Below are 72,089 nucleotides of genomic sequence, written 5' to 3' on the forward strand. Positions count from 1 at the left end.
CAGGAGTTCCTCAGGGTAGTGTCCTAGGCCCAACCATCTTCAGCTGCTCCATCAATGACCTTCTCTCCATCATAAGGTCAGAAGTGGGGCGGTTCATCAATAGTTGCATCATGTTCAGCACCATTTGTGGCTCCTCAGACACTGAAGCAGCCCATGTTCAAATGCAACAAGATCTGGACAATATCCAGGTTTGGGCTGACAAGTGGCAAGTGACATTTACTCCACACAAATGCCAGGCAATGACCATCACCAATAAGAGAGAATCTAACCACCACGCCTTTGACATTCAATGATGTTATCATCACTGAATCCCCCACTATCAACATCCTGGGGGTTACCATTGACGTGAAACTCAGCTGGACTCACCACATTAAGAGAGTGGCTATAAGAGCAGGCCAGAAGCTAGGAATGCTGTGGCAAGTAAGTCACCTCCTGACTCCCCAAAGCCTGTCCACAATCTACGAGGCACAAGTCAGGAGTGTGGTGGGATACTCCACACTTGCCTGGATGGATGCAGCCCCAAAGACACTCTAGAAGCTTGGCACCTCCAGGATAAAGCAGCCACTTGACTGGCACCACATCCACAAGCATCCACTCCCTCCACCACAATGCTCAGCAGCAACAATGTGTACCATCTACAAGATGCCCTGCAGAAATTCACCAAAGATCCTCAGACAGCATCTTCCAAACCCATGATCAGTTCCATCTAGAAGGACAAGGGCAGCAGATATATGGGAAACCACCATCTCCAAGTTCCCCTCCAAGGCACTCACCATCCTGACTTTGAAATATATCGCTGTTCCTTCATTGTCACTCAGTCAAATTCCTAGAATTCCCTCTCTAAAAGCATTGTGGGTCAATCCAAAGCAGGTGGACTGCGGCGGTTCAGAAAGCAGCTCACCACCACCTCCTCAAGGGCACCTAGGGATGGGCAAGAAATGCTGGGCCCAGCCAGCAATGCCCAAATCCCACAAAAAAAATTAATAGAAATAAAGAAGCTGTACAGGATCTTGGTGAAATCACACCAGCAGTTTGATGCGCAGAGGTGATCTCATTAACCCAAGAAAAGATAAACTTGGTGTATCAGGATTGCGGTATAGAATGACTTATAGAATGATAGAATCGCTACAGTGTGAAAGCAGCCATTCAGCCCATTGTCCACTTTCTGGGATGGCAGCATGTCTCATGAGAAGAGGTTGAATCGAGTGGGCTTGGGTTTGAGCGAGATTTGAAGAATGAGAGAGGATTTCTTTGAAATGCATAAAATTCAGGCAGGCTGCACAGACCGAATGCAGGAATGATGATTCCCTTGATAGAATTTCAGAACAAGGGGTCACAGGCTCAGGGTATGGGGTTGGCTATTTCAGATTGAGATGTGGAGCAGCTCAGAGAGTAGTAAGGGAATGGAACGCTTTGCCTGCAACGGTAGTAGATTTGCCAACTTTAGGTACATTTAAGTCGTCATTGGATAAGCATATGGACGTACATGGAATAGTGTAGGTTAGATGGGCTTCACATCGGTATGACAGGTCGGCACAACATCGAGGGCCAAAGGGCCTGTACTGTGCTGTAATGTTCTATGAATTCTTAGAATTCTATGGATTTCCAAATGACAGAAGACCATGGAGGCAAAGTCACTGAATATCTTGAAGGAAGAAATAGATATATTTCAAGAAAATAAAGGAGTATGTGAAGAGAGTGTGAGTATAGTGCTTCAATAGAAGATCATTCATGACCATGCTGAAAGTTGGAGTGGAATCGATGGACTGAATGGCCTACTCATGCTCTTTTTCATGAAGTTTCTGAAATGTAATAAAGAATGAGAAGAAAGTCGCAAGGTCAGGATGACATGGACATTGTGGTGAAATGGACAGACATAGCAGATGAAATTTAATGACAGGAAGATGCAGTGGTCAGTGTAGGAGGAGGCAATGGGGTGACAGCAGGTTCGGGGATGGGGTTTGGGATGGGACTCAGAGCTTTCTGACTCAGTCCATCACAGCCGAGAGGAGGTAAACTCCTGATTCACTGTCTCTCTGGTTGATAGTCTGTGCTGTCCCAGCCCTTATCCAGAAACATCTACTAATTGGAAAGCTGGCACTGTACCTGCAGCTTCTGGACTCAGTCTCTACTTGACTGGATATATTTATAGAAAACATTCAAACCCGGGAATCGCAACTTAAATTTTTCAAATTTACTTTTACAAAATTGCATTGGCAAAATTATCCAAATGCAAACTGTAAGTTATTTTGAAACATTAAAATAATAATCAAGTAACACTAAAGAAACACTAAAGATCATTTTGAACTCTGCTTAGAAATGAGAGACCTCAAGGAAACAAAATCTGGGAGAAGACAAAGTGAAGTTGTTCTCAGTAATATGGGGGCAGGCACATTTGAAAAAAAATGAACTGCATGTTGCTTCATTTCCATTTTCAGTAGTGACCCCCTGACAGTGCCGCGCTCCCTCACTACTGACCCTCAAACAGTGCGGCGCTCCCTCAGCACTGACTCCCTGACAGTGCAGCACTCTCTCACTACTGACCTTCAAACAGTACAGTGTGCCCTTGGTACTGACCCTCTGACAGCGTGGCACTCCCTCAGTACTGACCCTGCGGCGGTGCAGCACTCCCTCAGTACTGACTCTGCGACAGTGTAGCACTCCCTCAGCACTGACCCTCAGGCAGTGCAGTACTCCCTCAATATTGACCCTCCGACAGTGCGGCCCTCCCTCAGTATTGACCCTCTGACAGAGCAGTACTCCCTCGGCACTGACCCTCCGACAGTGCGGCATTCCCTCAGCACTGACCCTCTGGCAGTGCAGTACTCCCTCAGCACTGACCCTCTGGCAGTGCAGTACTTCTTCAGTACTTAAAGTGTCCGCTGAGATTTGCTAAAGTGCCATATATTTAGAGGCAGTAAAAAGCCTTGACATTATTTAAAAGGCCTGAACTGAAGTCCATTGCCTGGTGAGCCACCAAAGCCCAACAAACTCTAGTAAGTCGAGCAGATGTTGCCTCGAGTTTAAAATCCTTGCAGTATTTCCTGCTTAGCCATCAATCTGAAGTGGGAATTGATCCTGGCTCAGGGGAAGGAAGCTGCCATTAGGTCAAATACTCGGCCCCATTTGGGAGGTGAAATGACAGTAACCTATTGCCAGGGTCACAGGGGTTCAGTGAGTTGTTACAATCAAGTGACTCTCCAATTGCTCCTACAGCTGCAGTTAAACTGAATTTCAGCTGGAGCCCCCGTGCATCCCTAATGATAGGCTTTCACAGCATTGCAAACGTGGGTAGCAATGAACAGCTAAAATTATGTGGATTAATTAAATCAATTTACATAAGAAAGGGGGATGAATGGAGACTTTACCAAAGTTGATGACGAACCATTGTAAGATCTGAAGCTGAATCTGAAGATCAAGCATAAAGGCTGAGTTGTGGAATTGTTTGAAATTATCTTAACTCCCAAAGCTCACCTTAGCATTTTTAGTAAAATGAAATCATTAATTGCTATAACATCCATCCTATCTTACAGATCAACAGTCCAGCCACAAATCAGAGCTTTGAACGCAGGCACCGACCGCACCAGGATGCAAACCCCTGACTGATATGGAGCACAGCTTCAATGCAAGAAGGCCTAGTACTCCTGAAGATGTGGTTCCTCTGCTGGGGGGCACATTCCCGAACAGTGCCGATGGAGTGTGCCCCATCATTCAGGTGGTGCTCTCTATAACTGGAGGAGGGAGTAAGCTAGATGCTGAGGAACTGGGGCCAAGAGCACATTCCTCATGAGGATAAGGATAAGGATGTTAGGGAGAACAAAGCTGCCCTTGTCCATGATGAACTCACTTGTTTTGGGTGCCACAGTTTTCTCACTGTTTTTACTTGCTGCATTAATGCCTTATCCCCTTGGTATTGGCATCTCTCATTTCTAATTGTAGCCAACCAATGAGAGATGGAGACAGCAGAAAACTGTGGATGTTCTCTGGTCATGATGCCGAAGTCTGGTTTGTACTTTTGGGCAATCTTCAGCATCTATTCATTTTGTGTCTATCTGTTTTGTATGTGTTTACCATTCTGTAAATAAAAGCCTGAATCTGGTGACAATGACAAACTGTGGGTTTGGGAATTGGAAACAGAGTGACACTTGGATAGAGGGCATTCTGATGGGATGGAACAAAATGCGGCTAAGGTAGTTTTATTCATTCACAGGATGCATTGAAACATAGAAGATAGGGGCTGGAAGGGGCCAGTCAGCCCTTTGGGTCTGCTCTGCCATTCATCACGATCATGGCTGATCATCCACTCAACAGCCTAGTCCTGCTTTCTCCGCATAACCTTTAATCCCATTCGCCCCAAGTGCCGTATGTAGCCGCCTCTTGAATACATTCAATGTTTCATCATCAACTACTTCCTGTGGTAATTAATTCCACAGGCTCACCACTCTATGGGTGAAGAAATGTCTCCTCATCTCCGTCCTAAATTGTCTACTCCAAATCGTCAGACTGTGACCCCTGGTTATGGACACACCTACTATTGGGAACATCCTCCCTGCATCTACCCTGTCCAGTCCCGTTAGAATTTTATGAGTCTCTATGAGGAACCCCCTCATTCATCTGAACTCCAGCGACAACAATCCTAACCTAGTCAGTCTCTCCTCATACATCAAACCCGCCATCCCCTGAATCAGCCTGGTAAACCTTCACTGTGCTCCCTCGAAAGCAAGAGCGACCTTCCTCGGAAAAGGAGACAAAAACTGCACACAATATTCCAGGTGTGGTCTCAACAAGGCCCTGTACAACTGCAACAACACATCCCTGCACCTGTACTCAAAACCTCCACAATGAAGGCTAACATGTCATTTGCCTTCTTTACCACCTGCTGCACCTGCATGCTTACCTTCAGCGACTGGTGCAGAAGGACACCCAAGTCCTGCTGCACACTCCTCTCTCCCAATTTACAGCCATTCAGGTAATATTTTACCTTCTTGTTTTTGCTTCCAAAGTGAATAACCTCACTATTATCCAAATTATACTGCATCTGCCATTGATTTGCCCACTCACCCAACCTGTCGAGATCGTGCTGAAGGATCCCTGCATCCTCGTTACAGTTTACTCTCCCACCCAACTTGGTATCATCTGCATACTTGGAAAAGTTACAATTTGTCCCCTCATCTAAATCATTAATATATATTGTGAATAGCCAGGGTCCCAGCACCCCACTAGTTACTGCCTGCCAGTTTGAAAAGGACCCATTAATTCCTACTGTTTGTTTCCTCTCTGCCAGTTTCCTATCCATCTCAATACACATCCCCAATCTCAGTTGCTGTAATCTTGCACAATAATCTCTTACGTGGAACTTTGCCAAACACTTTCTGAAAGTCCAAATATACTACATCGACTGGCTCCCCCTTGTGAAACCTGTCGATGATGCCAGCATCATTGGCCCGATGGTGAAACAGTGACCAGAGAGAGTCAGCTGTGTTGACTCTATGCCATGGGCAGTGTCACTTTGTGCTTGTCATGCCATTATGTTGTCAGTGAGGGGCAAAGCTGGGGTTTCCAACAGTTGTCCAGGTGAGCATCAGGCTTTTAATGATAGGGCAACTCAGATCGAAGGATCACTGGAGTTTTAGCAGATACCGACAGAGCAACGAGTCAGTCAGGGAACAGTGTGTGGTGGATGGGGCTGTAATTGGAAACGAGAGACACCGATACCAACGAGATGAGGCATTAATGCAGCAAATTTAGTTAAAACAGTGAGAAACAAGGTCTCCAAAATATTTGACACAACTTGGATTTAGCCAAGAAAGATATAGAGATAAAACTCAACTGAAAATGAATTTAAAATGATGGAAAGCTTGTCCCAGCCACAGGATAACACCCCAAAACACCTCATTAAGCAAAGCCATTAGTAAAGTGGAAGGTTGAAGAGAGGTGAAACAGCAGGAGTGAGAAAGGTGATGGATTGGGGGGATGGTAGCTGGGGAAGTAAGATATGAAGAGCTGAGAGAGCAAAGGAGATAGTGGATGGAGGAAGGGAAATGGAGAGAAAGACAGGAGTGAGAAAGAGGTCAAGAGGGGCAGAGGGGTTGTTGGAGGGGACGAGGAGGGAGTGAGAGGAGAAAGGAGGGAAAGTGAGTTTCATTTTCAAATCAGTTTCTTTTAATTTGAAATAGCTTGTTTGTCCTGTTTCGAAGATTGATAGTGGGAGAAACATAGGATTAGAGATTCGAGAATGACAGTGCCAAAATTACATCAACGATTCCTTTAAACATTTTCAAGCTGACAAGTTGTTCATCATTTTTATAATATGTTTTCCTAAAATGATGAGATGATTGCTGTAAGAATTAGAGACAGCTTATTTTGAGCAATTATTGGTGACAGAAGAAACTGAATAAATTCCCCTCACTCAGAATCTTAATCGGAGTTATCTCTGATAGCCTTTCAGGGACTGGATGGTGCAGTTAAGAAGCTGTTTCTTTGCAGCTCTGTTCAAATTCATGCCTGCAACCAGTCCTGCCCATTTAGCTGTTGGAACTGGTTTTACTGTTCATTCTGTATCTGACACCCAGCTGGTATCTGGTCCCATGTCATTAAATATCTTTACCTCAAAAAAAATCAACTTTTCAGCAAATGGACCCCAGTCTAAATAAATACTGGGGGGAGAGTTTCAGATCACGATCCTAATTTATGTGATGATGTGATTCTGGCCATTGCCCTGAGTGGCCTGAATTGAATTTTAAGATTCTTCTCCCTGCTCTGGGCACCACCATTGGAGCGGCTGTTTGAGGCGATAACAACGGTGAAAATCCCCAACCTGTGCTGCGCTGGCTGGCGAATATATTGGGACAGACCCTGACTTTGTGCGATAGAGTGAGATGGGTGAAGATGAGTGAACAGCACAATTTACATGTTCTTCATTAAATTCTTATTTTCAACACACAACTACAACCTCCCTGATTTGCTGTCATCTATCACCGCAGCCAGAACCAACCCTCCCAAATCTCTGAACTCCTTGGCTCTGGTTGTGGTTTTCTTTGTTCCCGTATTGTTGACTATACTTCACCTGGGCCCCCAACTCCGTAACCTTCTTTACTTCTGTCTCTCTCTCACCTTAGAACTGATTCCCTTTGACCAATGGCTTGTCTGAATATTTCCAGGTGGGACTGCGTAACGCACCTTGGGATATTTTACTGCATTACCGGTATGATATAAAAGCAAGTTAGTGCTGTTGCGTTAGAACCTGGTCTTTATTTTTGCCTCTGGGTGTGAAAGTACACAAACTGATATAAGATTAATTGCACGTTACACACTGGCCCTCGACATGTTCTCCACAAAGACCTCCTGCCATTGTTTCTAGCCACAACACTAAGAGTGTGGACGGGGCCCTGTGGGAAAGGGGCTGAGGCAGAGTGGGGCTCTGACCCAGAAGGGCAAACATCTGATACTGGCCAATGTGATAATTTGGTCTGATTCACATCTTACTTTTCAAACTGGAGGTTCAGGAGAACATGATACTCATTCCCAAAAGTGACTGCGGTTTTGGTTGGTTCTAGCTTTGTGAAGCATGGTGGACAATGTTTAGCCGAATTGACCAAACTATTTTCTCAGTGACAGATAACGGCTTCCCTCTGCACTGGTCTCCGGGAGAACAGGGACAAAGTGGTTCAATAAAGGGCAATTCTGCCTTCTCCCGGATTGAACCGGAATCATACCCAATGTCCTTTTGATTCAGGCATTGCTGTCCACCCCTTCTATCACTCTGAGATTCCTTCAAAATCTTCCTCATGTCTAATGTGAATGGAGAAGGAGAGAGAGTCACACCTCACCCCTGTCCACAAATGCTGTCCTGGATCTGTCCCCACCTTCTCCCCATTGACTGTACACCACCCCACCCTGCCCCATCAGTGAGATGTTTCCAGGAAGACAAGGGGCTCCCAAAATGCACTGGCAACAGAGGACAGGAGACAGAGGGGTTCCAATTCTGAAGGGGCTCGGGAAGGTAGCTGTAGAGATGTTTGCACTGAGGGCTGGAGTTCAGGAACAGGCATGCTGAGTGATGAGTGAGTTCTCTGATGAAGGGTCTAGGCCCGAAACGTCAGCTTTTGTGCTCCTGAGATGCTGCTTGGCCTGCTGTGTTCATCCAGCTTCACACTTTGTTATGCTGAGTGAGTAGCTTCCTTCTGTACAGCATCATTGCATTTTCCTCATCCTGCTGCTCCATACTTCCCAGACTTTCTATCATGATCCAATGAAATTGTTTTTTAGATTCCCGACAGACAAAATCAATTGTAGCAGGTCAGAGTTCACCTTGTGGGCAGATGTTAGCATAATGCCCAATGTCAACTCTCTGTGGAAACCTCACCAACATTTACCGCTCTGTAGCGTTAGTATCACGGGCTTAGCTGGTCGCTCTGTGAGTAGCTGATGGTGATTTTCTTCCTCCCCGTGCTCCCAAAGTCCTTACACCTCAGCCAAAGTAAGAGAGCTAGTCTAAAGTGTTGTCTGACTAGAGCTGCCAATAATCTTTAATAGAAACAGAAATTGCTGGAGAAACTCAGCAGGTCTGGCAGCATCTGTGGAAAGAAAGCAGTGTAAATGCTTCAGGTCTAGTGACCCTTCTTCAAACAAATAATCTTTGTTACATGGGTTTAGGTGGGTGTGGGTCTCCTTTTCAAAGTCCTTTGCTTGACTCACAGCCTCTGATGGTCAGTGCACCTGAACTACCATGTGGACAATCCACATGACCCCGACAACATACCTTACTTCTTTGTGACTTGGTGTCATTATTGTCTACATTCCCTCAATGCACCATAGATCGATTCATCAGTGCCAAGGGTGCTAGATAAATGTAAATGTCGTTATAAGTGCTTTCACTAGGATGTTTATCTACAATAGGATATAGGTTAGAACTGATGCCTATGGATATCAGGGAAAAGGCAGGAGATTGATACTAGGCAAAAGATCCAGTCTAGGCATTCTGGGCCAAATGGCCACCTTCTGTAATATATCAATGCAGTGATTGCTGTGATAGGCAGAATGAGACAGCGCAATGAATACTGGCCAGGTGACTGGGAGAACTCTCCTGCTTCCCACACCACATGTCCAGGATGTCCAGATTATTTGTTTGAAGAAGGGTCACTAGACTCAATTGACAAAATGCTGGTAGCCTGTAAGGTGGTTCCAAGTGGCTCTCCACATGGTGCAGGTCAGCTACCCGGCTCCCTGGCCTAGGAGATGAGTCAGCCCCTCAGCCTAAGCTCTGGGGGTCTTTCCCAGTGTGAGCTCTGCATCGGGTGGCTGTCCTAATTAGGCGTTGCAATATTTTACTGACCCCTTCCCCACAATTCAGCTCAAGTCAGCAGGTGCAGCAAGGAGCTGGTAAAACTCAGTCCAAGGCTTGATTTTAGATCTAACCAGGGGTTCATAAATCCTGAACATCACTTCCTTGTTTTTGTGCTCTAATCTCTGTTTATACATCCAGGGGTTACATCTGCAAATTTAACAGCAATCTCAATCTGTCCTATCACCTTCAAAGATTTGTGTCAATAGCCCAGCTTTTGGGTGTATAAGAGTAAGGAATTCCGACTGCAACTTTACAAGGTGCTGGTGAGACCACATCTGGAGAACTGTGAGCAGTTTTGTCCCTCTTATTTAAGGAAAGGAGTTATTTCTGAGAAGATAGTTCAGAGAAGGTTCATTGGAGTGATCCCTGGTATGGAGGGATTATCTTATGAGCAAAGGCTAAACAGATTGAGACTTTACTTACTGGAGTTAAGAAGAATGAGAGGTGATCTCATTGTAACATATCGGATTCTTAAGGGGCTTGACAGGATAAAAGTTGAGAGGATGTTTCCCTTCATGGGTGAGTCTGGGACCAGAGCGTACAGTGTCAGAATTAAGGGACACCAATTTAAGTTTGAGATGAGGAGGGATTTCTTCTCTGAGAGGGTTGTGAGTCTTTGGAACATCTTACCACAGAGAGCTGTGGGGGTAGAGTCCTTGTGTACATTTAAGATTAAGATAGATTTTTGATCTGTCAGGGAATCATCGGTTGGGGGAAAGACAGGAAAGTGGACGTCAGGAACATTGGATCAGCCATGATCCTATTGAATGGCAGATCAAGCTCAAGGGGCCAAATGGCCTCCTGTTCCTATTTCTTATGGCCTCACGAAGCTTTTAATTCATTCATGGGAAGTTGACACGCAGCCCGTTAGAATCACACCATTTGCTTAATATTGCTTCACCTCATTTTTCCTAACAAACTTTATCAATTCATTCTTCGCTGCGTTAAATTTATCTCCCTATCTACCTTCTCATTTCATCAAAAAAAACGCAGAAACTGCTGGAGAAACTCAGTGGACCTGGCAGTATCCGTGGAGAGAGAAACAGAGTTAACTGTTTCGAGTCCAGTCTGACTGAAGGTCCAAAACGTTAGCTTTTCTGGTCCTAAGACACTGCTTGGCCTGCTGTGTTCATCCAGTTCCACACTTTGTTATCTCGGACTCTACTATAGTCAGTGCTCATTTCATCAGCGTGCTTATGCCCTCCACATTGTTTTCTAGTCTAGTGTTACCTTCAGATTTGTATACTCTGCCCTGTTTCCCCAACTCCAGATGATTGACATAAACCAACAGGAGGCTGTGATACCAATAACTGCCGTGGGGCAGAACTGGATACCTCCCTCAAAGCTGAGACTAACCCTCACCCCCACTCCCTAACCACGGCTTAGCCACAATCTAATTAACAATGAATCATTTCACTGTCTTATCAGGAAGGTAACCTAGCTCCAGAGTAATGGAAATATAACAATTCATTGACAGTTGTTGATCTCTAATATATTTTATGGCTTTTTTTTGAGGTATGGCCTGTTTATAATCTATCATGCTTGTTATTTCCCAGCTATGAGTATAATTCCTGTCAGATAGCTTGACATTTCGTACTGTCTGATTGGCCCCAGGTAAGATCTCAGTGTTTAATTCAAACACAATGGAAAACAGATTTTAGCATCACCTGATCACTGAAGTATGCATAATTAAGATGATACAATCAACAAACTGCACAGACTGTTTAACCTTTCATCAATTGTGTTTCATGATTCATTGTTCCAGCTAACTAATGATCTCCTTCAAAATTATCATGTCTCCACTAACATCTCATTTTGAATATAAATAACTAACTGGCAAGGAGGCCCAAGGACAATAACTTAACTTTTAAAGATTTTTTTTTGGGAAATTTGCTTCCTTTAAAATAAGTGATCTCATTGATAGAGAAAAGCATCAGGTATATCCCACATCTTCTCAACTCCAATGTATCCCAATCTCAGCAGGGCAAGCTATTAAACTGTGGCTCAATGGATAGTCAGAAAGCTCTCAGTTCAAGTATCACTTCAGAGTTGAGCTGACACTTCCTGTGTGGCATGGAGGAAGTTCTGCACAACCAGAGATGCCAACTTTTAGACAAGAAATTAAACTGAAGCCCACATCTGCCACTGCAAGTGACAGCAAAAGATCTCTTGCAACTATTGAACAAAAACAGGGAAGCTCTGTGTTGTTGCCCTGATCAATTTGACTACACAAAGAGCATCTGGGCACTATCATCTTGCTGTTTGTGGGAACTTGCTGTGCACAAATGGGCTGCTGATTTCCTGCATTTCAACAGTGAATCTACTTTAAAAGCAACTCATAGAATCTCAACAGCACAGACAGATAGAGGCTTCTCAGCCCACTGAGTCCAGACCAACCCTCAAAAAGAACATCCCACCCAATCCTCATAATTCCCATGGCCAATCCATCTAGTCTGCACATAGAACATAGAACATAGAACAGTACAGCACAGAACAGGCCCTTCAGCCCACAATGTTTCCTCCCACATCTTTAGACTGTGGGAGGAAATCAGAGCACCCAGAGGAAACCCACACAGATATTGGGAGGACATACCCACAGGTGGATTTGAGCCTAGTTTCTTGGCATTGTGAGGCAGCAATTCTAATCACTGAGCCACTGTGTTAACCAATTTGTGGGTTGAAAAGTGCTTATTCTGAGATAATTAATGGTGTGCTCAAAATATGAGTTTTTCTTCTCAGATTGGATCAGGCTCTGCAATAGAACATAGAGCAGTACAGCACAGTACAGGCCCTTCAGCCCACGATGTTGTGCCGACCTATTATCCTACTAAGATCAATCTACCCTGCATACCCTTCATTTTACTGTCCTCCATGTGCCCATCCAAGAGTCACTTAAAAGTCTCTAAAGTATCTGCCTCCACTGCTGGCCGCCCATCCCACACACCCACCAGGTCTCTGTGTGAAGGACTACCCAAAGAACCTACCTACCAGAAAACAAAAAGAAGAATTGCGACAAACACGGAGTCATGATCCCCACTGAACTTGTGCCAACAATTCATCTGGTGCCAAATGCATGTTATTTTCAGAGTATTAATTATGAAAATTAGAAGTATTTGTTCTTAGAAAGAATGATAAACTAACCCTCAGATGAGGGCGGTCAAGGGAATAATGATGATCGCCCAATGTCATGTCCTCCAGGATCTGTGAACCATTGTCAGTTGCCACAGTTGTTCATTTTCTGTATATAATTAACTAATATATGAATAACACACCCCATCACTGGGACCCACCTAACTGGCTCTCGTCATCTCAATCCCACTGCCTCTATTCCAGCCGGTCTTCCTTGACTTATTTACTGCTGACTTCCCAGCTTCTGAGCTACTCCTGTAGCTACAGTACTGGATCAAGATCAGTTTCTAGTCAATGGTAACCCCAAGGATATTAATGGTGGGGAATTCGATGATGGCAGCATTTTTGGAAATGAAGGGGCAATAGTCAGATTCTCTCTTGCTGGCGATGGCCATTGCCTGGCATTTGTGTGGTGTGAATATTACCATTTAGTTACCCAAAGCTGAATGTTGTCAAGATGTTATTGCACTTGGGAATGGGCTGCTTCAATATCTGTACAGCTACAATAAATACCATCGCTAAGGCAGAATCCTGGAGCATCCACCCCAACAGAACTGGCAGTACATCTTCACCATGCAAAGGTCTGCAAAGGTACCAGATGAAGGCTCATCACCACTTTCTGAAGGGGCAAATATGAATGAGGCAATCAATGGCAGCCTCACCAGCAATGCCACATTCCAAAGAACAAAGGTAGACACATACTGTAGGCAATGGCTTGTTGGTAACAAGTATTGAATTGTAACATATTTTGAGCAACAGCATCTAGCCCACAGGTCCCTTGATATCTCAATATCATTGCTCATTAAATATAGATAATCGTTAGGAATAACAACCAGAAACATATCCTGAACTCAGTGAGAGGATTATCAATATTTCTCACCCAGAAAGCCTTGATGAGAAACATTACTGAAACTGGAGCATACGCACATGGGATACATTATGGCTTTTTAATTAAAAAAAACAGGAAAAAGAAGTAACTAATGACTCAGCGACAAAAAAACTCTCAGGCAAAGTTGCTCAGAAATGTGCCATTCCTGGGAGTCCAACCTGTTTTTAACAAAAATGATAAATTGGCAGCTAATCACAGCATGCTTGCAATAATTATACTTCAAAATCTAAAGCAATTAACGGGCCTCAGAAAGCATGTAATAATTAGAAGAAATGCCAATAAAGCTGTAGAGTGAACTGTTGGTGAGATAAACGGCTGAATGGCAATTTCAAACAAAAATACTTCAAAAAATCATCATTTGTTGCCTGATTCTGTGCAAGGCTGTAACATGCACAGATTGGGTGACCCCTGATTATTGGTTGCCAAGCTCCAAAGGTGAGGAATCTTGCACTAGTGTCACAGACGTTACACACAAGTGCAGCCTGTCCATGAATCAATGAACTGAGACAAGGATCATGAGAGAGGAGGATGCTTCATTCACAAAGCCAGCAATGATTGGGAAAACCCTGCTCTTCTCTAATTCTATCCTCTCACGAATTCCCAATTTCCTTTGCTCCATGATTGATGGCCATAGAACATAGAACATTGCAGCACAGTACAGGCCCTTCAGCCCTCGATGTTGTGCCGACCTGTCATACCAATCTGAAGCCCATCTAACCTACACTACTCAAACCCTTGTGTCTGGAATCTCCTCTCCAGTCGTTCAGTCATCCTTCAAGATGCCCTTTAAGACTTCTTTCGGCAGGCTGTTGGGATCTTAGAATCTTTCTCTCATGAAAGGTGTTTAAAGTACACCTTATTGTTGGCTGGTATTGGATTATAACTGGGCACTTCTAAGTCTAGAACCAGTGTACTCACAGTTTTTGATCTATATTCAACAACCTAGATTTAAGTGAAGACCATAAGGATTGAGTGCTACTTTGTAAGTGAAGGTGACATTGACAATGCCAGCTGGTATGGCGGGGTAGCAACTGCTGAAGGGAATCAACTGAAGAAGAACTTGCATTTACATAGTACCGCTCACAACCTCAGCGTACCCCAAAATGGTTCATAGCCAATGATGTAATGCTGATGTAAGACAATGCAGGAAACCCAGCAGCCAATCTGTGTATAGTAAGATCCCAAAAGCAGTTAGTGGCAATAATCAGCCCTAAACACGACATAAAATTTAGATTTATCTGCACCTCTACTCCATCAGTCTAGAATTGTTACATTGGCCATCCCCTCACAACCAAACCTCATATCACAGTCTGGAGCTTCTGAGGGAAGAGAAATAATCAGCTTAAAATTTCCTTAGATGAGAAACTTGAAAAGAAACAGACACGGTGTTTGTGAAATTGCATTTTATAGATGAATGCCGGGGAAAACTTCACGCTTTAGTCATTGAAGCGACCACCCAGAAAATCACTGGCTAATTCCATGTAAAATGGCTGATTGCAGCATATTTGGAAATCATTTGTGAGGATGTTGAGGTCAGCTTTGAATTTTACTTGAGAAATTACTAACTGACAGTCAGCGTAGCATGAAATTGTACATATGTCCCAGACCTGCAACTCTAGGGCTGATTTCCTGAATTATTTCTCTAATTGGCACATTCTCAGATTTCCTGAGAGTCTGTCAGCTGTCACCGAGCAGTAGAGGGGTCACTGTTTATTACAGCACCACTCCAAACACTGGAGATGTTGGCACAATATTTTATCCCACGGATGATCCAAAGACAGACTGTCACATTGTTGTATGGCTGCTTTCCAGGCTCCCTGGTGATCCAATTTTCTCTGTTCCTCACATTCACCCATCCATTCTTCACAATGAGCCCAGTGGTATCCACAGAGCTGTCAACAGAACGATGCCAATAATCATCAGTATGAAACCTTCCTGCAGTCGCAGCCAATCTAGTTCCCCCATTAACAAGTAAAACACAGTGGTTCTGTTCTGATCACAGGAGTATATTAGCCAGTGTAATAAACATTCAATGGCAGACTGGCATCTCAAATGCCTGTACTTTTTTGAGACTATGTTTATTACAATTCATGCAAAAATAATTGTAAGAGTGTTAGCAAGAAGGTGCTTTCCCTGTTGTAAGTTTATAATAACAAAAATGCTTTATTTTTTGTATGCATATGTGTGTGTGTATGTATGTGTATGTGTATGTGCACGTGAGCATGTGGAGGTATTTATGCTTATGTCTATGTATGTGTGGATATAAATGCAAGTGTTTGTGCACATATATGTGTATTTATGTCAATGCGTAAACGCATATGTATGTGCATGCGCATGTGTGTGTGTGAGAGTGTGTGTGAGAGTGTGTGTGTGTGTGTGTGTGTGTGAGTGTGAGTGTGTGTGTTTGTGTGTGTGTGAGTGTGTGTGTGATTGTGTGTGTGTGTGTGTGAGAGTGTGTGTGAGTGTGTGTGTGATTGTGTGTGTGTGTGTGAGTGTGTGTGTGTGCATGTGTGTGAGTGTGTGTGTGTGATGTGTGAGTGAGTGATGTGTGTGTGTGTGTGAGTGTGTGTGTGTGTGAGTGTGTGTGTGTGTGTGTGATGTGTGAGTGAGTGATGTGTGTGTGTGTGTTTGTGTGTGTGTGTGAGAGTGTGTGTGTGTGTGTGTGTGATTGTGTGTGTGTGAGAGTGTGTGTGTGCGCGCGTGTGTGTGAGTGTGTGTGAGTGAGTATGTGTGATGTGTGAGTGAGTGATGTGTGAGTGTGTGTGCGATATGTTTGTCTGTGTGTGTGTGATGAGTGTGTTGTATCTGTGTGTTTGTGAGTGAGTGTGTGTGTGAGATGTGTACGTGTGCACATGTGTGTGTGATGCGCATGATGTGTGTGTGATGGGTGTGGGTGTGTGTGATGGGTGTGTGATGGGTGTGGGTGTGTGTGATGGGTGTGGGTGTGTGTGTCTCCATGTGGGTATACATGTGTGTAGGGGCTTCTCATGCTGGTGGCATTATGGTTGATCTTTACACTCTAACCCGCCTTGGTGGCACATTCCTTGATAATACATGACAGAAATCTGTCCCCCTCAGTGCCAATTGTCCGTTATCTGATGCTCCTTGAATAGAAAAAGATGTATAAAAAAAGGTCCACATTTCACCTCAAGGTTTCTTTGAGTCCATCTCCGACTCTTGGCTTAAGCCCACGATCAAGTTGAGAATGTTCCAATGGTACAGCAGGGAAAGAGTCCATTGAGCCCACTCCATTGTACTGGTTCCTTGAAATCCTATTAATCATACTCGCTGTTCTTTCCCCACTGTCCTGCATTTTCATTTGCTTTAAGGGTTTTTATGAAGATATCCATAATGGTGGATAAAACCCTTCCCTCTTGCCTTATATATCGTTGCCTCTTATATTGTATATATTTGATATCTCAAAATGATGCAATTTCCTGGGGAAATTGAAAAACCAGATAAAGCCCAGGCTAATTTTGGGGCTTCAGTCTGAGAAATCCCTTTCTGACCCATTTTAGTAATCAAACACAGAGGCTGTAACTACAGGAATAGCACGGTCAGCAAACTCTGACTCCCAACTGTGAAGAAAACAGCAAGAACACCGAATTGGTTATACCCCCACCATTGTTTAACTTCCTCTTCCATAATTAGTTTTTTTGGGTTTCTCGAATATAAAATTATGCATATTGCCACATTTAACAAATGACAGAACAAGGCAGATTCATGTATTGAATTTTATAACAATTGCCAATTTTTCTTCACTAAAAATAAACAAAGCCTGCCATCAAACTAATTTACTCCCTCTTTTAGACAAAACTCCAGAGGCATCTCTGTCTCTGCATAGGTCTTCCCTGGCTGTTCTAGTAATACATGCTCATGTGAATAATGATAATTAACAGCTAACCGTGCTTTCCAATTTGTCACTTATTTCAATTACACATTGTTTGTGGCAAAATTGCATTTGTGAAACTACACGCTATTGGCTGCACTTAACCAATGGCGTGGATCTTTTGGTCTCCATGGCTGTACTTACATTAGTAGAATTTCAGAAAGAATTTAATTGTTTTAATGAATTTCTTTCTCACATTTTTCACTTATGGGTGCACTGAGCTCATCAACGAACATAAAGCAAAACCCAATCAGAATCGAGAAGATTGCTAATGAGAGGCTGTGGAAAGAGGCCCTGCTCCAGATTTCTCAAAGGAGGTTATTGCTGATGTGAGCACATCTACTGCCCATTGCTGCTCATTTTTTGCTTCTGCTTTTACAAACGGGCCTGAATAATTCCTCCTGACTGTATTTTGCTGATAGGGGTATTAAGATTTATGGAGCCAGGATAAGCAAGTGGAATTAAGGTGAAGATCTACTACGATCTAACTGACTGATGGATCAGGCTGGAGGGGCTGTGTTCCAGTCCATTGATGAAGATGTTAGTCCACAAATTGTTTGGTTTTTAGTCTACAATATGAGTTTTCCAAGCCACTTATCACCTAAAAAGACAGTAGTGATTCAGTCGATAACGCATTGATTCTAGGTTCAAAGGTTATAAATTCAAGCCCTACTCCGGGGTTTGATTTAATGCAAACGAGAGCCAAAATGAGACAGGAGGCCATTTAGCCCATTGAATACATGCCAGGTCTTAGTTAAGCAAACCAGCCAATCCCATTCCCAATTCCAACTCTATCATCTCACAAATTTATTTCCCTTAAATACTAAGCAATATACTTTGAAATAATTGATCAACTCTACTTCTGTCACCCTCTTAGGCAGTGTGCGAGGGAGAAAGAAGATAATATTGGGGCATTGCAGTGGTCAGCACTGCAGCCTCACAGTGCCAGGGACCCGGATTCAGTTCCACCCTCGGGCGACTGTCTGTGTGGAGTTTGCACATTCTCCCCGTGTCTGTGTGGGTTTCCTCCGGGTGCTCCGGTTTCCTCCCACAGTCCAAAGATGTGCAGGCTAGATGGATCGGCCATGCTAAATTGCCCGTAGTGTTCAGGGGTGTGTGGGTTAGGTGGGTTATAGAGGAACGGGTCTGGGTAGGATGCTCCAAGGGGCGGTGTGGACTTGTTGGGCCGAAGGGCCTGTTTCCTCACTGTAAGGATTCGATGTATACCAAAAATCTAGCAGCAAATCTATCCCAATCTTTGAGCACTGACGGGCATGAGATATCTGTGGTTCTTGGAAGATCCTTTGTTGTGTTTGTGCCATTTGACCTACTGGAACCTATCCAATGAAATAAGGAAAGGGCTGGAGGCACTTATTCAATAGTCTGTTCAAAGAATTGTACCTGTAACACTCTCCCTCATGCTTGTTACCTCTACACTTGAATATATCAATACACTCTACCCGCTTGTATCCTCTGTAAATGTGAACTGATCGGAATCTCTGTTGATTGTACCCTAATTCACACTAAGTCTGTTTCACCCATTAATCTCTGGCATAGCTTGGCTCCCACACACTCTGAGGGCCATACTACCATTCAGTTACTTGTCCACACAAATTTAACAAATATCAAGGTACGTGAATGAATAGGGAATCTCTTTCTGAAAGGTTTGCACAAGCGTATCCAATTTAACCGTCACAAAACTCAAAATCAAACATTTGTTTCTATTATTAATATTGAGCAGAATCACCTAGGAAACATCTCACTTCATTCAATCCTATAGCAACACTGTGGTAACCCTCCTGCAATCAACAGAAAGCAGACTTTGAAGCAACCTAATTAATTGTCTGAGGAATGCAGCATGAATTTTACATCATCATTAGAAAGGAATGGGCTGCAACACACACACACACAGAAACATTTCAATTTATTCATAGAATCTGTGCAGTAAGGAATTGATGCTTCTGGTGCCAAACCATACCTAACAATATTCAGAGTAAGGATTTCAAACAAGAAACAGGATTTCCAATTCAGCTTTGGTACTGAGAATAATGCTAGGCAATTTAAAAACTCAGTTCACAAACTCTCTCACATCAGCTTGGATTAATATTACAGTTTAATGAAAAGCAAAGCTAGACTAATTGCAAACATCACAAATCAGATAGACTATGTGGCCCATGTAACTCCTGAACAAGAGCAGTGTTCATTTAGGTAGTACTTTTACTATGAAGAATTACCTCAAGGAGCTTCACAGAAAAATGATCAGATATCGATTAGACCCTGAACTAGAGAGGGAGCTTTCAGAACAGGGTCTGCACAACTTTGTTAAAATTGGAGATTTTAAAGAACATCTTAAAACAAAAGCAGGTGGAGTGGTTTAGGGAGAAAGTTCCGGAGATTGGTACCCAAACAAGAAGGCATGGCTGCCAATGGTTATGTGACTAAAATCTTTGACATATGTTAGTAACCAAAGTAAAGGAAATAGAAGGATCTCACAGGGCAATGTAACTGGGGGAGAGAACCCAGATCAAGAAGGATGATGTTATGGGGGGACTCAAATATTGAGATATTGTTTGATTAGGAACTGTGATCGGTCACAAGGAGAAGAGGGGTGCTGAGTAAACAGACTTGGTGGCAGAATGGGTACTGGTCTGGAGTAGTCAGGTCCAAAATATCAGATCTAGAACAGTCAGATATTGAATTATGAGGTCCAGAATATCAGGGTGGGAACAGTCAGATCTAGAACAATTGGATCGAAGGCAATAAAATGTGAGGCTGGATGAACACAGCAGGCCCAGCAGCATCTCAGGAGCACAAAAGCTGACGTTTCGGGCCTAGACCCTTCATCAGAAACGTCAGCTTTTGTGCTCCTGAGATGCTGCTTGGCCTGCTGTGTTCATCCAGCCTCACATTTTATTATCTTGGAATTCTCCAGCATCTGCAGTTCCCATTATCACTGGATCTAAGGCAGTCAGGTCTCAAAGAGTCAGATCTAAAGCAGCCAGATCTTGAATATTAGATCCAGAGGTTAAAAAATGGATATGTATGGATTTCATCATTAATTTTATAACTGGGAGAGTTACTGACCTCGCCTCCCACCGCACCCACCCCCCCCTCCTCCCCCACCCCTAACCACCACCTCCCCAAACTTCCTTTAGCCAAGCACAGGGCAGCTTGTGCAATGTTAGGGAGTAGCACAGAGAAATGTTCCTCCTGTACAGTGTGGATGCCGAATGGTGGAATTGGGGCAGTACAAGCTAAGTGGAAGATTCAATCTTGTAACCTTTTCTGTTTTTTTTAAACTTTTTTACTTTACTGCGTTTCCCAGCTCCTGTAAGTATCTCTGAGTTCTTCACAAACCTCCCACAGGGAACAGATTAGATGTTAAAAAACGATCCGTTTGCTGTTGGTGACATTTACATTACAGAGTTCCTGGACTCTGCTTGCAAATTCATATTTTAATTGCAATGTAACCATGGCAAAGTTTGAGACTGATGGTGATCGAATTGAAACTATTTGTGTTGGGCTATGAAACACTGAAGAAGATTTGTCATGAAACAATTTCTTTTGCAATGGCATTCCACATAAAGCAGGCCCAGGCTTGATCATGAGTCTCTTCAGGTTAAACCAGTCTGATCCAGGTTATTACCAAATATTAGGAACAGCCGACAGAATCCCAGAATCGGGAAGCAAGAAGCTAACCAGAAATTACCTCCTCATTGAATGGTTAACGAAGAGGAAATGGCACCCAGTGATGATGGCTGGGGACTGGGTTGGGTAGAGCAGTGGCTCACATTTGAACTTTGCTGGAACGCTTCCAGTGAGGGATTGGAATTACTTGGAGCTATTTGGAGAATCTGGGGCTGTTCTCCTTAGAGCAGAGAGGCTAAGGGGCACTACAGGGAAATAGAGCATGTTAACATTTGAACATCTTGTAGTCAGTGTTCATAGCAGGTTTGATCTCAGTAAGAACATGAGGAGAAAGGAGATTGTACAGGTCAGGGTCGTGCAGGTAGCGATCAGGCAGGCAGAGATCATACAGGCAGGGATGTGCAGGTGGTTGTCACATTGTTGTTACAACTTTGCTCCACAACGATTTTACAACCTGTACATGAATCTGTTTGATATCACTAAATAAAGGGGCAATTCCTGATATCAATAACAGTGAGGCAGAAATGTAACAAGATCAGAATGGGAGGAGGCCATTCGACCTTCAAGCTCCTCTCACATTTCCATCAGATCACGGATTACTTGTATTTCAACTTGGTCTGGTTTGATCTCCCTTTCCCAACAAGGTATCACTCTCCTTCTACCCATCACTGCTCCTGCTAATGGTGATATTTCTCAGCAGATGCTAGAAGATATTTTAGCCAAGAGACGATAGCAATCCTCTCATCGCTCAAAGGCTCTATGCAGCTCCACAGGGCTCACTGTGATGGTGACCTGTAATGGGAACTAATGGAAGCTGATTACACTCCAGTCTGCAGTCCACGGTGTGGGAGTTCTATGTTGCCAGGTCTAGGTCTGAACCTGGGGGTGGAGGACAGTTTGGGTCAAGTTAAATGATTAAAGAAAGAAAAAAGAGAGAACTTGCATTTATATAGGTCCTTTTGCTTCCTCAGGCTCCTTCAAGGTCAAAAAAAGCTAATGTCACTCCAGTATTCAAAAAGGGAGGTAGAGAGAAAACAGGAAATTATGGACCGGCAAGCCTAACATTGGTAGTGGAGAAAATTCTTGAATTCATCATCAAGCATTTAATAGTAGAGCATTTCAAAAGCAGTGGCAGGATCAGACAAAGTCAGCATGGATTTATGAAGGGAAAATCACAGTTGACAGGGGTCACAGTCTGAGGATTCGGGGTAGACCATTTAGGATGGCAATGAGGAGACATTTCTTCACCCAAAGAGTGGTGATCCTGTGGAGTTCAATACCACAGGAAATAGTTGGTGCTGAAACATTGAATGTGCTCAAGAGGCAACTAGATGTAGCACTTGGGATGAATGGGATCAGAGGTTATGGGGAGAAAGCAGGACTAGGCTGTTGAGTTGGATGATCAACCATGATTGTGAAGAATAGTGGAGCAGGTTTGAAGGGCTGAATGGCCTCCTCCTACTCCTATCTTCTATGTTTCTATTTAAAATCATCTCAAACTACTCAGGCCCCAATAGTTTATTTTTTGGAATGTGTGTTGTAGGAGATCCTAGCATTAGCTATGACTCTATTAGTTCCTGCTCAAATTATGTGTAGGAAATGTTGCAGAAAATAAGCAGAGAAACTGAATGTCATCAGGTCCTTCTCGTCACAGGAAGTGTTGACCAAGCAATGCCAGCCTTGCCGGGGAAGCATAAATAAAATAAATGACACTGTGGCATCAAATTCTGACACCAATCAGAATGGGATTGTGGATAGTTTGTGCCTTAAGCTGACACTCATTAGAAACCAGATTGAGAATTCCTCCAAGACATTTATTTCTCTGACCTTCAGGGCTGGCAGAATACTCAGATGGTTATAAATCTCAGCTGCACAGGTGACAGGAAGTTAAACCAATCTATCTGTTTATGCCACTCAAAAACTAATAACTCTGAAAACCCTGACTTTTCTGTTTCAGTGCAGATCTCTGCTTTGCGAGAGAGATGTCACATTTACAGCACACATTCACACCATTCAGCACAACTCTTCCACCCTGGTGTCTATGCTTCACATTAACCTACTCAGATTGTCTCCATTGCACCAACAAATCCTGTTTTCCTTTCACTCATCTGCATTTATCCAGTTTCCCATTACCACACATTCACTCTACTTGCCTCAATTACTCTGAATTCAACATTTTCACAATTCCAGCTCGGAAACAATACTTGGCCTTAACTCCCTGTTAGGTTTATTAGTAACTGTCTTATTTCTGGGAGCATGTAAGAACCAAAAAAGCCTCAGGAGGCTTGAAACTCACCTAGGGCTGCCAGTCATTAACAGATGACAGTCTGTTCATGAACTTGCTTCCCTGCCAAACGCTTTCATTTTCAGACGTGATTTTCCCTGTGTGTTAACAACCTTCCCAGCATGTTAACCCCACTCCCAGTGCATTAACCCCACTCCCAGTGTGTTAACAATCCTCCCACTGTGTTAACCCCACTCCCAGCGCATGAACCCCACTCCCTGTGTGTTAACCCCACTCCCAGTGCGTTAACCCCACTCCCAGTGCGTTAACCCCACTCCCAGTGCGTTAACCCCCTTTCCATGCACTCACCTGCCCTAAGACAATTGTTTAATTTCATAGCTCAATAACACACTCAACCAATGAGATTAGTGGAAGCATTTGGATGGTTTTTCATAATTTTTGATTTCTAGTTGTTGATTGTAAATATTGATGTAGCATTTGGCAAATTGAGAGGCAGTGTTGTGGGTCTTAGCATGTGGGTCTCAGCGTGTGGGTCGCGGCGTGTGGGTCGCGGCGTGTGGGTCTCGGCGTGTGGGTCTCGGCGTGTGGGTCTCGGCGTGTGGGTCACAGTGTGTGGGTCACAGCGTGTGGGTCACAGTGTGTGGGTCACAGTCTGTTGGTCACAGTGTGTGGGTCACAGTGTGTGGGTCACAGCGTGTGGGTCACAGCGTGTGGGTCACAGTGTGTGGGTCACAGCATGTGGGTTTCAGTGTGTCAGTCGTAGTGTGTGAGTCACATCATGGAGGTCACAATTTGTGGGTCTCAATGTATGGGTCTCAGCGTGTGGGTCTCAATGTATGGGTCTCAGCGTGTGGGTCTCAATGTATGGGTCGCTGCGTGTGGGTCGCAGCTTTTAGGTAATGAGATGCTTCACATACATTGAACTGATAGCTCTGGATTGAAACATTCTCCTCGAGTCAGAACCGGATTGCACCAAATTAGCTAATTGCTGAATTATCCTAATGTAATGTGACTGTTGCACAAATTTAAAGAAGGCAGGTCACCATTAGTTCATTTTAAAACCGTGCAAAATACACGCGCATTCCAAAATAAGGATTAGACATCTTTTTTAAAAACCAACCTTTGCATCCTCTGGAAGAGGTGGGACTTGAGTCCAGGCCTCCCTGCTCACAAGTAGAAACACTACTCCTGCACCACAATTCTCCCTCCAAAATAAAGATGGCAGTTCTTGTGATTATTGGATATGCCCAGAATCTGTTGGAATTTCTATCAATTGTGGTCAGGTTAAACCAAAATGGATTTAGTGAAACTGGAAGTGTTTTGTCATGTATCAGCAGTGAAAGCCTGACATTTTCTCCCCAAAAAGTCTGTGGATGCTGGAGGTCAATTTAAAGTTTCATTACTGAGCGCAAAGGTTTTTTGGTGAAATGCAGTTGAAAAGAGAATGTTGGGGCAGCTTCAAGTGACCCCTTCCAGTTTCGAGTGACTTCTTCCAGCTGCTACAATTCAATGGTTTTTTTGTCTCTATTCCCAGCTGCACTGAGAGCTGAGCTTTACCCTTAATTGTTACTGGGTGGATGTGAGTTTAGTTAAGAGGTTAATAAATGTCAACTTTGTGTTGTGGGATCACTTGGAAGTCAGAGCTTCTGGGTAATCTGTTTCCTCCTGTTTGAAGAATATTACCAGAGATCTTCTGAAATTTAGAACCAAGGATTTACTTGTTTCTGTTCAATTTTTTTTATATTTTTGCTAAAAACGCAATGAGGAGCAATGCTGGGAGAACAGGAAGTTTTCCATCTGCAATATGGAATTGAGGAACAAGAAATGTATTTCACATCTTTTTATTCATTTGTGTGACTTGGGCATCGTTGGCTGGTCTGCAGTTATTGCCCGTCCCTAGTTGCCCCTTGGGAACCATAATTTGGAGTTGCTGGTTTTGGATTGGAGTGGATGAAGTCAGAAGTCACATAACGCCAGGTTTAGTCCACAAAAGGCCAGGCAGCATCTGGACAAAAGGAGCAGTTTAAGGCTTGGGGATTACCCTTCTGAGTCTTGAAGAATCCTGGTGTGTTGTGTTCTTCCAACTACCTGGATTCCAGCATTTGTCTCTATCCAGGTTTAGTCCAACAGGTTTATTTAAAATCACTAGTTTTCAGAGCGCTGCTCCTTTGTCAGGCTGACGAAGTGCTGATGAAGTAGCAGTACTTGGAGAGCTTGTGATTTTAAATAAACATTGTGTCATGTGAGTTCTGACTTTGCCCCTTGGGAATGCGGTGATGAGCTGCCTTCTTGAAATGCTGCAGCCCACCTCCTGTGGGTTGATCCACAATGCCAGTAAAGCACCCTAAAGTGCTTCAGATATGGATCTATTGAGATAGGACAGCAGACCACACCTTGCTCAAGAGGTAGGTTTTTTAAAGAGCCAGAGGAGTGAGATGCAGAGAGCTGCAGAGGCTTGGGAAGGAACTTGCTGAGTTTTGAGTCTGGTCACCAATGAGGGAGTGTCTGAGATTGAAAATGTGCAAGAAGCCAGGAGTAGAAGATCACAGATATCTTGGAGGATTTTAGGGCTAGGGGAGATTACAGGGATAGCCAGAGTGTGACACCATGGAGAAGTCTGAAGAGGAGAACTTTAACATTAATTTTTCAACTTTTGTCATACCAAGCCAAACCCAATCTCTCACCCCCTCCTCTAATAGTTTCCTTGTGTAAGGGTGGGTCAAATTGATGGAATTAAATGAGACCAACAGAGGAATAATTCTCCGAGTTATTAGAAATACCTGTGCTCTTGAAGAAACCCACACAGTGATAAGTGTACTGGATCACCACCTTATAATTAGCTTTCAGGCACTCAGCTGGTTATTTCTGCCAAAACCCTCACCACTGAACTCCTGCTTCACATTTAGCTGACTGCAAAAAAAGCTTTTAGCATTAAAAATAGAACTTGGTGGATTATACAGTGGCAGAATTTTAATGAATGACGCTGGCTCCAACTAAAAGCTCAGAGCTGAGAAAACTAACTTTAAACCATTGAAGCTAATTATCACCTATTGAGCTGAGTGGTAATTGCCAGCACTCTGTACGGAGGACACTCTGACCTCACTAAGAGGATATTTTAAAATGATCTATTTTTCCAGAATAGCTACAATAAAACCTCTTTTGCAAAGTGTCTCTTTCCATTAGACGAGCAGTACATCGGGCAGGGAAAAAGATTCATAAGGATGATTCAGTCGAATGGGACCAGAGGTGAGACTAGAGATTGGAGAACCTGGGATTGTTCTCCTAGAACAGTGAAGGTTAATGAGAGATTTATTACTATTGTCTGAAGTTAGTAATAGTTTTGATCAAGAAGAAAGTGACAAACAGTTTTCAGCCTTATGAAGATCTCGAAATAGAGGACATTTGTTTGTGGTATTGACAGAACAAAATAGAGGGGAAATAACAAAAATAACACAATGATTGATGTGAACCGGAATGCACTACCTGAAAGGGCACATGGAAGCAGATTCAAAAGAGAAATGGATAAATAAGTAAATGTTAAACTCTGGAGGGAATTCAGGAGAAATGCCTTCACCCAGAGAGTGCCTGCTCCCATATGAAATTGTTGAAGTGATCAGCAGAGCTGTGTTTAGAGGAAGCTGGATAAATACATGAAAAAATTGGTAAGAACTGTTGATGGGGTGAAATGAAATAGAGTGGGGCGTGTGTCTGAGCAGCAGAAACAACACTGTGGCTACATTTGATCTGAGGTTGCTTCTGTGTTGTGCAATCCAGGCAATACACATTGAAACATAATGTTAGCCCAGTCTGTCACCTGGTGGGGACCCCGTTGGGGAAATCTTAACAACAAGTTGATATCATCCTTCCTCCTTCTTCTTTGGGACTTTCTCCCTGTCCAGAGGTGTGAGACCTGAGGTGATTAAACAGTCCCATACTAGATCCGCAAACCCTGCCACATGTTTGGGGGGGGGGGGGGGGAGTGGGAGGAAGGAGGGGCAGGTGATATTTGGTAGCTGACAATGGGTTGTGTCTGATAGCGGCCCATGTGATGACAAGGTTGTAGCTCACAATGTCACAAAAACAAAGTTGCTGGAAAAGCTCAGCAGGCCTGGCAGCATCTGTGAAGGAGAAAACAGAGTTAATGTTTCGGGTCCGGTGACCCTTCCTCAGAACTGGTCACTGGACCTGAAACATTAACTCTGTTTTCTCCTTCACAGATGCTGCCAGACCTGCTGAGCTTTTCCAGCAACTTTGTTTTTATTCCTGATTTACAGCATCTGCAGTTCTTTTGGTTTTTATGCAACTCACAATATGTCTGCTTTACTTTGGAGAGATGAAGTACAAACTGGGTGACCACTTCGCACAACACCTACGTTCTGAACAAAGAACAGGTGACAAGCTTCCAGAGATAATAGGAACTGCAGATGCTGGAGAATCTGAGGCAACAAGGTGTGGAGCTGGATGAACACAGCGGGCCAAGCAGCATCAGACGAGAAGGAAGGCTGACGTTTCGGGCCTAGACCCTTCTTCAGAAATAGGGGAGGGGAAGAGGGTTCTGAAATAAATAGGGAGAGGGGGGAGGCGGATCAAAGATGGATAGAGGAGAAGATAGGTGGAGAGGAGACAGACAGGTTAAAGAGGTGAGGATGGAGCCAGTAGAGGTGCGTGTAGGTGGAGAGGTAATGAGGAGATAGGTCAGTCCGGGGAGGATGGACTGGTCAAGGGGGCGGGATGAGGTCAGTAGGTATGAAATGGTGCATCTGCTGTACCCGGTGTGGCCTCCTCTACATTGGGGAAACCAAGCGGAGGCTTGGGGACCGCTTTACAGAACACCTCCGCTCAGTTCGCAATAAACAACTGCACCTCCCAGTCGCGAGCCATTTCAACTCCCCCTCCCATTCCTTAGACGACATGTCCATCATGGGCCTCCTGCAGTGCCACAATGATGCCACCCGAAGGTTGCAGGAACAGCAACTCATATTCCACTTGGGAACCCTGCAGCCCAATGGTATCAATGTGGACTTCACCAGCTTCAAAATCTCTCCTCCCCCCACCGCATCCCAAAACCAGCCCAGCTCGTCCCCGCTTCCCTAACCTGTTCTTCTTCTCACCTATCCCCTCTACCCACCTCCAGCCACACCTCCATTTCCTACCTACTAACCTCATCCCACCTCCTTGACCTGTCCGTCTTCCCTGGACTGACCTATCCCCTCCCTACCTCCCCACCTATACTCTCCTCTCCACCTATCTTCTTTACTCTCCATCTTCGGTCCGCCTCCCCCTCTCTCCCTATTTATTCCAGAACCCTCCCCCCATCCCCCTCTCTGATGAAGGGTCTAGGCCCGAAACGTCAGCTTTTGTGCTCCTGAGATGCTGCTGGGCCTGTTGTGTTCATCCAGCCCCACACTTTGTTGTCCTTGCCACCACACGGGCTACTAACGCACAACCAATTGCCAGCCACTAATGATCCCCGTTAGCAGCTATTGATTCTCCCAGGCTGACCTTTACCCATTCCGTTGTTTTTCCAATTGTTGTTCCCTCTCTCTGGGCCCCATCCCCACCCTACCCCATTTTCTGCACAAAATCAACCTTTGCTATTTATCACCAGCTCTGAAGAAAGGTCCTGGACCCAAATTGCTAACTCTGTTTCATTACCCAGGTGCTGCCAAACTTGCTGCGTTTCTGTGTAATTTCTGCATTTGTTTCTGATTTCCATCATTTGCTGGCATTTTGGTTTTTTCCCCCTTTCTGTCCATCCTGTTCATATCCCTCTTAAGTTTCCTCTGCTTCAATGAAAATAACTGCAGTGTTATCCAATATCCCTTCACAACCAAAACTCTCCAGACCAGGCAACATCCTGGTAAATCTCCAACACGTCCTTGAAGTTTTTCCTACGTCATCTGGGTAACCACTTGCCGTGACAAAACTCGAAGTTCTGTCAGGAATGTAGACAATGTGACCTTCCCAATGCAGATGATTGAAAACGATCAGTGACTTGATGCTGACAGTGTTGGCATGTGACAGAACACTGATTTAAGAGTCTAATCTGCCACTGGACTTGCAAGAGTTTGCAGAAGCAAACTGGTGATATATCTCTAGGGATTTAAGATGTCTTCTGTACATTGTTCAGGTTTCCAATGCACCCAGAAAGGCCCTCTAGACCAGGGACTTAGTGCTGGGTCTGAAGGCTTCGTTATCAAACCCATTGTTCTTCAGATGGCCAAAGGCTGCACTGGGACATTGGAGATGATGTTGAATTTCATTAACAATGTCTGCCCTCACTAAGAGACTCCCAAAGTTATGAGGATTGATTCACATTAAGCAATGTGTATCTCTATGGTTGGGAGACAGTATATGATGGTGGAAACAGGGCACTTGAGGACCCTTGATTTCCTGTGACCCAGTCACTCTGACACCTCCATGCACACTTTGATGATAATTTGGAGCTGAGCCTCTGAGCATGTGCACGTACAAACATCGCCAGCTTACTGCCACTCACTGAGGGAAGGAGGGGTGGCCTTGGCTCTGGGCTGGAGGAGAGGCAGGTTGAACAGTTTCTTGCTTGTTGAGCGGAGAACCTGGACTCCAGTAGAAACCTCCATGGAGATTGGGTTGAATGTGCAGTGAGGAAGACAAAGAAGAGCATTGGTGCCATGGCACAGCCTTGCTGTACCCCAGTTTGACCTCAGATTGAAACATCTGACTTGAAGCTACCTGTCTCTTATGAAAGAAGTCACAGGATACAGGGATACCTTAGGGTAATCTGTGTCTCCAGTGTTGTTGAAAAGGATGCTTTCTTTGAGACACAGCTGGTTAAGACTGGTTAATATTAGATTGATGTCATGGAGTTTTTGATGATTACCTTTGGGGCTCAAAGAGCAATCCCAAGGCACTTTCCTTTCCTAATCATGGTGTTTAGATTCTTTCTGTCTCCCTGAGTGATGCAGAGATCAGGGAGATGAAACATATTGGATTCTGCCAGTCAAACAGCACAGCTTTAGCTGGCTGTACTTTTCCTGAGTATTTTCATATCCTTATTTTCAGTGACTGGGGGTGTTTCCATCCCGTGGTATATTTTACACTTTGGAATGTTTGACGTTGGGGCAGTAGAATTCCAAAATGCACACCTGAAAATCTGTAGAACCTGTGTAAGAGAGATATTACTTTTAGAGCTCAGGGGTGTGTATTTTTGTATGGAGATTAGGGGATCGGAAGTGAAAGTGAGTAAAAGACAGTTAAGATGTTGATCAGACATAATCTATATGAGTTAGCTTGAGAGTCTGATTCACTTCCTCCTATTCCTGACATTTGTTATGATGAAGCTTCTGGTATAAGATAGTGGACCTGAAAGAGTCAATGCTGATGCTGCATTATATTCCAGCCAATCAAATAATAGCACAAAGTCTTTGGGTGAAGAATAAGACAGTGTAACATTAAATCCTATGGAGAGAGGTGTGTCATTCCTGGGTGTTGGTAGTCAACATTATGCTGAATGAGTTAATGGTAATTGTTCTTCTTGTTATCACATAATAAACTACAGCTTGTTATATGAAACAAGTACCTTTTCTAATGGGATTTCCACCAGATTCTCTCTTTTAGGATCCCTCTCACTGGCCTGAGATCCATTACAATTGATCAAAGTCTTTCACATCAGCAAGTCTTGACATGATGCAGTCAGTGATAGTTCCCTTTATACAGCCAGAGGCACCCAGTGTGAAAATACTATCATGAGTATTACCATGAAGGACCCCTCATATTAAGTCTGATAGCTGTCACAGGCAATAGGATTTAATGCACAATCAGCCTATCGTTTGCTGCACCAGAAGGAGCAGATTAATCAACATTTCTTGCTTCTTTCAACTCTTTTTCCCACCCAGAAGTGCTCTTACACACATCTGCACTTTATTTTCCCATCACCGGTGGCGTTTATTAATGAACCACCATGAGGAACACACCTCAGCCCCTGTGGTACCTGCCTTGAGGAACCAGCCTTTTTTAAAAATTTGAGTGAACTTGTTGTTACACACCTCTGGAGCAGGTGGATCCTGAACCCAAGTCTCCAGGTTCAGAGGTAGGACACTGCCACTACACCACAAGAACCCCTGCTTTCTCTTTCTATATTTGTTTAAAATTTAGCACAAGCACCAGTAACCACATTACTCTGTCAAAGATCTAACTCCACTGGGCAGGAACACAGCTCGTTAGTTTTTGCAAACTCCAAACTGCTATTACACACAATGGAGCAACCTTCCCAAACTCATCCTGACATTTTCTTTTGCATGTTTTTTTTAAACTACTATCCATTACTAATAAAAACAAGCGTGTAGCCAATAGAAAATTTACAAGTGAAGCCCATTATGGGCAATGCACACCATGAAACGTGAAGGTGGGAGAGGGAGAATAAAATAAAGCACTGTCGTCCCCGTCCCCGTCCCCGTCAGCATTGAGAGCCACCCAACACCATATTATGTCGTGACACACCTCAGGAGCAGGCAGGACTTTGGGCATGCTTTTAGCTGTAGCCTCTTGAGTGAGGAGTTACAAGTCAATACACATACAATGACCATTGCACTGTCAGGGTACGCTGGACCTTAATGCACTAATCAGTTTAGACAATTAATCTAATTAGAAGACATTCCAGTAATAAGTGGATAACAAGTTCCACAGCAGGAGCACATCATCCTTTTGAGCAGCAGGAGACTAGAATGAAAAGAAATTGATTTATCACTAACACACAACCAGCAGAGAGCCTCCCACCATGCAGGATGAGAAGGAGGGCTTGGAAGATAAGAGCTTGAGGGGGTGTAACCAAGAAGAGAGGGTTGTAGCTGTCTGTGTGAAAAAGGAATTGCTCAAACACAAGTTATTGACAAATGACACAGATATTGTTTGAGGTGGTGCAGAAACAGGCAAGCTGTCATGTCAAAGGCTTGCAAAGAAACAGGTGAAGAGCTGGCTGTTGGAAAAGCCACATTGCTTTGTGATTCAAACAAACTAAAAACCAGGCTTGATTTTTATTTTCTTCTTATTCATTCACGGGACATGGGTGTTGATGGCTGGGCCCATTTATTGCCCATCCCTAGCTGTCCTTGAGTAGGTGAAGGGGAGCTGCTTTCTTGAACCGCTGCAGTCCATGGGCTGTGGGTCTACCCACAATGCCATTAGGAAGGGAACTCCAGGATTTTGACCTGCGAGTCTCAAGGAAAGCTAATATATTTCCAACTCAGGATGGTGATTGGCTTGGAGGGGAACTTGCAGATGGTGGTGTTCCTATCAATCTGCGGCCCTTGTCCTTCTAAATGAAAGCAGTTGTGCATTTGGGAGATGCTGTCAAAGGGGCTTTGGTGAATTTCTGCAGTGCATCTTGTGGATGGTAAACACTGCTGCTACTGAGTGTGGAGGGAGTGGATTTTCTGGATGTGATGCCGATCAAGCAATGGATAGTGTCAAGATTCTTATTGGATCTGCATCCTTCCAGGGGAGTGGGGAAGATTCCAATATGCTCCTGCCTTGAGCCTTGTCGATGGTGGACAGTCTTCTGGGTGTCAGGAAGTGAGTTTTCAGAATTCCCAGCCCAGGGTCTGGCCCACAGTTGTAGGTGGCCTCACCTGATTGAGTTGATTGCCTCACTGGCAGAGGGGAGGAACGGTGCCTCAAAGGAAGGTGGCACTCCCTGAGTGGATGGTGGTTGCATGGCCTCCAACTGGCTAATGGGACCTTCCTCACTGCTTGAGGAGGGAGGTACAGCTTCCTTGCCCCCTCGCTGGTGAATGATACATCAGTGGCTCTCATGAAGTTGGAAAAGTTTCTGCATGTCCAATAGACCCTTGTAGTTCTGATGGACCTGATTCTGCGTAGCTACCTATCCCATCACCGCCCATGGTCCAGAAATCAGACAGAACTTGAGCAGAACCTTCAGCCCCTCCCCGCACTGCATCCCCAAATGAACCCAGCTTGTCCCCGCCTTCCTAACCTGTTCTTCCTCTCAACTATCCCCTCCTCCCACCCCAAGCCGCACGTCCATCTCCCACCTACTAACCTCATCGCGCCTCCTTGACCTGTCCGTCCTCCCTGGACTGACCTATCCCTCTCTACCTCCCCACCTATACTCTCCTCTCCACCTATCTTCTCCTTGATCTATCTTCAGTCCGCCTCCCCCTCTCTCCCTATTTATTCCAGAACCCTCACCCCATCCCCCTCTCTGATGAAGGGTCTAGGCCCAAAACGTCAGCTTTTGTGCTCCTGGGATGCTGCTTGGCCTGCTGTGTTCATCCAGCTTCACATTTTGTTATCTCAGAACCTTCAGCCCTTCACTTCAGGCTGCTCCTGCGAAGACACTCTCATGTTTCTTGGAGGACTTCTGTTTTGGAGATTTGTGGACAGTTTGATTTATTTCAAGTTTTGTGGAAACACCTGATGATTTAAAAGAGGTGCTTATAAGTTCACTCTGTACATTAAATACTTTTTTAACAAGTCTTCCTAGAAATCCCATGACTGTCTATAACTGCTTGCTTTGCTCCACACCCTTGTTAGGGCAGATTTGGCCATGAAACTAAAACAAAGAATTGCAGATGTGGAGAAACTCAACAAGTTTAGTAGAATCTGCGTACAGAGAAATAGCGTTGTGTTTTGGATCCATTGACCCTTTTTCTGAGCTGACGGCAGCTGGGAAAGGGTATTTATGTTGGTGATGGGAAGTAGTGAGGAAAAGAGTGAACAAATAAATGGAGAGGGAGCACAGAGAGACAGAGAAATAGAAAGGGTAGGCAGACATAATGACTGTTGATTGATGCCAGGGAAGAAGAGGAGCTAGATAAGTGATCATGGGGACTATGAGTCGTTAAATGGGTTGAATGCATTGAAATCAACCCATGTTATGACAGGACCTAGAGTTTGGAGGGTGAGTAATAGACATGGCAGCACAGGGCCCATGCTCTAAAATTGTTAAACTCAGTGTTGAGTCCTGAAGGCTTTAAGGTTCCCAAGTGCAAGATGATGTGGTGTTCTGATAATCCTTAACTCCGCTCTCCTGCCTTGAGCCTGACCACCTTTGATTTCCTTACTGATTAAAAATCTCTCTCAGCTTTGAAGGTACTGAACAACCCAATCCTGACAGCCCTCTGTGGTAAAGAATTCCACCGTTGACTCTTCTCTGAGAGAAGAAATTCCTCCTCATCTCTGTCTTAAATGGGTGGCCTCTAACTCTGAGGCTATTCCCTCTGGTCTAGACACTCTCTCAAGAGGAAACAATCTCTCAGCAGTACCCTGCCATCCTCCTAATATATTTAAGTAGGGTCTACTCGCATACTTTCACACTCCAATGAATACAAGTTCAACTGTCTCACCATCTTCGCATAAGACAGTCCCTCTATAGCTGAGATCAGCCTAGTGACCCTTCTCTGACTGCCTCCAATGGCCAACATATCTTTTCAGGGATAAGGAACCCAAACTGTTCATAATATTCCAGCTGTGGTTTTCCAAATTTCAGAACTTCCAGTCTCCGACACGCTCTTATGTTACAGTATTTATGGCTGGTATGTTTCAATTTCCCACCAATAGTAACTGCAAGGATGTTGAGAGTAAGTGGGTTCAGCTGGGGTAACGCCATTGAATGTCAAAGGGCAATGGTTAGATTCTCCCTTGTTTGAGATGTCAGTGACCCTGTGTGGTACAAACGTTAATTGGTAACCCAAGCCTGGGTGTTGTCCAGGTCGAGCTGTCTCAGTACCTGAAAAGGCAGGAATGACACTCAACATTGTTCGATCGTCAGTGAACATCTCGACTTCTGAACTTATGACAGCAGGAAGGTCACTGATGACGCAGATGAAGAGGGTTAAGCTATGCAATGTTCTTAAGGCATTTCACTGGATAGATACTGGAGGAACGTTTTATTATTATTCCCAGCTCAGGAAACTGGAACACGGAATCCCAGTCTCCAAACAAGGGGTCGACCATTTAGATCTGGAATGAGAAGTTTCTTCACACACAGTTTTGAATCTAAAATGCTCCACCTTAAGAGTTCTGGATGTTGAGCTGTTGAACAATATTCAATACAGAGACTGATAGGTATTTTGAGTGTTTCAGAGAATTGTGAAAGTTAGTGATAAAGCCACAAGTTCAGCCATGAACAGTGCATCGTGATCAAGGGGCTGAATGGCCTACTTGCTCTCCCTTTTCTAAGTCACTTATTCCCATAATAATAATATGAATAATAATAACATGCAAGGAGATTAGACGGTTGTCTTCAGAAGGTGAGGTAAATGTGGAGGAAGTTGGTGTGAAAAATAAACACCAGAACGGACCAGATGCAGCAAATAGCCTGGCTGGGTGCTATAAATGCCATGTTCTTCTGTGAACTGCATTTGTCAGAATTAAAAGAAAGGATGCCAGTTAAACAAAAAACTGGAATACTTAGCAATAATTGTGATATGGAACAAGACTGGCACATGGGAAGCCCTATACAACACAAGGCATCTGATGCTCCTGTCTTTTAAATCAGCTTATATTAAAATGGACGTTGGCTTATTTATAAACAAATCGTCCTGATATAATCTGCCATTAACTGCACACGCACACACCGGGTAAATCGAAAATGTCACTAGTCAGTTCTTACTCTGCATTTCTCATAAATCCTGAGCCTTTGTACATGATCTGAATGATTGAGGACGGCCAGTGAATTACAAGGAAAACAACATGGAGTTCAATAAGACATCACAAACTATGAAAGATGCAGCAGCAGCTTTAGATTCTTCATCGGTAAGCCAGGAATTGTATTTGTGCAAGAAAAAAGAATCCCCACAGAAAACTTGCTGCGTGTTGTTTGATCAAAGCTGATTGGTGAATGTGAGCTGATTTTAGGCTGGCCAAGGGTTTACTGCTGGGATTTGGGGTCTGGATTTGATCCAGTTCCAATTGATGGAGTAACAAGGTGTGGAGCTGGAGGAACACAGCAGGCCAAGCAGCATCAGAGGAGCAGGAAAGATAATGTTTCAGGTCTGAATTCTGCCATTTCTGAAGAAGGGTCCACACCCAAAAGGTCATCTTTCCTGCTCTTCTGATGCTGCTTGGCCTGTTGTGTTCCTCCAGCTCCACACCTTGTTATCTCAGATTCCAACATCTGCAGTTCCTACCATCTCTGATTGCGTGGGTGATGTCTCCTCACATTAGACCATCTGACCCAAGACCCAACACTGGAAATAGCCACGATGTGTGAGCTTGGGGATCGGCAAACACAGTCTCATTGTGTGAAGAGCTGAGCTAAAACCCATTGCCCACCTCCCGTCTCTGACCCACATCAGCAGCCTTCCTGAGCAAGCTCTCCTCACCATCGGGAATGGAGAACATGAGAAGTCATTCCCTAGATGCTTCTGATAGCCCCATGAGTCAAAACAAAGGTTTGGAACCAGCACTGATGCAGCGGTCTGTGCTAACCAGGTTCAAGGCAAACTGGGGCAGGAGGTGGTGCCACAGTGATAATGTCACTGGCTTGTAACCTAGAAGCTTCAGGCTGCTGTCTTGGGGTCAAAGGTTCAAATCCCCGCCCCCATGGCAGTAGGTGAAATTTGAATTCAATAAAAATCTGTAATTAGAAGTCTGCATGATGGTAGCTGCTACCAATTAAAAACCATCTGATTTCCCAATATTCCTTGGCAGAAGGAAATCTACCCTCCTTACCTGGCCTGGCCTATGTCTGACTCCAGACCCACAGCAATGTAGTTGACTCTTTATTGCCCTATGGACAATTAGAGATGGGCAATAAGTGCTGCTCCAGCCAGAGACACCTGCACCCCATAAACAAATAAAACAAAATTCCACCTCTAGGGGCTAATTACAAAATTCTTGTTTTTTCCTAATTCATTCACGGGGTGTGGGCATTGCCAGCTGATCAGCACTTATTGCCCATCCGTACCCGCTGTTGAACTACCTTATTCAGCTTGTTTTGGGACAAACCCCTGGACGTACTGAGTGACGGACTAATTACCTGAAACTTAAACTTCAGAGATTTGCATTCAACCCAATAAAAATCACTAGGTGTCTGAGCAAGAACATCACTCAATGATTCTAAGTCCAGATGTCAAAAATGTGGAAAGTATAAAACATTTTAACAAAGAAGTTGTAAGTTCTACTTTGGAGTTAACTTAGGCAACCTGTGATATAAGTCCACTTTTAGAATGAAATGTATTTAATCCTAGTAGTGGGGGTGCTGTAGCATCACCAGTGGTGGAATAGCACAATTAATGTGACCAGTGCGGGCATTCCCATTCTAAATATCGATAGAGGAATTTATATCAGAAATGTTATCCTGAGGACAGAATGTGTGACTTTAAAATGAAGCTGAATTACATCTGACTGACTTTTACCATCATCTTCTTACCTCAATTCACCCAAACTCTACACTTGGCTTTCACTCCTTGTTTACAACATCATGGAAGATTCTATAAAACACAGGAGGGTGTTGATCTTGCACTGAAACACAAAAGGGATGATTTAAAAAAACTCTGAAGAGGATGCAGCAGTGGCAGGAAAGTGCTAGTTGTCCTCAGCAAAGAGATCATCCTTTAAGTGTGAATGCATGCAGGAAGAAATGGCTATTTGACTATGGACAGCATCTCAGCTGAATCAAGTTTTAGCATCATCTGCTGTCTACAGACATGGTCTTTCCTGAAGGATTCACAGGTTGCCGATGATGCTTCTCCTTCGAGCAGAGAAGTTATACCGAGTTTTAATGGAGATGTTCAAAAGCATGAAGGGTTTTGATAAGAGTAAATAAAGAGAAGCTAGAGTAGTGGCAGAAGGGTAAATATTCCATGGATACAGACTAATGGTAATTGGTTAAAAGACAGGGATAAGAGGTGAAGAGAACAATGCAGGGAAAGAATGGGGTATGGGACTAATTAACCAACTCTTTCAAAGGACTAGCATAAAAAAACTTGTAGAATGGCATCTTTCTGTCCTGTAAAATTCAACATAAATTGCAGCAGGAATTGAAGAATTCTTGTGTTAATGGGAACTGCAGATGCTGGAGAATCCAAGATAACAAAGTGTGAAGCTGGATAAACACAGCAGGCCAAGCAGCATCTCAGGAGCACAAAAGCTGATGTTTCGGGCCTAGACCCTTCATCAGAGAGGGGGATGGGGTGAGGGTTCTGGAATAAATAGGGAGAGAGGGGGAGGCAGACCGAAGATGGAGAAAAAAGAAGATAGGTGGAGAGGAGTGTATAGGTGGGGAGGTAGGGAGGGGATAGGTCAGTCCAAGGAAGACGGACAGGTCAAGGAGGCGGGATGGAGGTTAGTAGGTAGGAAATGGAGGTGCTGCTTGGGTTGGGAGGAAGGGATGGGTGAGAGGAAGAACAGGTTAGGGAAGCGGAGTCAGGCTGGGCTGGTTTTGGGATGCAGTGCAGTGAGGGGACGAGCTGGGCTGGTTTTGGGATGCAGTGGGGGAAGGGGAGATTGAAGAATTCTTACCTCGTTTGGTTAATATCTACCACCTCGAAGCAGATCATACATCACACATGGAATTCTCCTACTCTGGTCAACTCCAATACCACCACAGTTTTTTGTTCTTTTGTTTATTTCTCATCACCCCTCATACTAGACTTTTGCTCTCAATTTGAATGAAGCATGAAAGAGTTTCATCTGTCAAATCTTTGTGTGAAAGTTATCTTCCCATAGGTTTCTTGTCATGGTGAGCTTCAATCTAAATGATCACTGAAATATTAAACAGAAAACAAAGTGCAAGTTTCCTATCAATAGCTATTTTGTAAAACAGAACTGATTTTTCTCCCCCCATCCTGCACGGAACATTGTTCTTGATTTATTTGGAATGAGGTAGATACTCCAATAATTGGGCATCGATAAATAGAAAAGTTATCACTATCTTGTTAGATCAATTACTGGTTGTGATCATTTTTCTTGCTGAATTTCTGTCTCTTATGGTACCCTTTTTCTCCCACATCAAATGTTCGATCATTCATGGGATGCATCATAAGGTCAAAAGGGGGGATGTTCACCGATAACTGCACAATGTTCAGCATCACTCCTGACTCCTCACATACTGAAGCAGCTTATGTCCAAATGCAACAAGATCTGGACAATATCCAGGCTTGGGCTGACAAATAACAAGTAGCATTCGCACTACAGAAGAACCAGGCAATGAATATTTCCGACAAGAGAGAGTCTAACCATTCTCCTTGACACTCAATGGTATTACTATTATTGAGCCATCCACTGTGAACACCCTGGGGGGTTATGATTGAAAGTGAATTGAACTGACCTGTACCAGCCATACTTATACTGTGGCTATAAGGGTATGTCAGAGACTAGGAATCCTGTCACAAGTAATGCATCTCCTGACTCCTTGAAGCCTGTCCACCATTTACAAGGCACAATTCAGGTGTGTGATACATCCTCACTTGCCTGGATGCGTGCAGCTCCAACAGTACTCAAGAAGATTGACACCATCCAGGTCAAAGCAGCAAACATTATTAGAATCCCATTCACTGCCCCCACTATCATTGCTCAGGAGCAGAGGTGTGTACTCCATACAAGATGCACTGAAGAAATTCATCAAATATTGTTAGATAGCACCTTCCAAACACACAACCACTTCCATCAAAAAGGGCAAGGGGAACACCATCCCCTGCAAGTTCCCCTCGAAGCCACTCACCATCCTGACTTGGAAATATATTACTGTTCCTTCGCAGTTGCTGGGTCAAAATCAGGAATTCAGTCCCTATTGGCGTTGTGGGTCTACCTTGACCACATTGACAGGAGCAGTGTAAGAAGGCGGTTCATCACCACCTTCTAAACCATTGTGTAATTGATTGATCCTGGAAACAATAAATGTCTGAATCAATCACTGTTCATAAACAAAGGAGCAGGTAACGTTCAGGAGGTCTGGCAGCAAATTGAACACATAGTTAGGTCTATTTCTTTTCTCCATAGATGCTGCCAGACCTGCCGAGGTTTTCTGGCATTTTCTGTGCTAATGACAATTTGAGAGCATAATTTGAAAGTGGTTTCAGTAAGAGTGGCTGTAAAGCTGTCAGATTATCATGTAAAGCTAATAATGTTCCTTAGGAATGAAAGCCTGCTGTCCTTAGCCAGTCTGATCTAATATATGGCTCCAGACCATATCAAAATGTTTGACTTGGACCTGGCCTCTCTGGTAGCCCAACAAGACACTCAGTTAAAGCTCAGGATGATGAAAAGTGGGCCATGAGTTATAAAAAAAAGTGTGGGTTAAATGGGGTTAATGGGTTGGTTAATAATTTGAGCAAGATTGACTAGTTAATTTGCTTTGAAAGTTACTTCGTTAAAACTTTGTTTTTCTTTAATCAACTAAATAAAGGATTGTGAGCCAGGCTGCAAGAAGTGAAAGACCAACCCTGCACCTTGTTGTGTCACTTACCAGCTTCTTTCAGCCAATCTCTTTAGGAAAGCCTTGGTCGTGAAGCTACATATTGATATTCATCTCCTCCAGTGCCACCCACCCAATTACAGGTTTTAATGCTTTTCTCTGCCACCCCCATAATCCCATCGGCTAATGTTTTACATCACTCCCTGACCAGGAGATATTCCTTGATCTTTGCTCATTTTAAATAGATTTCTGCTTGGTGTGTGGGTATCACTGATATGGCTGACATGTATTGCCCTTCCCTCAATACCACATAGGAGGCTGGTAACGCTTATCCCTGGACTGCTGCAGTCCATCATGTGGCTCACTGGGGCTCATTAGAGAGTCCCAGGACTTTGATCCAGTAACAACGAATGTGACGATTATCTGCTGTTGACACCAGAAGTGTATGAGAAGGATTCATTCATCTCCCTATTTTTCTCACTGATTGTTTTAAGAGCTTTGAGAGGCAGGCCAAGAATAATAGATGGCTCACCATTCTTTGCTGACACAATGCCACATTTTACCAGGGCGCTGACAAACTATTGACACAGCAAATGTTAATATAGCCAGGTTAAATCCCACCCAATCCCCTGCCCCAATACAGTCCCACTTTGCAACACCAAAGGGGTGTCACATGGCTAAGTTGCTTTGATCAGTATCTAGTGGCTCTAAATGACCAAAAATGTAAAATTCAATTACCATTTGAACAATGAAGGTTTTAGTTTTCAGGGTCTCCATGGTAACAGTTCTTTCCATTAATATAACGGATAATAAACAGATTTTGTTATTCAATTAATGACAAGTGATTATGCATTTTCTCTCAGAGGCAAGCACAACACAGTGCGGCATTGGGCAGGTTTGAAATAAGCACTTTGGACGTACGTCTGGGTGACGTTTGCGAGAGAATGGAACACTTCCTAATTTGGGACTGAAACGTTCCTGGGTCAGATCCATCCCACTTAGACAGAAAATGAGTCCCTGGTCTAGAGTGACACTTAACTCCTAAACTATTCCGCCTAAACAGGCATGCCCAGCTGCCCCAGGGAGATTAATCCATGTTACCTGTCAGGACTGTGTTACACTGGGTAGCTAACTGTGATTTGCTGTTTCCTACAGATTTTGTCCCATCTTCAACAGCCCGACCCCTACCCCTCCCTACATCATTGTGGCTCCTCCACCACAGGGGTGCCCACAGCCAATTGGAAAATGAACAGATTCCCCATCACTTGATTGGATATTTCTTCACAGTCAACCATTATCCTCTTATATTTATTATTAATGGGCAAAAGTATGAGCAAGGGGTAGCACAGTGGCTCGGTGGTTAACAGAGCTGCCTCACAGTGTCAGGGAGCAGGGACCCAGGTTTGATTCCTGTCTCGGGTGACTGTCTGTGTGGAGTTTGCACATTCTCCCCGTGTCTGTGTGGGTTTCCTCCAGGTGCTCTGGTTTCCTCCCACAGTCCAAGGATGCACAGGTAACATGGATTGACCATGGAAAAAGTAGGGTTATAGGGTAGGAGGGGTTGGTCTGGGTGGGATGTTCTTTGGAGGATTGATGTGGACGTGAAGGGCCAAATGGCCTGCTCCCACACTGTAGGGATTCAGAGATATTCAAAACACAGGGAAAGAATTACATTACAGCCATTTCTCCTGGGTTTTGCTCACCGCAGTACTCTGGAGATTAACCACCTTTTCCAGATCAGTCCTGGAGGTTTGGGATCATAGCCTCATGCTGCGCTGTCAGTTCTTCAACCTGGACACTATTAGTACCCAAAGCACCCAGAGACCATCTGGCCTTTAATTCAGACTCAACTTGAACTCATATTGTGAAGGTAGGAATCCAGGGCCTGGGGTCTTTAGTTTTGTCTTTCGCTGCTGTTTATTTTCAAAGATCTGACTGAGATGATGAAGCCATGTGCTTTGATTCATTGTCAGTGGAGAAGATTCAAGTTCATCAAAAGAACAGTTGAAATCTGTGAATAAGATCATGAGCGGGTCGCAGTAATGGAACTGTGCAGTACCCCAAGTCTGTTCCATCTGAATATAACAGTGTGTCAAAGCATGACAGAGTCAGTGAGTGAGAGATAGGATGTAAGAAAGAATCAGTGTAGGATTGTATAAAGCTGTGTGTAAGATTACATCAGATATACAGCAGAGAAACAGGCCATTCAGCCCAGCCAACCCAAGCTGAGGGATAATGGATGGTTGCTCTTCTCAAGCCACCTGTTTTAAGTCAGTTCAGGGAGTGGATATGGGGGTATGTACAGTAACATTTAACATTGTGTAGGAGCAGACGGGAGTTTGTATTGGAGTGTGCAGGACTGCGTAAGAGTGCTTGTTTTGGATGTCAGTACAGTGTTTGCAGAGCCACTGGGGAAGATCTGACAGTGTGATATAAAACTGAAAATTGTGACTCTATGTCAAAAATCAATAACATAATTGAGGTAGGCTTCATCCTACCAGCAGCTTAGCTGAAACAAGGCTTTGATATAAGTGACAGCAGTTCTATGAATGGGAGGCAGCAGTCAGAGAGTGCTCTGAGGAATGGTCTGGCCTTAGCTGGTACAATTCTACTGTGTGATCCTGTGAAGATAATCTGTGACTGAACACAGTTCAATCTACTAGCAGAGCCACAAGTCACCATATTTTTTCCAGATCTGCTTGGAGAGCTTTGTGCTTTGAAAGCATCATGTCTATTAATAGGTGCAACCTATGAAGACAATGGGAGCACAATGTTGTTGTTTGCATTGTTAGAAGAAGGAAACTGACAGACCTGGATTTTTTTTTGTGTAACAAATTGGTGCATTCTGTATGGGAACCCAAATCCCTTAAAAAGTAACAATCATTTACGAAAGTGTACAATTTGGTCACGAACCAAGAACAAGAGCAATTTGTCATCCCATCTCCAGCACATCCCTCACCTTCCTGGACCTCTCAGTCTCCATCTCAGGCAACCAGCTTGTAACTGATGTCCATTTCAAGCCCACCGACTCCCACAGCTACCTAGAATACACCTCCTCCCACCCACCCTCCTGCAAAAATTCCATCCCCTATTCCCAATTCCTCCGCCTCCGCCGCATCTGCTCCCACGATAAGACATTCCACTCCCGCACATCCCAGATGTCCAAGTTCTTTAAGGACCGCAACTTTCCCCCCACGGTGATCGAGAATGCCCTTGACCGCGTCTCCCGCATTTCCCGCGACACATCCCTCACACCCCGCCCCCGCCACAACCACCCCAAGAGGATCCCCCTCGTTCTCACACACCACCCTACCAACCTCCGGATACAACGCATTATCCTCCGACACTTCCGCCATTTACAATCCGACCCCACCACCCAAGACATTTTTCCATCCCCTCCCCTGTCTGCTTTCCGGAGAGACCACTCTCTCCGTGACTCCCTTGTTCGCTCCACACTGCCCTCCAACCCCACCACACCCGGCACCTTCCCCTGCAACCGCAGGAAATGCTACACTTGTCCCCACACCTCCTCCCTCACCCCCATCCCAGGCCCCAAGATGACATTCCACATTAAGCAGAGGTTCACCTGCACATCTGCCAATGTGGTATACTGCATCCACTGTACCCGGTGCGGCTTCCTCTACATTGGGGAAACCAAGCGGAGGCTTGGGGACCGCTTTGCAGAACACCTCCGCTCAGTTCGCAACAAACAACTGCACCTCCCAGTCGCAAACCATTTCCACTCCCCCTCCCATTCTCTTGATGACATGTCCATCATGGGCCTCCTGCACTGCCACAATGATGCCACCCGAAGGTTGCAGGAACAGCAACTCATATTCCGCCTGGGAACCCTGCAGCCCAATGGTATCAATGTGGACTTCACCAGTTTCAAAATCTCCCCTTCCCCTACTGCATCCCTAAACCAGCCCAGTTCATCCCCTCCCCCCACTGCACCACACAACCAGCCCAGCTCTTCCCCCCCCACCCACTGCATCCCAAAACCAGTCCAACCTGTCTCTGCCTCCCTAACCGGTTCTTCCTCTCACCCATCCCTTCCTCCCACCCCAAGCCGCACCCCCAGCTACCTACTAACCTCATCCCACCTCCTTGACCTGTCCGTCTTCCCTGGACTGACCTATCCCCTCCCTACCTCCCCACCTACACCCTCTCCACCTATCTTCTTTACTCTCCATCTTCGGTCCGCCTCCCCCTCTCTCCCTATTTATTCCAGTTCCCTCCCCCCATCCCCCTCTCTGATGAAGGGTCTAGGCCCGAAACGTCAGCTTTTGTGCTCCTGAGATGCTGCTTGGCCTGCTGTGTTCATCCAGCCTCACATTTTATTATCAAAGAGCAATTTGTGTTTTGGTTTATCAGGCTAAAACTTCTCATTCAACGATGTTTATTACAAATAAATGTTGCACATTTCAATGTGAATTTTGGTGCTTCAGATTGAAAGAAAAATTGATTCCAATGGTTTAAAAATTAAGTTATTTCCAGCAAAGCAAAACTACACAAGAGAAATTAATGTTCCCTGCATTGGAGTCATTATAGCAGCTTCAATCGAACATGGTACCGTCTATACTATAGAGTGTGCTTCTATCAATCGCCATTCACAGTATTGTAAAACATGCATTTCTCAGCAAAAATGACTTACTTTAAAGCAATGCTTTATTTCAGCTTTTGGAATCATCTGTGATTCGCAACAATTAATCATTCTCAATGCAGTGACTTTCATCAGGTAAATAAGTGCAATAGCTATTTAACACAGCACAATCCCATTAATAATCCTCAGAAAGATATACAGCCCTGTTTCTGATGGTGGTTGAGAGAGGGACATTGACCAGGACATTAGGTGGTGCCTTTGAAAATCACCATACGGTCATTAAGAGCCACATAGCCTGCTGGGAAACATCGATGGACATCCCTGAGATTGTGTAAAGTTTGGAAGAGGTAGAGGTAGCAAAAGTGTTCCAGGGTAATCCCAATTAGGGTCACGAATATCATAAAAAAGATCATCACTCATAAATCCAATTGGGAATCAGAAATAACTTTGTAACTCAGAAAGTGCTGAGATTGTAAAAACTTGCTACCAACTGGAGTGGTTCAGGTGAATAGTATGGATGGATTTAAAGGGAAACTTGTTTTGTGAAGAAGGAATAAAAAGATATTTTGAAAGGGTCAGATAGGAGGAGTCTGATGTGGGGCTTAAACACTAGTCTGAACCATTGGGTCAAATGACTTGTTTCTGTGCCATAAAGAACAAAATTAATATGTTGTAAATGTGCTCTCAGCTAAAGCCTTTTCTGGAGAATGTGTCCTCCCTGCTATGTTTCTGAAGAGGTTTTAGGATTTTCCTCCAATTTGACTTCAAGCTCACAATTTCCATTCTCAACTTTCCTTGCAACTATTTGCAGCATCTCAACACCCACCACTTGGTGGAAACACAGATGTTACTGACCTGAGCAGGTATACAAATTTCACCGCTAGTTATTTCCTAATTGAGGGTTTCATTCTGTTCAGGTGGTGAACATTAACTAGAGAGGCACTTGTGTTCCAAAAAAAATAGAACAGGGAGCGTGGTTGTTGAATTTGAAGGTCAATGTTTGTAACATGTACCCCTGAAAATCAAACCTTCTAACTGTTTAAATGTGGGCTCCAGTTTTCTCGTTCTCTGCTTGGCTCCCTGGAAAACAACAATGTTTCCTTGGCACCTAATATGACAACAATTTTAATTACACCTTGAACATCATAAAATATCTAAAAGCAGTTGGCAGGACCGTTTGCAAAATAGACAATGACATGCTGCTGCAGGAGGAGATAATAGGTCAGATGACCAATAATTTGATCAAGGAGGTAGGTTATAAGGCTTTCTCAAAGAAGAAAAACAAGATCAAGAGGTATAAAGATAATAAAATGTGAGGCTGGACGAACACAGCAGGCCAAGCAGCATCTTAGATGGTTCCCATCATCTCAAGAGGTATAAAGCTCTATTTCAGAGCTTAGTACCTGAGGAACTGAAGGAGCGTTGGCAATTGGGCATGCTCAAGAGACTAGAATTTGAGGAATGTGCAGATCACAGAGGACTTGGGGATAAAGGAGATAACAGAGATGGGGAGTAGCAGAGATAATGGGAACTGCAGATGCTGGAGAAACCGAGATAACAAGGTGTGGAGCTGCATGAACACAGCAGGCCCAGCAGCATCTTAGGAGCACAAAAGCTGACGTTTCGGGCCTCGAACCTTCATCAGAAAGTAGAAAAGCTGTGGAGGGATTTAAAAACAAATGATTAGGTCAGGCCTACTTGCAATGCAGCCTGACACATCTGAATCCAGCTCTGCCTACTTTCTGGGCTTCAGTCACCTTTCGCTGCTGGTCTCACCAAGTGCCCACATTCGAACAAGTGTCCAAAATACTTAATGAACAAAGCAAGTGTTAAGGAACATCTGATAGAGGCAGAGGTAAAGAGATTTTGGGAGGGGATTCTAGAACTTAGAACCAAGCAGCTGAAGACACTGCTGAAGTGATTAAAACTGGGGGATGTTCAAGATACCAAAATTGGAGGAACACAGAGATCTTTCAGACTGAACAAGTTGCATTAGAACATGGGTACTGATATAAATACTGAAAGGAAAATAATCCAAAAATATGACATTGATGTTACCCACAATCTTTCCTTCTGTAAGAGTTCAATTCCAGCCTTAGCCATAGGCAGAGGTTCAGTTCATAGATTTGGAATATAACAAAACTAGTTTCAGAGATGGTGACTGTGAAACTACCATCGATTGTCATAAAAATACATCCGGTTCTCTGAAGCCCTTTTTTAAGGGAAGGAAATCTGCCATCTTTTCCCAGTCTGGCTTATATGTGACTCTAGACCCACAGCAATGTGGTTGCCCGTAGACTGGCCATGAAAATGGCCCTAACAAACCACTTGAGCTCAAGGGTAATTAGGGATGGGCAACAAATGCTGGTCTTGTTTGTGACAGCCACAACACATGAAGGAGTAAAGGTAGTACTGTGCCATGTTTGGTTGCTTTAGAGACTTGGCTGCTTTTGTGGGTTAGCCCCTGCTAAAGGGAATAACTAATGTTTCATTCGTTGGATGAATAGTCACTTCACTTTTTAAATTATGATCCATGGGAGGGTAGAAGGTGAGCGGGTGGGGAATAGTCCCTGAGATTATAGACCTCACACCATCAGCAGAGCCTGTATTTGCCTGGAACCATTGAATTTACAGAACAGGGGAATTAAAAAGTTAAACTGAAGGGCCAGTTTCCATGTTGTATGACTTTATTTGTAGAGTCTGGTAGGCAGCAATCCATTGTGGTAATTAAGATTGTGAATCCTCCAGGATAGTGTCCTTAATTATGGAGGCTCCCAGACCACAACAGCATCTGCTGGGGGTCCCTGGGAATACTTTAATATTTGAGGGTTCCTCCTCATTGATGATCAGGGTCATTTACTCCACTCTGGAAACATTACTCCCCATCACTGGATGAAAAGTGGGCTTTATTTTACATTTCATTCATTGTGACTCCACAGTGCACATCACTACCAGAAACAACAAAGCAAACTCACATTACCAGAAAGGCAGTCTCATGTGGCTGATAAAGGATAACATGGGACTAGATGGACTGAATGGCCCGTTTCTGCTCTGTATATTCCACTCCTGTAGCAGGAAGCAACAGGCTAAAACCTGCTGCTTCAGGAAGTTCATTGGCTGTAGGTGGATCGTGAGGATAAGGAGGATATGAAGGTGAACTATCTAAGTGCCCAAGTTCTGATATACTTAATGGAACTCCTAAAACAGCAATTGGCCACACAGAAATCCTGGAACTGTAGGGTTTTGCTGAGTGGTCGAAACTAAAAAATAATATTCCAATGAAGTAACAAATGTGTGGGCAAAAATAACTGAGTGAGACCATGTGAACCATTCTCATTTAATTTTATGTTGTTAAAGAAGAGTGCTCCAAACATAAACAGGTGATTCTACAGACCACCAAACTGAGGTCACCAACATTCAGCTGAACTGATAGAGCAGCTTGCTCTGAGCCTGGCAGCTCCTGGGCGATGTGACCTTGTGTTTGAAGGATTGACATGACAGACTCTCCCCAACACCAGCACTCTGCGATGGCCACTTTTCTCTCACGCCTGAATATAGCTCGAGTCTCTCCCAAGAGGCAGCCCCAGTTCCTGCACAGATGAAGAATGCATGATTACCAGACATTGCCATTGATAGTACGAGAAAGGAAAGGAGGAAGAATTTACATTGACTCAATCTGCACTGAGACAGGCCATTCGGCCCAACTGATTTATACTTGTGTTTCTACTAGAACCTCCTCTTTTCAGCTCACCTCATCTCTGTATCCTTCTATTCCTTTCTCCCTCCTGTATTTATCCAACTTCCCCCTTCGATGTATCTAACATTAACCTTAACTGCTATAGTCCCTGTGGTAACAAGTCCCACGCTGCCACCACTTTCTACATAGACAAGCTTCACTGGAATTCCCTGTTGGATTTATTTATGACCACCTTATATTTGGGGTTAATTGTATATTTATTGTGATAACTCTACTCACACATAAAAAGAAACATCTTCTTAACACTGATTTTAACGAACCTTTCATAATTTTAAAGCCTTCCATCAGGCCACTCCTCAGACTCCCCTTTTCAGAACAAACAACTCCAGCCTGTTCAATATCTTTCTTGTGTACTTCCTGTATCGTCTCCAATGCCTCAATACTAATTGATATTTCAAAACAACTTTAACATAATGAAACATTCCAAACATTTCTAAAAGAAAATATGACATCAGGTTCTGTATGGAGAAAACATGTGACGAGAAAATGCTTAGTCAAAGACATAGGTTTTTAAGGAATGTTTTAAAGGGGGAAACTGGAGTCAAAAGGGAGAGAGCTTCAGGGAGCATTTTCCAGAGCTCGGGGCCCAGGCAAGTGGCTGCTAATGGTGGAGCAATTAGAACTGGGAATGTTTGAGAGGTCGGAATGTGAGGAGCACTGAGACCTCACAAGGGGAGAGGGGCTGGAGGAGGTAGGCAGAGGATAGTTCAGGTAGAGATTTGAAGAAAGGAGAACATTGTTTATCTGAAAGCCTGTGTTGGTCAGGGAGCACACATCAGGGTAAAGGAATGGGAGCTTATCGTAAGTTGGGATCCAGACTTCAAATTTATAAAGAGGAGAATTTGGGAGACTAGATAGGAGAATAAAGGTAACAAACATGCGAATGAGGGGCTCAACAGCTAATGTTGGGTGGAAATAATTGATCTTAGTGATGGCATGAATATTAGATTAGAAATTCATCTTCGGATCAAACAGAACACCAAGGTTGTGAGCAAGGTACAGAAGCTTAATCTCAGGCTATTGCTGGAGACAGGACTGTAGTCGATGGCTAAAGAACAGAAACCGGAGGAGCAGCCTAAAATAATGGCTGCAGTTTTTGCAAAGTTTAAATTAATAATTAAATACATAATTCCAATATTTAATCCTTCATACATACAGCGTTTATCATAAACTTAGGGCATTCGAAATCACTTTGCTCTCAGTTAAGTATTTTTGAAATGTGGTAACTGTTGCAAAGTAAAAACATGGCAACAACTTTGCACAAAGCAAGTTTCCTCCAAAGAAACAATGTGGTTAAGACCTGATCCTCCTTCCTGTGGTGATGTTGGTTGAGGACAAATGCTAGGCAGAACAATGGGAAATTCTCCCCGCGATCTTCCGGAATCTTCCAAATCCAGCTGAGAGGGCAGGCATGGCCTCGGGTTAACACTTGAAAGACAGAGCCTCAGACAGTGCGGGTCTCCCTCAGTATGTACCTGCAATGTCAGTGCTGAGGATCTAGTCCTGTATCTTGAAAGCACAATGTGAGAGATCTGGTAGGGCTAGAGGCATGTGCCAGTTCTCACCGTCAGACCCGTGGACATCCAGATTCAGTTTTCAAGCTGCCAGTTCAGTGGGGCTGCCATCAAGGTGACTGAGACCAGACACACTACAGTGCTAGGCCAAAGGAAGGACACCAGTTGCCATCTTAATGCATGATAGGCTGGAGCATGCATTGTGCATGTTAGGATCAATCGCAAGAGATGTGGAGCTCAGTAACTCTCCAACCTTGGAGGGACCATGGCAGATCCTTAAATTATTGCAGATGTTTTGAGGGTAGGAAACCTTCCATCTGTGGCCTCCCATAATATTAATTCCTATAGCCCCAGCAGCCTTTCATCTTCGCCCCCACAGCAAGGCCCATCTGCTGGCACCATTTTCTACATAAACACTCTGCTACATGCCTATTTAGTACATGCTGTTCACTAGCAAATGAGGCCGCAATCTGAGTGTGTCATTGAGCGAGAGTCATTTCACCTGCCTCTATCCTTGATCTCATTGACTGGTAAATGGAACTGATGTACAGATCATTGAATACTGGTAACAACTGGAGGGGCTGAATAGCCTACTTTCCTCTGTACTTATGGTTGTTTGCTTTTGCCCAAGTTTGAAATCCTTTCTCTTACTATTTCCCAGTTTCTTCCTCTGAGCTAGTGACCAAAGCCAAATTGATACATTGTCCAGCTGTAAGGGGCTGGAAAAGTCCATGTGTTATACACAGTATCACAAGCAATTGCTCAGGATGAGACTGAGCAAGGCCAGAGAGACTGTATATTACAATTCCATTTGACAATTTCTCTTTCCGGGGACAATTGATGCAAACTGAAAAATATCTATTAGATCAGTCACCCAGAAGATTCATTGAGCAATTGGCAATGTTGATTGCTGAAGGAATGTGCTTGTTCTTTCACAGTGATGCCTGTCAGCTTTCCTTGTACTAGAGCCCTCAACTCAGTCAAGCAAGTTCGTCGGCCTTCCTGTTGCATTTTAGCAAGAAGAAATTCACGCAAAAATTCACAGATTCTGTTACTATAAATAATAAAATCCTAAGGTGTCACAGAAGCTGCATCAAAACACAAGTCTGAAGCATGTGCAGACTCTGGTTAAAGCTCACATTTAGTGACCCCTGAAGTAAGGATGTTAGCAGCTCCAGATTCAGCTGGAGGAAGATATTATGAGGCTTCTGGTCTCTGTGGGATTAAATCAAACTCAGTTCTTGCAGGAGTTTGCAAGCAGGCTGTGTTTTAAGTGTGTCTTGAGACCCTGTATGCTTTATGAAGCATATTAATCCTGCATTGCCAGCAGTTGCACATGAGCAGAATGGGTAATGTGTAAGAGGCTGAAAGAGTTCGGGTTCAAGATCTGGCATGTGGAGAAAGTTGTTGTTTGGTTTTGTAATGCACAATGCCATTGGCCTTCCACAGTTATGTCCTCATGTACAAAATAGATTGTGTAAAATGTGATCATTGCTTTGTAGCTGATTACAACGTAAATGACTTTGTTGATGACAATTTGACCAGAAGATTCCCTGCTGTAGCTATGACTGCCTGAGGGCCTCAGAAGCAACTTTCTAGCTTTGTTTTCCTTTCTGGCCCCAATCTTTTCACTAGCCCTGGGAGATCACAAGACTGCCTTATCAAGGTACCTGAGGATAGAGGGAGGGAAGAAGGGTCTGCTCTCGATTCTCTGGCCCATCATGGGACATGGAGCAAACATGATGCATCACTTGATCGACCAGTGCAGGTTGGTGTGTCTGATGGCCTGATAGTCAATTGGTGGGACCTTACCTACAGGAGATTCCACCTACCATAGTCTGTTTGAAGAAGATAGTGAGAGGCATTCAACTTCTTATTGAAACATACAAGATTCTTCGGGGCGTTGACAGGGTAAATGCTTTGAGGTTGTTTCCCCTGGTGGGAGAGTCTACGCCAGAGGGCTTCATCTCAGAACAAGGTGTTGCACATTTAAAACCAAGAGGAGGAATTTGTTCTCCCAGAGAGTAGTCGATCTGTGGAATGCTGTTAAGGCTGGGTCATTAAGTATATTCAAGGCTGAGATAGACAGAGTTTTAATCGGGGGGGGGGGAATCAAGTGTTGTGGGGTAAAGGCAGGAGAGTAGTTTGAGGATTATCTGATCAAACATCATCTCATTGAATGGTCGACCAGATTCAATGGGCTGAATGGCCTACTTCTGCCACTGTCTCTTAATATTTTATGGTTTAATGTTAGACAGACTGAAAATGAGGAAGGATTTTGGCAGTTGACTGGCTTAGTGCCACTGCAAGTGGATCGGTACTTCAGGGAAAGGGCCTGGCTTTAAACTGGAGGAATATGTAAGTTATACGAGAGAGAAGGGGGAGTAGAAGTTATTAATGTTCCCAGTTAGGTTACCTTTGCCCTGTTACTTTCAACTGTCTTTATATCATGTAGTTTGACTGTTGATTTTAACAGACTGTTGACTGTTTCAATGAGGTTGACTACAATGCTTTTAGAGTCATAGAAATGTACAGCGTGGCAACAGACCCTCATTTCCAATTCATCCATGCCAACCAGATATTCTGCATTAATCGAGTCCCATTTGCCAGCATTTGGCCCATATCTCTCTAAACCTTTCCAATCCATATGCCCATCCAGACGCTTTTTAAATGTTGTAATTGTACCAGCCTCCACCACTTTCTCTGGCAGCTCGTTCCATACACGCACAAGCCTCTCTGAAAAAGTTGCTCCTTAGGTCCCTTTTCAATCTTTCCCCTCTCACCTTAAACCTATGCCCCTCTAGTTTTGGACTCCCCTATTCCGGTGGAAAGACCTTGACTATTCACTGTATCCATGCCCCTCTTATGCACTTTTTATGCAGATTTATGCTTGCATTTTACAATTCCATAGGGAACCTGACCCCTTTCAAAGCTGAGATAACAAGGTGTAGAGCTGGAGTAACACAGCAGGCCAAGCAGCATCCGAGGAGCAGGAAAACTGATGTGAAGGGTCGAGATCCTTCTTCAGAAATGGGAGAAACCCCCTCACGCTGCCCCAGGCCCAGGATGGAAAAGGATACCTCACCTTTCCAAGGAGTACCCTGACTATTGAAGCAAATCTAGAAGCTCAGGTCTAATCCACACACTTCAGGCTTTACATTCTTAGGCAATAAAAACCCCACACCTGGGGAAGGAAATTAAAATGGTGAACTGCTTCTGCACAAAGCATGCTCCTGCCCCATTAAGGAATGGGAATGATCATGTTCACATTCATAATGAGGAATTTTTGACTATCTCTGCCACTTTGGTACTCAGTTGTGGTGAAAATCTGACCCTGTAGTCTCTCTACCATTGAATGTGATCAAACACTCAGGTGCAGTGATATTAGCCCTCACTGGGTAACCCAGAGGCCCAGGACAAATCTCTATGGTTATGGGTTCAAATCCCACCTCAGTTCCAGCTATAATACAATAGAAACTCAATTGTTAAAGCTGGAATGTCAAGCGTTTCTCAGTAAAAAGAATGTTGGTTAATAATTGTCGATAGTTGTACAACACACAACCAGTCTATGCTGACCATAGTCCCAAACTAAACTGGTCCCATCTGCCTGTGCTTGGCCCATATCCCTCCAACAATTTCTTATTCATGCACTTATCTACATGTCTTTTAAACGTTGTAATTGTACGCACATCCATCCCTTCCTTCGGAAGTTCAGTCCACACATGAATCTGCTGGCCTGCTTGTGACTCCAGACCCACAGGGTGACCTTAAATTGACCTCTGAAATAATCCAGTAAACTGTGCAATTAGGGATGGTCAGCAATGGCTGGCCCTGCCAATGACACCCGCATGAAAGAATGAATGATTTATTTAAAGTCTTGCTTTATGTCACTTTCTGTCTTATGTATGCTCCTGTCATTGTGGGTGATACATCAATGCAATCTGTTGCTGTATCTCAGAACAAAAATTCTGCAGGTGGCTGCTGTTTTCTACGTCCATCCAAACTGAGCCATAGTCCTCCTCTCTCTGACCTTCTCTACACTTGCCAATAAACGTAAATGCATTGAGAAACTGTAAAAGGGGTGAATATCCCTTGGTATCACTGTGGTTAGAATGAGACAGCTGTAATGAATCAAAGTGAGATTTTGCCAGCCCCCAATTGGTAGACTAGCAGCAGACTGGCAAAATGCCAAGAGGCACATTAGGAAGGTTTCCCAGTTTATTCCTGCCATCAGGATATTTACACAGAGGCAGGCTCTTGGCTGCTCTCCTGTTTGATTACAGACGGTCAACCTGAAGATATAAAGGGCCAGTTATTGGTCAGTTGTTGTTGAAGAATGATCCGGCTACACACCACCACAATCATGTCCAATCTGTCTGACCAAATTCACCTGCAAATGCAGCAAGATCTGGACAATGAGATAGTAGGAACTGTCGATGCTGGAGTCAGAGATAACACAGTGTGGAGCTGGAGGAACACAACAGGCCAAGCAGCATCAGAGGAGCAGGAAAGCTGACATTTTGAGTCTGGATTCTCCTTCAGAAATGGGGGAAGGGAAGGGGATTCTGAAATAAATAGAGAAAGGAGGAGGCGATGATGGAAAGTAGATGAAGGAGCAGATAGGTTTAGAGAAGACAGACAGGTCAAGGAGGAGGGGATGAAGCCAGTAAAAGTGAGTGGGGGTGGAGATTGGTCAGTGAGGTGGGAGGAGCAGATTGGTGGGAGATCTGGACAATACCCACACTGGGGCTGATTTTTGCTTGTTTTCACTTTTTTCTTCCTTTTTTTAATATCAAGAAGCTCTTATAGACAACAAAATTTTTTTTTGTTCCCATCACCAGATCACCATGGCAGGTGTGAGCTGATAACATTCATACCGCATGTGCCAGGCAATGACATAACTCTGTATATAAAAGTAAGTTGTAAAGAGAAAACAAGGGGTTCACAAAAATATAATGATAGGTTAAGTGAACAGCTAAGACATGGCAAACAAGGAATATTGTGGAATAAATGTGAAATTGTCCATTGTGGCAGGTAGAATGAAAAACGAGCATTGTGTATCAAAATGGCCAGAGATCGCAGAGCTCTGAGGTGAAGAGGGATCTGGGTGTCCTTGTGCCTGAATCGCAATAGGTTAAGGTGTAGGTACAGTCAGTAATTAGGAAAACTTATACAGTGTCATTACAAGACAATTAAACACTGAAGTGGGAGACTATGCTTCAGTTATGTAAAAAACTGGCAAGACCACGTCTCGAGTAATCTGCACAGTATTCAGGACCTTATTTAAGGAAGGTATGAATGTGTTGAAGGCAATTGATAGAAGGTTTTCCTGATTAATCCCGGGAATGGATGAATCCATGAGGAATAGTTGGACAGGCCCGGCTGGAGTTTGGAAGAATAAGATTTGACTTGCTTGAAGCATATAAGAGCTGAGGACTCTTGACAAGGTAGCAACAGCGAGGAGGTTTCCCCTTATGGGGAGAATCCAACACTAGGGGTCACTGTTTGAAAATCAGTGGTTGTCCATTTTAAACATAGATTAGGCATCTCTTTTCTCCCTCCAAAGAGTGATGAGTCTTTAGAACTCTCTTCCTGAAAAGATGTGGAACAGAATCCCCAAATATTTTTACAATACAGCGGGATACGTTCTTGTTAAACTCAGGGTGAAAGGCTATCATCGGGGGAGGCAGACATGGGAATTTACAGCCAGGTCAACCATGATCTTATTGAATAGCAGACCAAACCCGATGGCTGAATTGCCTCTGCATGCTTTTAATTTGCACATTCCTACGTAAATAACAGCTCCAAAAGGTGGACTAAGAGTAGTGTGGATCTTACAGCTACACCTGAGTTTGCAGGCTTAGTTCTAGATTTACTTCTAGGCTTCCGATAGTTATTATAGTAACAACATTTAAAAGACACTTGGATAAGTATATGAGTGAGAAATATTTGGAAGGATATGGGCCAAGCGTAGGCAGATGGGTCAAGTCTAGTTTGTGATTATGGTTGGCATGGACAGGTCGGACCAAAGGGTCTGTATCTGTGCTGTATGACTCTGTGTATACGACACCATTTCTGCACCTAGGATACTTTGCAGGAGCAGGCCAGAATACATTGACTTCAATGTAAATAAGATCAGAGAAAGCTTTAACTACATTCTCCATTCACTATCATTCATTTAACCCCTTTGACCAAAGTCAAGATGTAATCAATGGCACTTCAAGTTAATGTTCTGCATCCAGTATTTTAGCAAACATTCCAGGTGCCTGAATCGTGAACTCACAATTCCTTGGCTCACACAGTGGTACAAAACCTGTGTATTTTGGGGAAGTAACGTTTCCATACTCTCTTTCAGTTCAGGGAGCAATTATCTAGTAATAGCTGTTTACATTACTCAACTCCAAGCCTCTCATATCACATCAGGGACCATGTTTCGCCTGAGAACAAGGGACAGATTGTTATTTTTTGTTTGCATCTCTTCCTCACTCAACCCGACTCGTGATATCACGCAAGTGCAGCAGGAGCAGGGCTGAGTGCTGAGACTTATGGAAGGAACAGAGCTTCCCACAGATTGTCAGTGTTTACACTGAGCTTCTCAGTGAATAGTTGCTGATACAGCTCCTGCCACTGAGAATGAGTAGCAACCACAGATAAAACAGTTGTCAATATAGCCAGTGCAGAAGACCTAACTCTTCACTGACCAATAAAGGAGCTTTCTTTCAAATTCATTTACAGGATAAGGGTTTTGCAAAGACACTATTTATTGCCCATTGCTAATTGACCTTGAGAAAGCATTGGTGATGTTTACTAAGATTAGTATTTTTTTTCTAGATTTGTTTAATTAACAGGATTTAAGTTCCCTCGCAAACTTCATCTCATCCAAGACATCACTCTTCAGATGTCACCATCCAAACCTCACGTTGCATATTTTGTTCTGATCTGTAATTGGAAATTTTGAATTATTCACAATTTGCAAATTTCCATCACCAAGCACCAATTTGAATGTAGTGGTTGTAAAATGACGATGATTTAAACACAGTTATTCTGGCCCTACAAAATCACATGGACTGGACTGAATCTTACCGTTTTTGTCTAAGTCCAGGATGCATTAGATTTTTTGGAGCAAGACCTGGGGAATTCCCTCTCCTTATCTTCCGAAACACGCTGCATTAACCAGCCTGGACACCACTAACCCTGCATGTCCCGCAGTGCTACCCACTCACTCACTCAGGATAGTTTCCCACCTGCACAAGCAGCTACAGCTGGGCCACCCATTTTCATCCCACTTAATTCCTGCCTAGCTCTCATTTCAGGAGGAAACCGGCCCCCAATGGGCAGAAGGAGTCCAGGCGGGTGATGGAATTCCCGACAGTCAGCTCCTTATCCCCTCATGAGGAGAGTATCCTGACTCTGACCACCCCCACTCCCCCAAACATTTGCCTGACCGTGTCCAAGCCCCAGGACTGGGATCGGAGCCTGCCCTGGATTTACTGTGCTGGGACCCCACCCCCCCCGATCGAAGGCTGTTCCCCCTTGAATTGACTGAGACCTGCTGTTAACAGTGAGAAGCTTCCCGGCTTTGAGCCTGAGCTAAACAGTGAGGCAGCTCTGTCAGCCTGGTCTCTCTGGCTGAGGGGACAGAGCACAAACAGCCAAGATCCTGTAAAGCAGGGATGCTGTGAGCATCGGGGTCGGCTCAGAGTGAGTGAGAGCTCTGACAGTGAGTGAAGGGCCCGGAGGTACAGCCTGGTGCAGTCCCTGAGCTGTATAGAAGCCAGCTGAATGCTACAGTTGGAATCTAGATTGTGATCACTCCTAGGTATCCATTTCTATACAAGGCAAATGGACAGGTTGGTGATACTGAAACTGCGTTGACAAGGAATCATCTGAATGTTTCAATTACATGAGGTTGTAATCACAAGGTTTACATTGTTCTATAGATAAACTGTTTCAATATCTGATTTAGATTGTAGACTGTAGTCAGACCTCAAATCTTCACTGCTGCATTAATAATTGACCATTTTAGTGAGGTTTAGATTCTTAAGTATTCCTGACAAATCCTTCAATATACCATCTCCTCCCATGTACCAGCCATTCAAAATGAGAACAGAAAATGTCGGAATCTCTCAGCAAGTCGGAAGCCCAAGGCTTAAATTTCTCTCTTACCCATCCTCCCTCCACCTGCCCCTATGATTGCACGGGAATCAGAGATTCCATTTAGGAAGGATTCAAACTTCTCCATTCAATTCTGGCCTGCAATCACTCCCACGTATCTTTGATCGATGATATATATAAATACAAATATATAAAGGGTTGCTTTGTTAAACAAAGCAACAGGGCTGTCTTGTTTCATGCTGATGTTATACCTCATACAGCATTGCAGCATAACAGGCTGATTAGGATGCATTTGTCCTTTGCATCACTTAAGAATATTTTAATCATTTAAAATGCATGATTCACCTTCTCAGCTATTAGGTCTAATTAGGGATGTATAGCCTCACAAACTTCATTTGAATCTTAATGAACAGGTCCATCTGATTTTCATTGTGATTAGGCAGTAATTTAATAGTCAGATCATATACCCAATAATTAGCAACATGAGAAAATGCTTCTTTCATCGAATTCCTGAGAATAACCTACACATTCAACTTCAACACTAACATTGAGATTTACTGTACAACAATAGCTTTTTTTTTAAGCAGCTTTAATATGATGAAAAATTGCAAGGCTTTTCACAGGAGTGTTGTGAAAGTCAATTTGACATCAAGTCACAAAAATATGAGGATGGGTGATCAGAAGCTTGTTTAAAGAGGTAGGTTTTAAGAAATGTCTTAAAGGCAGAGAGAGAAGGAGGAGTGAATTACGCAGCTTAGGACTCAGAAAGCTGAAAGGCAATTTCCAGTTTTGGAGAGATTAAAATCAAGGAGCGTCCATCAAGGTATTCCACAGAAATGTGGGCAAATTTGGAGGTTGGGTTTCTCCAGATGAGTGAAAACTTTGACCTTAATGGAGGAAGTATTGGGTCAAAAGCCACTAAAGAAAATCACAGAATTAATTATAAAAGGCCAGAGGAGACCATTCAGCCCATTACGGTTGTACCAGTTCTATTGTCTAGTGCCAATGTCCTGCCTTTTCCAATATCTCTGGGCACTTTTACAACACAAAACACCATCCAATGCTTAAAGCAACAGGTCCTTTTTGCCTTGATTTCATTCCTTTGCACTTTTGGGACTAACGGGGATGCACTTACTCAGTGGGGCACTTGTACAACCCGGGTACTAGATGTTTAAATCCAACATAGCAGTTTGAAAACTTCCATTCAGTTTCAAAGCTAAACTTGGAAAAGAACTGCTGGGAGTAGATTGTGTAAAGATCAATGAAGTTCATAATTGCAAACCTCACTCTGTCTCCTCCTATCCCAAATTCCAAGCTCAAATCATTGTGATTCAATGTGAATTCTCCGAAGCCGCTGCAGTTGTACTGAATGGGAGGGCAAATAAGGAAGGTAAATTATCCAATAATATCCCTCCTCTGGCACTGCCAGCTGCGGGTCAATGTACAGCAACCTGCCGTTGGGTCAGCTGGTTCTGCTTCAAGCCCCATTCCCCCCCACTCCCCCCACTCCCCCCACTCCCCCACCCATCGCCACTCCCCCACTCCCCCACCCATCCCCACTCCCCCCTCTCCCCCACTCCCCCACCCATCCCCACATCACCCACCCATCCCCACTCCCCCCTCTCCCCCTCTCCCCCACCCATCCCCACTCCCCCACTCCCCCATCCATCCCCACTCCCCCACATCACCCACCCATCCCCACTCCCCACTCCCCCACCCACCCCCACTCCCCCACATCTTCTACCCATCCCCACTCCCCCACATCACCCACCCATCCCCACTCCCCCACTCCCCCCTCTCCCCCACATCACCCACCCATCCCACTCCCCCACATCACCCACCCATCCCCACTCCCCCACATCACCCACCCATCCCCACTCCCCCCACTCCCCTACCCATCCCCACTCCCCCACATCACCCACCCATCCCCACTCCCCCACATCACCCACCCATCCCCACTCCCCCACATCACCCACCCATCCCCACTCCCCCCACTCCCCCACCCATCCCCACTCCCCACATCACCCACCCATCCCCACTCCCCCACATCACCCACCCATCCCCACTCCCCCACATCACCCACCCATCCCCACTCCCCCAGTCCCCCACCCATCCCCACTCCCCCACATCACCCACCCATCCCCACTCCCCCACTCCCCCACCCATCCCCACTCCCCCACTCCACCACTCCCCACATCACCCACCCATCCCCACTCCCCCAGTCCCCCACCCATCCCCACTCCCCCACTCCCCCACATCACCCACCCATCCCCACTCCCTCATTCCTCCCACTCCCCCAGATCACCCACCCATCCCCACTCCCCCCACTCCCCCACCCATCCCCACTCCCCCACATCACCCACCCATCCCCACTCCCCCACATCACCCACCCGTCCCCACTCCCCCACTCCCCCACCCATCCCCACTCCCCCACTCCACCACTCCCCACATCACCCACCCATCCCCACTCCCCCAGTCCCCCACCCATCCCCACTCCCCCACATCACCCACCCATCCCCACTCCCCCACTCCACCACTCCCCACATCACCCACCCATCCCCACTCCCCCAGTCCCCCACCCATCCCCACTCCCCCACTCCCCCACATCACCCACCCATCCCCACTCCCTCATTCCTCCCACTCCCCCAGATCACCCACCCATCCCCAATCCCCCATTCTACCACTCCCCCACATCACCCACCCATCCCCACACGCCCCTCTCCCCCATATCACCCACCCATCCCCACTCCCCCACTCCCAGACATCACCCACCCATCCCCACTCCCTCATTCCTCCCACTCCCCCACACCACCCACACAACCCCACTCCCCCACTCCACCACTCCCCCACATCACCCACCCATCCCCACTCCTTCATTCCTCCCACTCCCTCACATCATCCACCCATCCCCATGCCCCCACTCCACCACTTACACACTGGCTTCATCCCCCCTTTCCCCATATCATCCACCCACTCTCACACTCCCCCACTCCTCCAATCCCACACTCCCAATCTCCTCCAATCCCACACTCCCCCACTCCAGGGTTTTAGCGTGGTATCTGGCCAGACAATGCAATACTGAGGTTGAGCTGAATATTCAGATCTGCTGAACTCTCCCTTGTTAGGTAGATGTAAAAGATGCCATGACATTATTTCTCTGAGGGCAGGGTGTCCTGGGTGATTATTAATCTCTCAATCGCTCGCAGATGACTTGGTCATTGGCATGGCGTTGAAGCAAGCCAGCTGCTATGCCAGCTGCAGAAAAATGGTGACATTTAAAATAATTTGTTTGGAGATGTGGGCATCGCTGGATGGGCCAACATTTATTGCCCATCTCTAATTGCCCTGGAGAAGGTCGGGGTGAGCTGTCTTCTTTAACCGCTACAGTCCTCAGGGTTTGGGTATACCCGTAATGCTGTTAGGATGGGAGCCCCAGGATTTTGACTCAGCAACATTGAAGCAACAGCGATGTAGTTCGGAGTCAGAGTGGTGAGTGGCTTGGAGGGGAACTGAATCTGGTGGACTCCCCATGGACTGGCCTTTCCTTCTAGAGGGTAGAAGTTGCTGATTTGCAGGGTGGTGTTGCAGGATCCTTGGTGAATTACTGCAGTGCATCTTTAAGATGGTACACACTGCTGTGGCTGCTGAACATTGATGGTGGAGGGAATGAGATCAGCAGACGGTGTGCCAATTTATTTGGTTGTCTTGTCACAAATAGTGTCAAACAGGAGTGACGTTGGAGCTGCGCCCATCCAGGCAAATAGGGAATACCCTAACACACTTGTAGAGTGGACGGGCTTTGGGGAGTCTGGAAGTGAGGTAATTACCACAGTATCCCTAGCCTCTGACCTGTTCTTGGTAGCCACTGTGTTTATGTGACGAGCCCAGTTCAATTTCTGGTCCTGGATAACCCCCAGGATGTTGATGGCAGGGGGTTTAGCAATTGTAATGTTGATATGTTGGGATGGGGTTTTGACTGTCTGGTTGCAGGTGGTGATCGCTTGGCACTGCTGTGGCATGAATGTTCCTGTGGTCTACCAATCTGCATGCTGCTCTCCACTCCCCAACAGCACATTCTTTCTAATGATTCTCGAGCTGTCAATCAAACAGTTCTTTGCAGTGCCCCAGCCCCAACAGTTTCCAATATTTTTACAAATAATAAGCAAAAGTGTTCAAATAATTTTTTAGAACAGTTTTCCACTGAGTTTGCCCGCTGTCTTCTGGGTTTTGGATCTCATCAATATTGTGGAGGTGAAACTTCCTGCAGACTCCAGGGCCATCCGGGAGGATTGGCACTGCAGTTCCCCATGACTTTCAGAGTTAATTACATCTTCTGGTGAAATGTGCATTCTGTTCCAATAGCCCAGGTCAAATTGAAAGGTTCTTCCACTGATATCTGGATTGTCCCTGAAAGCAGTACACATTAAACGAGGAAACGAGAAATGACACAACTTGAAACAATTGTGTGGGACATTCATCATTTGATCTCCTTCATTCTGTGCAATTGCTGTGTCATAATTGTATTTGATCTTTCGTTTGATAATTAGCTGACGAAGACAGGCCGATGTTTTCTGGCTGAGATTTCATTGTACAGCAGTTACATAAGTATGTGTGTGTGAAGGGTCTGCTAACTGTAGAGATATTATTGTCAGTCTCAGGATGAGGTAGAGTCCCAATCTTCACTGACATTTACACAGCATGTTCCCTGAGAGAGATGGCTTTAGGAGGCGTCAATCTTTGCTCAGTGGGGCCTGTAGATAAGACAAAAAGGAAACTTGCCTGCACAGCTACTGCCTTGAGTTGGTGAAGTAGCAATCAGGAATCTCTGTGAGCTGCTACTCCCCACACTTACTGAAACCCGCAAAGGTAAGGCTTACTTGAGAGATGGATGACAGAGGGAAAGAGCAAGAGTGGGAGAGAAGAGAAAAAGAGCAAGGTAGAGAGTAATGGAGAGAAAGAAGAAAACCGTAGCTGGGAAAGTATGAAATTTCCAATATGCCCCGATTCCTGTTAACTCTGACCAAAGGGTGAAAGAAATATTAATTATTAATAGGCAGAAAAGAGAGGCTGTAGGGATGGAAAGGTTCAGGGAGGGAATTCCAGAGTTTGGGACATTGGCATCTTAAAGCACAGCTACCAATGGTGGTGTGATTAAAATTGGGCCAAGGGGCCAAAAATGCAGGAGTGCAGAAATCTGGGATCTACAGGGCTGGAGAAAATGAGAGAGATGGCAAGACTAGGGAAAATGATGTTGTATAATGTGTAGTGTATTATTCTGTTGCTAAGGCTCTGTTGTGAGTGACCTGGTCTGACTTCCTAATCTCAGAACTGGGATTCAAACCCAGTTGCCCGTAATTCTGGCTTAACCAAAGGATAGACTGTCTTGGCAGCTCAAGGTTCTCTACTCCTCAGGTATCTTAAACTACGTCCGGACTAAAGTCATCCATCACCTCTGTGATCATCAACTTGCTGTGGCCATTCCGAAAAGGAATTAGATCAATCGAAAACAATTTGCAGGCCCCAGAAAACGAGCAGGGAAGGAGGACAAAGTCAAAATCTCTTTTTAAAAGTCAGCATGAATGGTGATGGATTGAGTGGCCCCATGCTATTCTATTGGATTCTATAACCCTGATGGATATACTCGCTGGTGGTTCCCGATTCCCAGTTTGATGGCATTCTCAATGGAATTGGGAATCATCTGTTCACTATGAGTTCCCAGGAAATTTTGTGTCATTGCAAGTTGAAGAAGGGAAATCTCGACGTACCATTCCACTTTGGAAGTTCCTGATTGGTGCACCTGCTCCACTGGAAAAGAAAGGCCGGAATTTCCATAGTATCTCTTGTTAACTCAGGATTCCCCAAAGTGTTTGAGGGCCAATGAAGTAAGAACACTTTCCTGAAGTATAGTCACCTCTGTAGCAGAGGAGAAATGGCAGACAATTTTCACACAGCAAGATCCCACAAACAGCAATCTGATCACTGGTCTTAATGAGCTTGGTTGAGGTACAAACATTGACAAAGGTACCAGAGAGAACCACCTCCCCACTCCTCATCTACCAAATGGTGCACTGAGATAGTTTTGCATCCTGAGAGATCAGGATAGGGGCCGTGGGAAAGGCCAGGAGATCTGGGCTGGTTCTTTCTGTAGAGAATTGACTGGAATATTTAGCAGGTGACCTGGGTGTGGGCTGGTGGGTGTTCCAAGCAGCTCAGAGACCATCCCCGCTTTTAAAAACGGATTGGGTTTTGTCAGGCTCTGGCCCTGGCAGTGATGAAGTCATTTTTGCTTCATTCACATGCTATTTCCACCCTCTCCCGGTCGGTTGTGAGCAGTGATAGAGTCAACACAATCGCTATTCCACACAAAGCTGAGGCACTACACAAACTGCCTGGCAGTCATAACAATCTGATGTTGGCAGTGCCAGGAGAATGAAGGAATGAGATTTGCACTCTTTCTGTCTCCTGCCTTCACAACTCCCTAATTACCTGAAATCTGTTCTCCCAAAATACACAGCATCTTTTATGCATGTGTCTTGCTTGATAGAGGTGCATTCTGTAAATATGTCAGAATCTATCTGCAGTTATTTAGCCTCACCAACAGTAGTTGCATTCAGTTGCTTAGCAACCAGACATGACAAGTGTGTTTTCTGGGGTAGGGGGGTGGTGCTGTGGTTGGGGAGAGACGAGAGAGAGAAGGAGCTGTTGTACTCGGTGCTGCTACCCAGTAAATTGCGAACATAAACACTCTGCTTCTATATTTAATTATTCTGTCAGGAAAATAGAAGGGTTGTGAATAAAAGGAAAAGAGACAGGAGGCAGATGAACTTCTGAGGGTTGGGAAGGGCATTCTGCTCTGCTGCTATTGCCCATGGACATATCACTGCCAATCTTAACCATCAGTGCTCAATGTCTGCCACTGACCTGTCTGGTCTAATGATGCAGGCTGCACAAAGTAGCCTGTGTGTAAAAGTGCAGCCCAGAATCCTGGGGCATCATTAACCATTCACTCTCACTGCCCGCACAGCACAACAAAAGCTGTTGCCGACTCCCCAGAATTGCCCTCAACCCTCTAGGATGGAGAATTATTTCCTTGAAAAAGTCAATATGTTCAGATAAGGCTATCAGAAATAGGAACAGGGGCAGGCCATTCAGCCCGTCAAGCCTGCTCCATCATTCAATAGGATTGTGGCTGATCCAATACTCCTCACTCACATTTTCCCGTCCTTTCCCCAGAACATTTATTCCCCTACTGATATCTGTTAGGGCACACGTCTGGAGGAGGTTGGACCTGACCCCAGGCTTCCAGGCTCAGAGGTGCAGACACTACCACCACATCAAAACAGACCACTCCTGACTGAGGAACCTACTGCCAAGGTGCTATTGGCAGGAAATTAATCACTGGGCCATGGAAACATTTTGATTCATTTCATTCTAAAACTTGCAATTTTTCATACTGAGGAGGTTGGGACAGACTCACTCAATCAGGATTAAGGCACCCAGCTAACAGTGAGTTACCTAACACCACCTTCCAATGACCATGAGAAGATGGACTGCTGTCACGATGGGCCTCCATGGTCAAGGTGAGGGTTGGCAGGGGGCGTGAGGCAGGTGGTCGTGTGATGGACACATTCCAGAAAGATATTCTGTTGTACACACAGCTAAATAGAGTCACCACTTCACCATGGGATACATGCAGGATGTACAGGGCCTCTTTGGTCCAGGACCAACACTTATTGGTCTAAAAATTTGAGAAAGTCCTGAGAAAAGTGGTTTTAAAGTCATTGGGGCCTACAGCACAGAAAAGGCCCTTTGTCTCATCAAGCCTGTGCCAGTTAAAAAACAAGCACCCAACTATTCTAATCCCAGCTTTCAGCATGTTGCCCACTACCTTATTTGTGTTGGCATTGCAAATGCAAATCTCAAAGTTGAGAGGGTTTTTGCTTCTGCAGGTAATGTGTGCTAGCAGCTCATTCCAGGTGACACTGATAGGAAAGACATCATTACAGAGGCTGGAAAATACAACCAAACATTCAGGCTCACTCCTTTGAAATCCTAAACTGTTCAGCCCACAAATCATTTTTGAAGGCGGGTCTAGGCCTGAAATGTCAGCCTTCCTGCTGCTCTGATGCTGCTTGGCCTGCTGCGTTCATCCAGCTCCACACCTTGTTATCACAGATCCTTCAGCATCTGCAGTTCCTGCTATCTCTTCATCCTCGCTGTTCAGTTTTCACAACTTGCCTGCATTTGGTCCATATCCTTCCATACCTATCCCACCCATATACCTATCAAAATATTTCTTAAATTATACTCACTTCCACCACTACATCTGGCAGCCTGTTCCAGATACTCAATGCCCTCTGTGTGAATAAATTGCCCCTCTGGACATTTCTGTATCTCTCTCCTCTCACCTTAAACCTGTGCCCGCTTCTTTTAGACTCCCCACCTCGGGGAAAAGCTTCTGGCTATTTACCATACCTCTCATGATTTTATAGATTTCTATAAGGTCACTCCTCAGTCAGTCTCTTGTGCTCCAGGGAAAAAAGTCCCAACCTATAAAAGATAATAAAGTGTGAAGCTGGATGAACACAGCAGGCCAAGCAGCATCTCAGGAGCACAAAAGCTGACGTTTCGGGCCTAGACCCTTCATTAGAGAGGGGGATGGGGTGAGGGTTCTGGAATAAATAGGGAGAGAGGGGGAGGCGGACCGAAGATGGAGAGAAAAGAAGATAGTTGGAGAGGAGAGTATAGGTGGGGAGGTGGGGAGGGGACAGGTCAGTCCAGGGAGGACAGACAGGTCAAGGAGGTGGGATGAGGTTAGTAGGTAGGAAATGGAGGTGCGGCTTGGGGTGGGAGGAAGGGATGGGTGAGAGGAAGAACAGGTTAGGGAGGCAGAGACAGGCTGGGCTGGTTTTGGGATGCAGTGGGGGGAGGGGATGAGCTGGGCTGGTTGTGTGATGCAGTGGGAGGAGGGGACGAACTGGGCTGGTTTAGGGATGCGGTGGGGGAAGTGGAGATTTTGAAGCTGGTGAAGTCCACATTGATACCATTGGGCTGCAGGGTTCCCAAGCGGAATATGAGTTGCTGTTCCTGCAACCTTTGGGTGGCATCATTGTGGCACTGCAGGAGGCCCATGATGGACATGTCATCTAAAGAATGGGAGGGGGAGTTGAAATGGTTCGCGACTGGGAGGTACAGTTGTTTATTACGAACTGAGCAGAGGTGTTCTGCAAAGCGGTCCCCAAGCCTCCGCTTGGTTTCCCCAATGTAGAGGTAGCCACACCGGGTACAGTGGATACAGTATACCACATTGGCAGATGTGCAGGTGAACCTCTGTTTAATATGGAAAGTCATCTTGGGGCCTGGGATGGGGGTGAGGGAGGAGGTGTGGGGGCAAGTGTAGCACTTCCTGCGGTTGCAGGGGAAGGTGGCAGGTGTGGTGAGGTTTGAGGGCAGTGTGGAGCGAACAAGGGAGTCACGGAGAGAGTGGTCTCTCCGGAAAGCAGACAAGGGTGGGGACGGACCAACTTATAAAACCTCTCTTTACAATTCAAACCTTCCAGTCCAGATGAAATCCTAGCAAACCTTTTCTGCACTTTTTCTAGTTTAGTAATATCCTTTCTATAGCACACCAACCAGGACAGCGCATAATGCTCCATATGTAGCCTGACCAATGTACAGATGCAGCAAGACTTCCCAACTCCCACACTCAATACTCTGACCGAGGAAAGCCAACATGCCAAAAGCCTTCTTCAGCACTCTGTCTGCCTGTGACTCCGCTTTCATGGAGCTAGAAGCCTATGCCCCTAGATCTCTTCGTTCTTTCACATTCCCAGGGCCCTACCGTTGACTGTGTAAGTCCTGCCCTGGTTTGGCCCAAAATGCAACACCTCACATTTATCCAAATTAAATCCCATCTGCCATTCCTCAGCCCTCCTGGCCCCATTGATCAAAGATCTCACTGTATTCCTAGCTAACCTTCTTCACTGTCCACCATTCTTGATGTAATCTTAGCGCCCTTACCTCTGAGTTAGGAGGCCTGGGTTCCAACCACATCTGCTCCAGAGGGTGCGTCATAAGTTGATTAAAAAATATCTTCACCAGAGCTGATGTAACCAGCCGAGAGGTTAGAGTGTTGTTCATTTACAACCTGGCACCAGTAAAATTTGTTATTTGGAGAAACTCAACTTCAACGTGCATGGGCTTCAGTGAAGAAAAACAGAAGCTGTCATCTTTCCTTGTCATCTGCAGAATTCTTCAGGCTCATGATCAGCCTGAAATTAGGGCTTTGGTCTCATTTAAATCCCCTGGGGGCAATGTTGATGCCTGTAGCCCCTCCTGAGCCAGTGAAACCTATCGCAACTATGAAGTTTGGACATTGTTGCTTTGACAAACAGGGAGAATTCTGATGGATATACAATGCACCGAATTCATTGAAGACTAGTGAATTATCCATTGACCGTTGGAAACGTGACTTGGGCTTATGTCCCTGGCATTTATGGTCCATTGATGGTTGCCCTGAGGAGATGGCCCTGGGCCCTATGCACCATGTGGTGAGCCAGTACCAATGTGATGGAATGGTGTGCCAGGCCAGTACCAATGGCAGATCAGAGTCAACCACACAGGACTGCAAATAGAGTCTCAATAAACCCACAGCTGGTAAAGATGGCAGGTTTTCTTCCCTAAAGAGACGTGTTTTCAGACAAACCAACAGCTTCCAATTTTACTTATGTCAGATTCTTTCCAAATGAATTCAAAGGTTTAAGCGGATATGGTGGATCTGAAACGCTCATTCTCTAGGTCAATAATACGGGGTCTTGGCATATGGAATGAGGGAATCACAACACTGCAGAAGGAGATCAGTTTGCCGATCGTGTCAGCACTGTCTCTGAGACTTTTAATTTACTCCTAGCTTTTCCATACAACCGTAAGACATGGGAGCAGATGTATTCCATTCAGCCCATTGAGCCTACTCTGCCATTCAATGAGATGATGGTTGATCTGATAATCCTCAACTTCACTTTCCTGCCTTTTCCCTATAACCCTTGATTCCCTTCCTGATTAAAAATCTATCACAGCGATACGCATACTTAACAACACAGCCACGACAGCTTTCTTCAATAAAGATCTCCACAGATTCACTCTCCTCTGAGAGAAGGATCCCTCCTCATCTCTGGTCTAAATGGGTAACCCCTTACTCTGAGATTACATTCTCTAGTTTTAGATTATCCCTCAAGGGGGAGACAATCTTTCAGCATCCATCCTGCCAATCCCACAAAAAAACTTCCAAGTTTCAAAAGCTCTCTTCTGATTCTTATAAAATCCAGTAAGTACAGGCTCGATCTGCTCAACCTCTCATAAGACAGTCCCTCCACACCTGGGATCAGCTTAGTGAACTTTCTCTGGACTGCCTCCAACACCAATATACCTTTCCTTAGATAAGGGACCTAAAACTGTTCACAGTATTCCAGCTGTGGTCTGACTAGTGCCTTGCATTGTTTTATTTTACTACTTCATTTCCTTTGAAATAAAGGCCAGCATTCCATTTGCTATCCCTATTACCTGCTGAACTTGTATTCAAGCATTCTGCGATTTATGCATGAGACCCTGCCCATTGTTTCTACATAATAAAAAAGCCCAAAACCCTCTTGAGGTCCTGCTAATTAACAAGACCTCCACACTATTATTCAATTTTGCAGCACTCAACTTACTCCAGCCTTCTAAACTCCAATTCGCTGAAACCTCCAGACCCCCTATTGTATCGCAAGATCTCTGATGTCAAACATTCTTTCCTCAGTAGTCTGTATCACATAAACAGTACAATTCTCTTTCTCATGAATAAATCCCCATATGGGCTTGGCCCCACTCATTGCAATCTCCTTCAGCCTCATCTTCTCACTAGTCTGTTTGCATTTTGCATTCTGCCCTGCTCTTCCTGCAGTTCATGGAGATTTCACACATATGGACCCCTTCTTACTCTTCAATACCCTCTGTAAGCATCCTGGCCTCACACAGCTCTGCCTTGATATTTAGAAGCCCCGACCGACACCTATCCTTTCTGTGATATCGTTGGTCATTGTGACTAACTCTAGCATGACTGGAAAGGAAAAATCAGGATTTGGCGGTGTAATTATTCATGGTGTTTTAGAACATCTGGATCTAACTGTGAAGCATCATGTGACATTCTTTTACATTGAAGAAGCCATATAAATGCCAGTTGTTGCTAAACTATGTGTTGGATGAGATTTTGAATTGGATGATGACACGTAGACGTGCATTAATTTCGAACGGCCTAAACCACTAATTACTGTAGAAACACATAACCATCAAAAGAATTAGTTTAGTTGCACATGTCAGTTTAATTCACTTCCTTCCATCTCTTATTTCTTTGCATTAAAACATTAGGGATTCAAATTTCCCAGAGAAATTGATCTCGTTATCCAGGCTAATTCTTTAATATTTTCCTAGGCAGAGCCTTCATCTGAGCTCAGGCAGGCATCCAGTGCTTGTATGCATCTTCATTAGCATCAAGACTTAATAACCTTGGGGTGGCAATGTCAAGTAACATTCACACCCCACTAATACCAGGCAATGACTGTCTCTCACAAGAAAGAGTTCAACACTCTCCTTGGCTTTCCTTTGCATTCTCGTTGTTGAATCCCCTACCATTAATGTCCTGGAGTTTATCATGAACCAGAAAGACCAGCCTTATAAATACTGTAGCTACAAGAACCATCAGAATATGATGGAATATGGGAACTCTGCAGTGAATGACTCCACTCCAGCCACCAGTCCAAAAGGCAGAATGTGATGAAATACCCTCCACATCTCTAGATCGGCACCACTTCACTGACACTGAAGAAACTTGAAACCATCCAATTCACAATTTCCTTGACAAGCACCTCATCCATCATCTTCAATATTCACACCCTTCATCACTGATTCACAGTGGCAGTAGTGTGCACCATCTACAAGATTCACTGCAGCAATTTGGCAAGCCTTTTCGACAACATCTTCCAAACCCACAATGTCTGTCACTCAGAGGACAGGACAACAGCCCGTTGGGAATACTACTGCTTGTATATTCCCTGCCAGGTCACATACCATTCTGATTTGGAGCTATATCCCCAATCCTTCATTATCACTGGGTCAAAATCCTAGAGCCCCCCTCTAACTGAGCTGTGGGTATCCCTACACCTTGTGGACTGGAGCATCTCGAGAAACCGGCTCACTACCGCTTTCCTGAGGACAATGAGATATGAATGCTGGCCTTGCCAATGCCACTCATATGCCGTGAGAAGAAGAATACTTTAAGTGGAGTCCTGTCTTCCATTTTAGGTAGCTCTTGGAAGTTACATGGCTTCACAATTATGAAGAAATGCAGAGGAAATTCTTCACTATCAATGTTCTGGCCAGGACCTGTCCCCCAGCTCACATACTATAACAGATTATCTGGTCATTAATTCATTGGTTTAATGGGCGCTGGCTGTGTGGAAATTGGTTGCTGAGTTTCCAACATTACATCAGTGACTACACTTCAAAAAATGCCTCCTTGGCTGTGTAACACTTTGAAACATCCTGAGTTTGCGAACAGTGCT

Source organism: Stegostoma tigrinum, chromosome 33, assembly GCF_030684315.1.
Source record: "Stegostoma tigrinum isolate sSteTig4 chromosome 33, sSteTig4.hap1, whole genome shotgun sequence".
In the NCBI taxonomy this organism is placed as follows: Eukaryota; Metazoa; Chordata; class Chondrichthyes; order Orectolobiformes; family Stegostomatidae; genus Stegostoma; species Stegostoma tigrinum.